The sequence below is a fragment of the Cryptomeria japonica genome, chromosome 8, assembly GCF_030272615.1.
Source record: "Cryptomeria japonica chromosome 8, Sugi_1.0, whole genome shotgun sequence".
Lineage (NCBI taxonomy): Eukaryota > Viridiplantae > Streptophyta > Pinopsida > Cupressales > Cupressaceae > Cryptomeria > Cryptomeria japonica.
In genome coordinates, this window is record NC_081412.1 from 493,850,543 (window position 1) to 493,922,631 (window position 72,089).

The window sequence follows — 72,089 nt, forward strand, 5'->3', positions numbered from 1 at the left end:
CATTCCAATCTTCAAGATTAATGAATTTTCTTTTGTCACCAGTCATATGGTTTGAGCAACCACTGTCTACCACCTATAGATTTTTCCTCTTAGCATGCAAGGTAGTTTGCACTAAGAGACTTGATTCAACCTTTTCCTTTTCTTTTTCAACCCAAACCGGTTTGATTTCCTTCTTATTTTCAGCTCCTATATTCTGCTCACGTTCAGACAACGGTCTTTGATCAAGATTTTCTTTCACTTGCTTGATCTTCTTGTTTCTACATAATTTGGCTATATGTCCAAATTCTTGATAGTTATAGCATTTTATGTTTTCAATAAAGGAAGCACCCTTAATGCTATTGTGGGATATCAGTTGGTTCTTCTTACAATCAAAACTTTTATGTCCATATCCATTGCACTGATAGCAAACAACATTCATATCTCTAAGTTCATTAAATGAATTTCTACTTTCAAAATTCATAGAGGGTTTTTTGTTTAGCCTACAGTCAGCTATTTTGTGCCCAAATTTATTACACTGGTAACAGTAACCATAAAAATTTGATACCTACCAGTCATGCTGTCTTGGATCTGAATGGAACAACCTCATTGGGGGTCTTCCATTCATGTTGTTAAATCTAGTGAATCCTTCTCGATCAATCCTGACATTCCTCCTTGGATCTGCAAATTTGTGTATGAAATGTGACTTCTGGTTCATTTGTGCATACCGGTTTGGGTGTTGATTACCAACAACATCAGCATATGTCTTTTTGTCAGTTTCCTTGCCGACAATAAATGTTTTCTTTCCTTCTCCTTTATTTGAAGATGGAACATTATCTCTTTGTTGGATTTATCTTTGTGGGTTGACCCTTGACCAACTTCAAAGCCTAAGCCACCTATGTCTTTGGGTTGCTTTTGTTTGCTTAACATCTTATCCAAGGCTTCAGTGCTGCCTTCATACTTGCTTCTTATTTTCATTTCTTCCTTGTTTTCTTCAAGCTCCTTTCTGAGCTTTATTATTTCTGCCTCAAGCTCTTGATGTTCCTTTTCTTTCTTTTTCAAGTCAAGGGTTGTAGCTTCACCGATTCTCTTACTTTCTTCCAGCTGCAGCTTCAAGTTAGATATGATTTGATCAGATTCTTCCAGAGACTGCATCAAGAGATCTTGTTCATCTACTAGAAAAAGATTAACTCTCTTGAGTTCTCTTCTTGTTTTGCTTAGTTCTTCAAGTGCACTGATAAGTTCACTCTCCAAATCCACTTTAGCATCAACATCCTCTTCTTCATCATCTTCAATAGAAGGTCTGTCAAATGCCATGAAGAGATTTACTTTTTTGTGGCCCTCATGGTCATCATCTTTTGATGCATCCTCATCATCTATTGTGCCATCTTCAATGGTATATAAGTTGTTTTGGTTCTGGTAGTCTCTTCTTCCCTGCCAATAGTCACTCCTTTCTTTGGCTTTGTTGATAGATCTTCTGAAGTCTCTTGACTCATCTCCATCAGTTTCTTTGTGAGGATAGATTTCAGCGAAGTGTCCTATCTTCCCACAGTTGAAACACTTAAGTGGTAGCTTTCCTTTGTACTAGCCTGATCCTCTTTTGAGCTTCCTGACAAAGTTTTCTACTTCAGCATCAGAGTCTTCATTGGATTCTTTATGAGAAACAACTTCCTTCCCCTTTTTGGTGGTATTGAAAGCAACTTCTTTTCTTGAGGAAGTCTCACCGGTTGTTCTCATCTCATAGGCTGTTAGGGAACCAAACAGTTCATCCATAGTAAAAGTCTTTAGATCCTTGGCTTCTTCTATGGCTGACACTTTAGTATCATATTTGGGAGCGAGAGATCTAAGTATCTTTTTGATGAGAATTTCATCTGTAATCTCTTCAGCAAGACCTCTCATAGCATTCACAGTTTCATCAAATCTGTGAAGGTATTCTACAATTTTTTCATCATCTTTCATTTTGATGCTTTCAAGTTGGCTCCTTAGAGTTTGGAGTTTGGCCTCCCTGACCTTTGCATCTCCCTCAAACAACCTCTGTAACTTGTCCCACGTTTCCTTTGCTGAAGCACATTACATGACATTGACAAATTCATTATCAGACAATCCACTCAAAATGGCATGTTTAGCCCTTACATTATTTTCATACTCCTTCTTTGCATCTTGATCAGTGGGAGGAGTATTAGGAACAGTATACCCATTCTTGACTGACATCCATACATCAAAGCCAAGAGATGAAATATATGTCTCCATTCTTCTGCTCCAGAAGGCATAGTTAGATCCATCAAACATGGGGGTTTTTGAGGAAGTAGACTCACTTCTTGCCATTGCGCTCAAAGTCCAGAATCCACCCAAGGTTTAGAGATAACCAGGAATTTGGCTCTGATACTAATTGATGAACACAGAGTACCATTGAGAAGGGGGGGTGAATCAGTGGTCCCTAGATCTTTTTCTTTCTCTGATCTAATCTTGAAAATATCAATTATGTATTTAATCTCATAAACAGTCAAACGAGTAATATAAGAGAGAGAGCCAAAGTGACCATGCACACACAACCAACTCACAACACCAGATTTACGAGGAAAACTCAATATGAGAAAAAACTCGGTGAGAAAAGTTGTTGAAGTCTACTGCTTCAATCCAGCCTCACAGGTAAAACACAGATATACAAAAATTTTGGGCACCAACCCAAGGAGTACTAACCCCTGCACTTTTAGGGCACCAACCCAAGTAGTACTAACCCTTGCACTTTTAGGGCACCAACCCAAGGAGCACCAACCCCTGCACTAAGCACCGACATGGCGATGTATATTGAAATACTAATTGAATGCAATTAAGGCTTGTTGCTGCAAATGAGTTTTGCAATTCTTGAATCAATTAGCTCTTTGTTATCTTTCTCTCCTTTTCACCCACAGTCTCTTAGTACACTACATCACACTAGGATGCTGCTTGCACTGCCACGCCTTACCGGTTAGACTCAACTGCCCAACTTAGAAACTACCAGTGGAAACCTTTTATCGGTGTGTCTGCTACCTCACACTATAACTTGATCGAAACCCCTCCATAGGTTTTCTTCTTCTAACTTATCTCCTCTCAACTATCTTCACAACAAAATTATCTTCATTCTATCCATAGTTCCTCTTTCTTATAAGATGAGCTCCCACCAAAAAGACAATTCAAAATCTAGGCAATTAGGGTTCCTTCACCATCCTCGAGGAAAATCAATCCAATTAGATCTTGCAGGATCTGATCACCTTGAAGTCCATCTGTTCATCTTCGTCATTTTCATGCTTTTTAAAATACGTTTTTCAGACAAGGAAAATGCGATCCTTCATATAGATTTGCATCTGTCAAATTTCTTTTAATGCCTCTGATGTTTTCTTCTCGAGGTATTCTTTCAATCCAATCTTCTGACTTCAATCCAGGTGCCAACTACTCCCTTGATCTTCCTCTTTCATTCCTTCTTCCTCGAGGCGCATTCAGTCGGATACAATCCCTTTATTTGCGGTTCCTTCATTAATGATGAATATCAATTTTATCGACCCTGCGGATGAAGCTTCACCAACCACACCGTACTTGCCACCTCAACATCACATGACATCACATCAATCAAGACATGGCTTTCCAATGTTCAGTCGGTTTGACAAAACACATACCGGTAGAACCCTTTACCAGTAGAGTGTTCTTCTCCTATTGACCAGTATAGCATCCAGTACCGGTTGCACATCTTAACACTCTCCCTCTTCATCTTTAACCAAGCAACCCTCTACCATGCTCAATCTCCACTGGTTGACATCAATGACAACTAAGTGCCAAAATGCCAATAGGACCATTGTTAAAAGGGAAATTGTTGAGGCATGTTGAAAATGGCTTGTATGAAAGCTCCAATTTTTTATGATTGAAATTGGGATTAATTTTTTTAACCTAGACATAATTATCATCAAGCTTTCACAAGGATTTTTGGAAGACTTTGTTTATATTCATTTCATTATCAAAGCCTAATGTAAAGGCCTGTTTCAAAAGGAAATTAGAAAATACTACAACTTTCCAAGACTTTGACAACAACCTCCATATCCCTAACTATGTTTTGGCCTTTTTGGCAATCATGGTTCTGCTCAGTGCCTCCATATTTTCATTTTCTAATTTAGACATTTTGATGACTAGGGTATTCTCTACTAGTGTTCCACCTTTTCTTCCTAATCCATTACTACATACATAAAACTTATGTGATGAAATTAGTAATGGGTGCACAACCTCACTTCCTTTCCATGATCTATCATCTTCTGCCACCTCCCTTCACTTAACTCTACTAGTATGCAACATAAAGTTAAGAAACACTATTATACATAACTATCTCATAAGATATATAATTGTAGATAAGAAAGATATATTTATACAGATACATTAATCATTTATAGATACACAAATAAGTTGGCATTACAAATAATCTAATGACCCATCTAGATATACTCTATTTTTTAGTCTGTTAAGTATTTCCTTGTGTTAAGACTCACAAACCTTCCACTAGTTCATGTTCAATAGTCTACTCCCATATTGAACAAATAAATTTTTGATACCACAACAAGCTTTGAATAATGAAGAAAGCTATTATCTATCTTAGAGTCCTTGAACAACCACACATCAAACTTCTTCACTAGGCAATTTCTATTTCATGTTCCAATAAAAACCATTGATCCTATAAGTTATCAATTTTTTTGCATCTATGATAGGTAAATGTCAAATTTCTCTTTTGCCTCAACACATTGACATAAATAAATTTTTTTTCCTTCTTCATTATCTTTAGCTATATAATAACTGCATAAACATGCCCTATAATATATCTACATTAATTGAGATGAACTTACTGAATATTATTTAAAAACTAAAAATAAGATAAAATATTTAAATTTATTTAATTTGCATGTAGATAATTAACCTAGTTGGACTAGATCTGATATGTGATCAAAATTGACCAATAATTCCATCTTTGTGAGTTGTAGTGTTATTAAGAGTCGATATGTTTGAAGCGGGCTTAATAAACTTCTTTTACATCATTCATCAACCCACTTCTTTAACTCACATTCTTTCCAAGATTGATTTATACATGAAGGATAAAAGTATAACATTTGTAGCACATGAATACTTCATAAACTTGTGTTAGAGCTTCTAAATGAGGGCAACCCACTCAATCCTATCAATTTACAATAATCCTCATAGTTTACAATATTATCATCATTTACTAGCTGAAATGGTCTATGAATTCTAGACTTACTTTCATTACCTAGATCCTTTGTAGTAGTACACAATTTGACAATAGATTTTAGATCTATCAACTATGCATTGTCTTTGTAATCAAAATCTTCTCATGTTAAGGGTCTTTTAATATATTCTCTAACATCTAAAATCTAACATGAGAATTAGATTGTACTCTTGAATTATAATTTTTCCTCATTTCCATGCACAACCTCACATAAATTCTACATATATTAAACATTTATCATTTTATGCGTCCTCCTGAAGAAATAGAACTATCACAAGTTCCTGAATTATGATGCACAATTTTATCTAACCATATGATATACTAATACAAGGATATACTCCTATCAAAATCATGATAGAAAATCTAAAATTAAACTTACATGAACTTTCTATAATGTGTATAATAACCATTAATATAAATATGATACACTGTTAATATCTTCCCATCATCTTCCACACTATCACCTACATGAATGAAGATTGTATGAATAATTATAATGACCGATATGGAGCTATAATACTATTATTGCATCTAATTATGTGGTAGTGGACTATAGCTCTCTATAAAATTGACAACTAAAATGATGTTGTCAAGTGAAAATGTGGGCTTACATAACTATAATTGTGATTCCAACCATCAAGCTCTAGGAGTACTCTTTTCATACTCATACACTATAGTTTCTCATAATATAGACAAAATAATACTCTAGAATCTTTTCACTAACCAATTCTCACCATTTTTCTTCTTTACCATATTTTATACCCACAAGCCACTATCTTATATTCATTTTTGTACATTACGATGAATATCTAGATACTTTTCCTTTTCATGTCCTTTTTCACTTAATGATGACTTGCACCTTTATCATACTTTATTGACTTCTTGTACATATTTTATTGGTGGTTCATTACCTTATTCTATATTACGTCAAGTTTATCATACCATCCTAATATAAATAGGACAATACTAGTGAACCTATGATACTCATAATGAACCTAGAATAGTCGTAGTGGGCCTAGGAAAGTCTTAATGAACTCAGGAAAGCCCTCATGAACCTAGGGTAGTCCTTATGAACTTATGACAATCATGTTGAACCTAGGATAGTTGCAATGAAACTATGATAGTCCTAATGAACCTAGGAAAGTCCTCTCAAAGAAGTTGTTATGGGAGTAGAAGGCTCAAAAAGGATTTTTACCTTATGTAAAGTTTCAAAGAAACATATGAAGCACTGACCATATCAATTTTTTTTTAGAGAAACAAAAGTCAAGTAGCCAAAAATTTGTAGGAATATAAAAAGTTTGTTATTTTTGATGGTGTGAAAAAAAACGTTGCAACAAAGGCTACAAAGTTTCCTTATACTAAAAATAATATGTTTTTGTAGGACAATGATACTCTAATATTGGTAATACAATATTTGAAACATAAATTAAACATAACTCAAGAAGTAAAGGAAGCTGTAAAACTAGTGTTAACGTGATGAAAAACGAAGTGATTTGTTTGGTTATAAAATTGTTTGCACCTTGATATGCTTGATGATTCTTTTATTTTCTATTATAACCTAATGAATGCTATGGAAGAGAAAAGGAGGTAGAAAATAAGATTAAATCCAATATTTATTAATTATAACCTGTGTATTTATCACATCAACAATTTAAGTACGGTTGATTAAATTTAAGTAACCTAATTGACCACATTTGTTTTAAAAAAAGAAAAAGAGATCACTTTGTGTCGTTGCTATATTTGAACTCCTTAATCTTTATCATTTTTCTTTTTTAAAATAGTAGTTTATAAAGTATATTGAGAGTGCTACAACTCTTATTTTTGTTGTATCTACAAATTTTGAGTGTAACTATCTTCAATTTCTCATCCAAGATTAGTCTTCATTGATTTTAGAAAACGAATTGTCACTTAAGATCCCTTTTTGGTTCCCCGTCTTTATGCACTTACCCTCTAATTAATAAATATTTTAAATGTTTTAATCAAATAACTTCTATTTAGGATTAAATTATAATTAATAACTTTAAGGTATAATTAAGATACTATACTTTAATCTAATTTTATAAAAATTAGTTGTATTATTACTTTAATCCTAGTTCTTATTAATTATTATAATTCAAACATTGTTATAACTATGAATAGAGTTAGAATTACGTTTATTATAATCGTTAGGGTTAGAATAAGGGTTCAAATAATGGTAAAAATTAAGGTTAGAGTTACCTGCTTAACCTTAGACTAAAGGCTATGACTAGGGTTGAGAAAAAAATAAGGTTAGGATTGTATTTAATATTATATTTGGAGTTATAATTATGCTTAAAAAATATTTAATACTCAATTATTAAGAATTAAAATGTAGTATTACTATAATAAATTTTATTAAATAGTATATCTTTAAAATATATTATTCAAAAAATTAATATCATTATGAATTATATAATAATATTTTTTATTGATTATTGTGACTAATGGCCACACCCAAAAAAAAATTACATTAGATTTTTTTATTATAGATTTTTCATTAAGACTAGGGTTATACAAAAGACTCATTATGAATAATTCAATAATTTTTTAATTTCTAAGCATACTATAAAGCATAGATAGTGAAACCCTTACTAAAAGTCTAGGTCCTCTAGGATCTCAGGGCTAGATGGTTCTAGTGCAAACCTTTACCATTTTGTGCTACAATTCAAAGAGATCATTGCAACTATTTAAAAAAAATCTATCTCCCATCTTGCATTGTTTCATCTAGACCACTTATATGTGTCCCTTGCTTGAGTGACGTAAAAGGAACCAACGCTCAATTGTTACCATAATAATTTTTTTGCCAATTTCCAATGTTATATGTGAAGGCTTGCCCAACAATACCTACCTTCAAAAGTTTTTGCAACTCCTTACACCATTGTTGGTGGACCTAAGACCTCATTAACTATCTCACTTCCTCTTTGCATTCTTTTTCTTGGAGAAATACCACTAACAACATGGAAGCCACATCCATGCTAGTGTAGTAGCGATGTGAAAACTTAACAAAATGTTCGCCCAACAACAATTTTATGACATGTAGAATAACTACTGCGATTGTTCTCAAGGTATCAAGTGTGCTGAATTGAGCCCATATGTAGGTCCATGATATTACATCTCATGAATGCCTTGTGTGTCTTCTATCATTACCCATATTGAGAATTATATTTCATTAATTAGCCTCACCTTGATCTAACATGTCCCAAGTACTCTACGTTTCATGAAAATAGAAAAAGAACATTATCATACATATTAATCACCTAGTTTCCCATCGTGTCTACCAACGCATTACCCTCTCTATAAATGTGGGCAATAATACAAATATCAAATATTGTCAAAACCTTTTAAGTTTCCAATTAGCTATGCTTCTACAACGAATAGCATTTATTATAATGGGTGAGTCTCCTTCGAAGTCTATTCTATAGAAGCCCTTTTGTTTTTGGCACAATTTAAGATTTTCTACTCCCTTCCAATCAAGAATGTAAACAGTTATAGTGTCAATCAAAGTGTGTTGCCCAGCAGGGGAAAGAAAACAGAGAACCGAACTTAATTTATCATAATATCATCATCAAGATTATGACATTTGATTGTAAAAACTCAATCTAATTATTGTAGTTATAGTCCATTTCAATCATTTGTCGATAAACCGCATAAATATATAAAAATATAAAGCTATCTGTCCATATATTCACTAAATATATTTTCCCATTAAAGAATGTTTCCTATACATTTTTCAGAAAATCTCTTTACCTCCCAATGACCATTTTTTAATATCCTTTGTTTTGCTTTCTATCCAATCACGTCCATTTATTATCACATCAGCCTGGCCCTGCAACGCACCTCACACGTCCTCAAATTTTTCTTTTGAAAGCCCTATTTCTCCACTTTCATTCCAAAAGATATTCTTAGGGCCCTCGCACGTTTGCAGTACGAATAACAAGTGTTTTTATCTAGTTTCAGTTCATGTCCATTTCTTAATGTACTCGGGCATCCCTTAAAGCAACACACTTTATCAGCGTTCCCAGCGTTTTCCAAATTTCCGCCTGGACTATCCTCCAGCGTATGTGGGGCTGAGCTTTACCTCTGCCTTTGAGATGACGAGTAAACATACATTTCAACCTCTCTGGAATGCATCTCTCACTTCCTACATTTTACCTACCGAATCCTGGAAGTCCAGTTTTTGGAAACATTCTTGAGAAAGTATAGAGATTGGGCCCTTGGCTATGAAACGAGTTAGTTCACCTTTACTTTATATCATATCGAATGTAAAAGAAAGATGGAGAAAGATTGTATATTATTTCTTTTTTTTGTGGAAGATTGAGAAAGATTGTATTTTATCAATAATCCAGGGTACCAATGGTCTTTTAGATTGTATATTATCGATACTCCAGTACCAGAGCACTTTCAATGAAAAATAAACACACACTGAAAAACATGTATAATTCATGCCCTGTGAAAAGTTTATACCTGTTAAGGTTAAGGTTATTGCGAGTTTGATTCCAACCAAAATGGACTTAAATCTTAATAGACAAAATCCAAATTATTGGAAACTATTCACCTTAAACTTTACTGTTTAAAGAATTTGTAAGGATGGTAGTGCTCATAAATGTCTTTTAGGAAATTTATTGAATTGATAGGTTTTATTTTTTTTTATTTTTATTTTTTTTTGATACAGCCTTGCTTGGATAAGCATAACAGTTTGATGTGATGATTTAAAAATAGTCACCTACATGGAAGTGGTCATGGGATCAAGTTTTTTTATATCTTAAAAAATTGAATTGTTTTATAATATTTTTTTTCTTGTGATCACTTATTCATATTCATGTTGGTTTTTAGTTGTTTTTTCTTATTATTTTATGTGTACATTGAATGTTTTTAAAATCATAATACAACATGTTGTACACATGTGTACCAAATCAGCCAATAATAGTTAGTCCAAAAGAGAAAGAACTTAAGAATTTAATTTCTTAATATTCAAAGTTTATGTTGAGGGATTGATCCTAAGGGGCATTCAAATAAGCCAAGATAAACAAACTAATATTGAGCAATCGTACTGCAATAAGTGTGAAATGCAATATAATAAATGAAGAATGCATGGTAAGTATATAAAAATAAGTGTAAGTGGAAATAAGTATGTTTGATAGGGATTAGGAATGCAAGAGGAATAGTGCAGTAGTGTGTCACTTATCAAATGGAATTCCATTGATATGTTCTCATAGGTGATCCCAAAATTAAATAGGAAACGACATGGGTGTGTTACTTTCACCATTTTAATATGCCCCAAAATTCAGATGAAAGTGAACCTAACATGAACATGTATTTAAAAGCATATTGTGAGATTTTGCCACGATCAAGAGGCAATGGAAAGCACAAATAAGAGAGAACAAAATTGATGATAGGAATAAACTATATTCTATCAAGATGAAAATACTGATCAACTGGATCATCAAGTGTTACATACAATGAATATGATCCTGCTTATATAGGCAAGGCTATATGGATATGTGAGCACACAAACATGACATGTGGCTCAAGAAGAAACAAGGGTAGGTAGGGATAAGTAGGGGTAGGTAGGAGAAACAATTTAATATTCCACATGAGGTGGATCACTCATCAAAGGTGGAATTATCACTCCACAATAAGTGGATATGATAGAGTAGTAACAAGATCACACCATAAAAGGTGGAAATTCTCCTACACGCACTATCCCAATGTGGCACAAACACCCAAGTGTCTCATACCCAAACTACTATGAAATGCATTATCCTAAGTAAACTTACGCAAGGTGTAATAATATCCAACATGAATAAATAATTACACCAACACATATAAATTATCATCCAACAAGAAAATTAAATATTTATATATATGCTTAAAAAGTAGTGGAATATTGATCCATATAAAGTAGTTGACCATTCTTGAATTATTCTTCTATTCTTCTACATACCATGAGTGCTCTATAGGGACAAAAAAAATAAAAAAATGCAATAGATATCTTCTGTGAGAAAACTTTTAGATTTGTTTTGTCATGACACGTGTAAAATATGCAAAAATAACATGTTAATTAAACTTCTTGTAAAAATTAAAATAAAATCAAAGGGAGAATGACTAAAATTTTATTTTGTGCATATAGAAAGTAACAAGAAAATAATATTTTTTATAGAAGAATATGATATGCCACATGCAATATGATCATGTGTCCAACACCACTTGACATGAAGGTATGATAAATCATCTCTAAATGTGATATTATAATATAATGATCAATACAAGTGCCTATCATGAAAATGGACATTTCAACCTTGTAATGATCCTGTATCAACATAAGGAACTATCCAAAATTATGAACAAAAGACCATTGTGTGTTTTTGGTATTTTTTGAATTATGAAGTTCTGTGATCAACATTTTAGTGGATGTGGTTCTCTATAGTTAAACCTTATTGATGTATCTTTGTTTGGAGTATTGTATCTTGTCTTGAAAAAGTGATATTTAGTGTTTGCAAGTCTCATTTTGTGTCTTTCCTTAAAGTTGTGCATCTTAGCTTTGCAAATCATCTTCGAGGTAGAGAGCTCCTTGGTCTTTGGCCTAAACTATGTAACTTAATTATTCATATAGTGAAATAGTTCTCATCATGGTATTTCCCAGTATGGGTTTTCCATATAAAAATCTTGGTTTTCATGTGTGCTTTTGCTTTTGTGGTTTCTGTCATTTACTTTCATGCTTAAAGAATATGGAACGAATGATAAGTAGAAAGGTCAATTTTGTTTAAGTTTTTGTATATACTTATATAAGAGTATTGTCTTGGAAGAAAGGTTGAAAATTTTATTTTATAATCCTTGACTTGAGCTCTACTAAGTTCACAAAGAAAATATCAAATTAAAGGGTTTAGATAATATAAATTTGGGTAGGTTCATAGATTTTAGAGTCAAGGATTCCAAGGGTGGGTTCTAGATGTAAAAATCCATAGATATATTTTTGTAGAGTTTTTTATCACACCAAGCACTATACAAGATAACTTGGAGTAAGAAGAGCTACCCTTTAGTCAAGAGGAAGGTTTAACCAATAACATAAAGGAGAAAATGGTAAATCTTTAAAAATAGATAGAGTTTGAAGATCAAGATATAAGAAGCAATGATCTTTTGTGAAGTTTTTATTTTATAAGTAGATAGCTCACACATTATTTTCTAAAAGATTATTGTCATGGTTTAGTATCTCATTAATTTACCAACCTTATTAGAAGATAGAATTATATAATATAAATAATATTTTTATATAGACTAACAAACACGTCACTTTATGGCTAAGAAGAAAGTATAAATATGAAAGAAAATAAGTTTTTTGTGATAATACAAACAAGATGATTAATATTGGAAAAAATGTTGCTTCATAAAATACCAAAAAAAACTAAAAAATAAGATCTTATAAGCAATCTAATGAACATATAATTTGTCACACATTAACTATTTGTTTATAAGAATAATTTGCATTATATGTGATTAAGATCTCAGTGGCGTCAAATGATATCTATTTTTGCGTTATTTGTTGGATATATGGTAACCACAAACTACCCTTTGCTTTCTATTATACTTAGAGAACTTTCACTAATGAAGATTCCCTTCATAAAAATAAGGCGAACGTGATGAGAAGGGATTCATACAATACGCTGGCCTAAATGCACGTAATGCAAAACATTAAAAATTAAAAATAAAATTATTTTTATCGCGTATAATAGCTACGTCAGCAAAGGGAGAGACTAGTTGACGACAGAGAACAATTGAATTATTTTCTGTCTAATCATAATATAAAATTGATTAATATGTTGTCGGCAATGATTCCTTAGTCCAGCAAAACAACTGATCGATGTTTGGTTGCGTCCGAAGAATTATTTAAGTGGGATGTAACGTGTCGTAGTATAAGGGTCTGATAAAATTATTTTAGCCCGTTTTGGCAGTTTCCTCAAAAGAATATACCTATTGAGGATTTTATATTGTTATTGCCTGTTTCAGCTTGGCCGGGCTAAGAGCATCGCTAGGAGTAAGCTTCGCCAATCATGGCAATGGATATGGCATATGATCCCCCGGATTTTTTTGAGTTCGAGCCTTACCACACGCCCCCGCCCCCATCGCCTTTTCCACCACCTCCCATACGATATGATGATGCCGCTGAAAATTTGAAAACTGCCTTAATGACGGGAGCAGTGGTTTCATTTATTGTTCTCATTGCAAAGGATGCACACAGAGCTTTCATGACGAGAGCACATCGGATTCCCTGTGATTTCCTTGTGCTCAGCGCTTTCTCAGTCCAATTGCTAAGCTTGTTGAATGCTCAGAATCAAGCGGTGAGTAACACTCCTCCGTCCGGAAAGGGAGACTGGGTAATCAGAGCTCAAAGAGGCGTCAATGAGGTCACAGCCAAAGCTAAGTTATGGAGGGACTTTTTGACGATCCAATATAGTCGAACTATATTGTGTGTGTTTGCAGACAATCTATTTTCATCTTGCTAGCCTGGGTACTCATCAATTTAAGGTGGGGTATTGCAGCGGCTTATCACACAAGATCCCAAACAGATAGCTGGCGTAGTGATTTACGGATAGAGGATTTCTGGACAAGGCACCTGAGAGAGTTGCAGGAGGCGAGAAAGTCCCGCGCGCGGCAGGCACAATCGATTGACAACAAAACCGAGCAACTGGTTTTCAAGGAGCCCATAACAGTCAGTGTACCGAGTATATTATTGTACGCAGCGTTTGGGATGCAGTGGGTTCTCGTTTCATTCAGCAAAGTTTGTTGGCTCGCCTCTTTAGTTATTTTCCACAACAAATTGATGGGTAAGTTTTATAATTTCGTGTTTGAAAAGCACATAATGTATGTATTTGAAGATTATCCAAAGTACAGAAAAATATTGAAGGATGTTCAGATGTTAGGGGAGAGCCCTGAAAGCTTGTGGGTAGCTAACCGCAAGTCTATTGTAAGGGCTAAGAGCCTCATTATACAAGGTAATCAAGACGGTGAATGTAATTGTGAAGATCTGGTGGACTTTATGTCCAATAAGAAAACGGGCAACGGTCTAGGCTTGAGCTGTTTGCACCCACACAAGCCTCAAACAGGATTGAAGTTCTTGTGCAAGAAGAGGCCGATGCAGAGGACTCCGCAACCAGAAGAAGGGACAGACGTGGAAAAGAGGCAATCAGGAGGAGGAGAAATGGAGCCGTTAGCTATAGAAGAGCAATTCACAGGCCTGTGCAAAAAGTCATGGAAAATGACAGCAGTGTCGTTGCTCGGCATCATTGTCCATCTCTCTACACTTAATGGTGAAGTTGATAAGGAACATTGTTCAACTTCTGATTCTTTTCCTGCAGAGGCCGTTAAGGATTGCTTGAAGGTGTATTCTCAAGCATGGGAAATCTTAGATTTCGTTGAGGCGGCGGATACAGAAGCTGACGGAATCACGAGTGAAGCAGCCGACAAATACTTCCAATTTCTGCAAAAGAAAGTGGAAAAGGAAGACTTTTCTCCAAACGACTCCAGGCATGCAAGAACTGGATGCGTGCCTAAAGCTTTGGAGGATCTGATAAAGGAGAGTAAACAAAAAATGGAGCCGTTCAAAAGTGTAAATGGTATATCAGGATTGATTCATGCACGTAAGGGAGAAAAACAAGGCATTCCTGACGGATGGGAGGGCAACGACTCCATCGACTGGAAAGCAGCAGCATCAGGCCTTGCGGTGTACAATTTGTGCAACAGCATTGAGTGCAATGATGGAACCGATGTCAATGAACTACTGAAAGAATTAGAAAGCTCTTTGGCAGATATAATCAATGAATGCTTCGAGAGAGTTCAGCATCTACTGTTGCTATACTCCAGGAAATGGGCCCTGAGCAGGGATGAAAGACTGCTGGGAAAAACACTTTATACAGCAGGGAAAGCTAAGGTAATCATGGAGAGGTTGGCGTGGAATAAGGTAGGAATAGTCTCTTTATCATTGATTGTTCGTTTTCTTTTCTGTTATAGGTGTGTCGTCAAAGGATGTTTCACGTAGTTCATTAAGTTTTTAGGTGTGTCTCTGACTTACAAGTGAAGTGTGCACTTAATTAAGAGTTTTGATTGTTATTTGTCTAGTGTTATGTAGTTTGCGTGGCAGCTTCCATACCATCGTGTTGGCAATCATTTCCTCAATACATTCTAGGTCTTTATTGGTGTTATTATTAAATTTATTTTTCTAACTTGCGTGGTAGCTTCCATATTATCGTTTTGGCAAATTGAAAAAACCATTTCTCCAATACATTCTAGGTCTTTATTGGTGTTATTATAAAATCTCTCTTTCTAACTTCTAATATAAGATGTTGATTTTATAATAATTTAAATGATTAATGTTTACTATGTATTTTTTAAATATTTTTACATGTACACATTCAAATAGATATATTGACATCATAAGCTTATCATATTCATATACAATCATGGTTTAGGTAAAGTATAAAAAATGTTATTTCAAATTTTATACATAAATCTATATACTACAATTTTGAGTCAAATACATCTACATTTATATGTTAAATAAATATTGAGACAAATAAACAACATCAAATACAACTAAAAAGTAACATTTGTTCTAAGAAATATGATGGAAGTTTGAGAATAACTTCTTAGGATTCTATTTTAGATGTCTCACGAATTATATCGAATCTCTACAATAAAATTAAAAAGCTACAATCATTGATCTCAATCGCTTGAATACAAAAGCTTTATTTTTCAAAACAAATATATTTGTTTATAAGTGAATTATTATAATAAATTAGCTTTAACTTGCTTTTAAGTTATTTTTGGTAGATTTAATGCAAGTGCATTTAAATACTAAAACAAAGTTGAGCAATATAAACATAAACTAAAGAAAACTTAAAATATATTCAAAGAAATATGGTTGAAGATTAATAATTGGTACATAGAATTTTCTTTTAGATATCACCTCAAGAATTACATTGAATGTCTCCATAATGAAATAAAAAATGTTATCACTAGAGGTATTTGAATGGAGGGTCAAGATTGCAAGTTGAGAATCAAAGGTAGAGGATGGTTGAGATATCTTACCTTATGGCATGGTAACCATGAGCTTATATGTTAAGATGATGGTACCATAGAGTGTGAAGGAAGATATTGTCATAAAGGCCCAAGCCTTATCCTTACGTTCTAAAGGTATTTGGGTGAAGGAGAATAAAATAATTTTAAATTCTTTGGGTGTACCTTTGATTTTTTTTTCTTTTTGTAAGTTAAACCAATTTGGGGTTTCTTCGTAAATGGGAAATAATCATTAAGGTACTAGGTGGGTGATCAAATAAAGGTAAGAGCTAATATGTCCCTTAATAATGGATTAGGGGATGTGCAAAGGGTTAGGTGTAGAGTAGGATTGGATTTGAGAGTATGATTAGAGGAAGGTTGTGTGGGATTATTTGGGAGATTGTTTGATTTGGTTGTTCATTGCTGCTGCTAGGATATGTTGTTGTCATTAATGTCAACATATTTGTGTGAGTTATTCTAGTGCGTTTGGGAAAAAAATTGGTCCAGTTTTGTAGTTTGGTTTTGCTAATCACTGTTTTGCAGTATCTGGTATTCCCTCTGGTATTTTCCGGTGTGATCAGATCTTGTGTTGAGATTTTGGATTATTATTTGGGATGATATTTTGTATCTTCATTTTAGATGGTTCATGATTTGGTGCACCACAAGTTATCTTTCTTCATGACAGTTGTTGATTGGTCATGTTATTGAGCTTTGAGATGTTAACAAATGAAGATTTGAAAAGAGATGATGGTGCAACTGTTCCAGATGATTCTAACATGCTTGATGGTGTTTCCTAGTCATGTCCTATTTTTTTTGGTGATCCACATTGATCATTGAGTGATTTTTTGGTGATTTCTATGAACCGGTGATAATTTGTGTGTTATGCAATATTTTTCATAGTGTAGCATGTTGTGGTTGATCTTGGTGGGATTTCCGGTGGATGTAATCATTTGGAAATTTGAATTAGGTCCATGCTATGTAATGTAAATCATAGTATTAGTCTGATGGTCGATCTTTATATCGTGTAATATATTTTTTGTAATTATGAGTTGAGGTATGAGGGTTTAGCCAACCTTGTTATCAAGGTTGATGATTTGTATATATAGGTGATATACTTATGTAATTTTGGTGTCGGCATTCTGTGTGCATTATCAGAGAGAGATAAATGTGTGAACAAGGATATATCTTTCAGGGAAGTGTTGTGGTGATTTTTTTGTTGCGGGGCAGACAACTGTGCTTAACCGAAACTATCATCAGGTATTTGTAGATGCTATTATTGCAGTTCATTTCTTCTGTATTGTAGTTTGAACCATTTTGTAAGTTAGTGAGACTTCCCTGAGGGTTGTAGCCTTATGGGCATATATCTTTTGAGCATTACCTATTGTAATATTTTCACATACTACTATAGAGTATCATCTTACTGTGGGTAAGTTCCCACCATGGTTTTTCCCTTAACCGGGTTTTCCACATCAAAATCTTGGTGTTATGTGTTGTGCTGTTAATTTGGTTATCTGTTATATTGTTGTTGTTTATCAGTTAATGTTTTGGAAGTTTAATTTATTATGTATCCGATAAAGACTGATTCACCCCCCCCTCTCAGTCTTCCTCCTTGATTGGTACTAACAATTGGTATCAGAGCCAGATCCTCTGGTAGAAGCTTAATCGCTTGCAAAGATTCGGGATGGTAGCTCAAGGTATTTTTTTCAAGAAGGACAGTTTGAGGTTTGATGCAAACAACTACACTGTATGGAAGAAGCATATGGAAGTGCAATTGAAATGTCTTGGAGATGATTATTGGAAGATCACTAAGAATGCTTATGTTGTTCCTTAGAATCGACCATCCACTTCTGATGAGATTAAGTAAGTTGAATACAACATCAGAGCGAAGGAAGCATTACTCAGTGCCCTAACTGATTCTGAAATGATAAATGTTATGGAACTTCAAAATGCATATGAGATTTTGGTGAAGCTTGAGATCTTGTATGAAGGTGACAGCCAAGTGAAAGTTGCCAAGTTACAGAGTTTAAAAGAGAAATATGAGACATTGAAGATGGGAGATGATGAGAAAATACATTCATACATGGATAAGGTGAATGAGCTTGTCCTTGGTATCAGATCTGCTTGTGGAAAGATTGAAGAAGATAAGATTGTTGCTAAGGTGCTAAGATATTTGCTTCCTTTTTATAAACATAAGGTTGTTGCTATTGATGAGAACCAGAGTGTAGCTACTATGACAAGGGATGTATTAGTTGGAAAGCTTGCTACATTTAAGCTAAGCAAATTTGGTGAATCACATGGAAAGTCTGAGACAACATTCAAAGCATCAACATCTATGACCGATAAGAAAAAATATGATCCAGATGAGTGCAAGATATCCAGATATGAAAGAGAAAGAAGAGATATAGCAGAGCAAGAGAGAGAGAGAGAGAGAGCTTGATGAGCTTGAAGCATTGATTTCTTGGAGATTGCCTAAAGGTGTCGGTAAGTATGAAGGAAAGTTTCCCTTAAAATATTTTTCTTCTAATAAGATAGGACATTTTTCTTCTAGATGTTTGGAGAGAATGGCTAAGTATGATAGACATGATAAGTTTAAAAAGTTTGATATAAATGATAGATATGAGAAGCATGAGAAGCCTCATAAGTCTAAGCGGAAGTATAGGAACTAGAAGAATTGTTATTATGCTACAGGTGAAGGTGTTATAGATGAAGAATCAGAAAAAGATGAAGTTGTGTTCATTACCATTAAAGAAGATAGTCCTATGCCTATTGATTCCACTAGCTGCTCTGTTGAGGAGATTTCTTTGGTTGCTAAGGTAGAAGAAAAAAGTGAATGGGTGATTGAAAACGGTTGTTCACATCACATGACTGGTGACAAAAGAAAATTTGGAAGAATGGAAAGGTATGATGGTGGAATAGTTAGATTTGGAGATGACAAAGCCTATGTAATCCATGGGAAAGGTTCTATTTCTTTTCATGGTAAGCATAACACTGGTGATGTCTTGTATGTTGAAGGTTTAAAGCATACTATTTTGAGTGTTGGATAGATGGTTGATAAGGGTTATGATCTACAATTCAAAGATGGTAAATGCAAGATATTTAATGCCTCCGGTATAGAGATTGCATCTAGAACTAAGAGTGAAGGTAACAATTTCCTTTTGAATGCTAGTGAGAAAAGTTTTTTGATTGCTAAGATAGATGAGAGTTGGTCATGGCATAGAAGAATGTGCCATGTACACTTTGATTCATTGATCAAGATCAGTTCTACTCAAGTCATTAGGTATCTTCCTAAGATTGTTAAACCTGTTAATCTGGTATGTAAGGAATGTCAGTTGGGTAAGCAAACGAGGATTTCTTTCAAGAGTAAATGATACACATCAGATGGATTGCTAAATCTTGTGCATACTAACTTGTGTGGACCTACAAATGTTAGAAGTGTGTAGGGTGATAGATACTTTATGTTACTAATTGATGATTATTCTAGAATGACATCGTTGTCTTTCTGAAGGAAAAGAAGCATTTGAAAAATTCAAGATATTCAAAGCTAAAGTTGAAACTGAGTCCGGATTGAAGTTGAAGTGTCTGAGATCTGACAGAGCTGGAGAATTATGTTCCAGTGAGTTCAATTCTTTATGTGAGATGCATGGAATTAGAAGACAGTTATCTTCTCCTAGGACCCCACGACATAATGGAATTGTTGAAAGGAAGAACTATACTATTTTAGATGCTGCAAGAGCCATGTTGATTGAAGGAAATATTCTGAAGATTTACTGGAGAGAAGTTATTAGCTCTACAATCTATGCTTTCAATAGAGTTTATATCAAAGGTGATACTAGTAAGACTCCTTATGAGTTTTGGTTTGGTCATGTTCCTACTATAAAATATTTTGAAGTATTTGGTAGTAAATGTTATATCAAGAGAGATGAGGATGTCAAATCTGCATTTTTGAATGGTGATCTAGAAGAAGAAGTTTACATTCAACAACCCGATGGATTATTATTATTAGATGATGGAGATGTGGTATGTAAGTTGAAGAAAGAACTTTATGGATTGAAACAAGCTCCTAGAGCCTAGTATGCTAAATTAGATAAATACTTGCTAAAATTGGGATTTGTCAAAGGTGTTGCTGATAGTAATTTGTACTTTAAGATTGAAAATGATAACATTTTGATTGTTTAAGTCTTTTTTGATGATATTATTTTTGGTGGTAATGATGATATGAGCATGAAATTTTCCAGTGATATGCAAAAAGAATTTAAGATGTATATGATTTATAAGATGAATTTTTTCTTAGGTTTGCAAATTGCACAGACAAGAAAAGCTATCTTTATATCTCAAACTAAGTATGTGAAGCAATTATTGAAAAAGTTTAGATTAGATAATTCCAAACCAGTTGGGAATCCTATGGTGACTGGTTGTAAATTATCTAAAAATGATGAATCTCCTATAGCTAATAAGAGTTTACATAGATCTATGGTTGGTGAACTATTATATCTTACACAAACTAGGCCTGACATTATGCATGATGTGTGTATGATAGCTAGATATCAAGTTGATCCAAAAGAGAGTCATGTTACTAATGTTAAAAGAATATTCAGGTATCTAAAAGGAACTCAAGATTATGGTTTATGGTATCCAAAGAATGATGATTTCATGTTATGTGCTTATACTGATGCAAATTGGGCAAGTGATGTTGATGAATGGAAGAGTATTACCAATGGAGCATTATTTTTAGGTAAGATTTGGTTTCATGGGCTAACATGAAATAGGATTTAGTATCTTTATCTACTGTTGAAGCTGAGTACATTGTTGCTGCTAGTAACTGCACTCAGATAGTATGGATGAAGCAAATGTTGAAAGATATTAGAGTTATTTATGATGAGCCTATTGTTATATACTGTGATAATTCTAGTGTTATAAACATGTCTAAGAATCCAGTGCAACATTCAAAAACTAAGCATATATCAATCATATATAATTACTTAAGAGAGCAAGTTGGTGAACATAAGGTGAAGCTAGAATATGTATCTAGAAAGGAACAAATTGTTGATATTTTTACTAAGCCTTTGCCTACAAATACATTTGTGTATCTAAGAGACAAGTTAGGGGTCTCCACCCCTCCGGATGAGAGATAGATGCATTGAGTTGCATCGATTTGGTGGAACTCAAAGCTTTACTCTTTTATCTGAATTGTTGTGTTGGTGATGCTCCTTTGCTGGAGTAGTCTGTGTTTTGGAGAGAGATTTCTGAGATTTCTGGTTATATGTTTCAAGGAGAGAGATTCATGTTTCTGAGTTTTAGCAGGAGAGAGTTTGATTTTCTATTTTGGTGATCTTTGACATTGTTGTCAAATGGGCAGAGAGATCATGTGAAAAATTACTTTATCTATCTTGATCTTAGGGGGAGTTTGCTGGTGATATCTTCTTTTCTTGCATTGACTATTTTTCACATTCATAAGTTTCCATCAATGCCAAAGGGGGAGATTGTTGGATTATTTGGGAGATTGTTTGATTTGGTTGTTCATTGTTTCTGCTAGGATATGATGTTGTCATTGATGCCAACATATTCCTATGAGTTATTCCGGTGAGTTGTTTTTGGTCCTATTTTGTAGTTTGGTTTTGTTGATCACTGTTTTGCAGTATCCGGTATTCCCTTCAGTATATTCTGGTGTGATCAGATCTTGTGCTCAGATTTTGGATTATTGTTTGGGATGATCTTGTGTATCTTCATTTTAGATGGTTCATAATTTGGTTCACCGCAAGTTATCTTTCTTCGTGACAATTGCTGATTGGCTGTGTTCTTGAGCTTTGAGATGTTAACAGATGAAGATTTAAAAAGAGATGATGATGCAACTGTTCCAGATGATTCTAATGTACTTGATGGTGTTTCCTAGTCATGTCCTATTTTTTTTTGTGATATGAATTGATTGTTGAGCAATTTTTTTTTGTGATTTCTATGAACCGGTGATAATTTATGTGTTATGCAGTATTTCCGATGGATGTAATCATTTGGGAATTTGAATTAGGTCCATCTATGTAATATAAATCATAATATTGTTATCTTTGTATCATGTAATATAATTTTTGTAATTATGAGTTGAGGGTTGAGGGTTTAGCTGACTTTGTTATCAAGGTTGATGATTTGTATATATAGGTGATATACTTATGTAATTATGGTGTTGGTATTGTGTCTATATTATCAAAAGGAGATAAATGTGCAAACAAGGATATATCATTCAGCGAAGTTTTGTTGTAAGTTTGGTGTTGTAGGGCAAACAACTGTGCTTAATCGGAACTGTTATCAGGCATTTGTAGATGCTATTATTGTAGTTCATTTTTTTGGATTGTAGTCCAAATCTTTTTCTAAGTCAGTGAGACTTTGTTGAGGTTTGTAGCCTTTTGGACATATATCTTTTGAGCAGTGAGCTCTAGGCAATGTGCCTGAATGCATGTGCATTCCTTATTCTAATATTTTCACATACTACTACAGAGTATCATCTTATTGTGGGTAGGTTCCCACCATGGTTTTTCCCTTAATTGGGTTTTCCACATCAAAATCTTGGTGTTATGTATTGTGTTGTTAATTTGGTTATCTGTTATTGTTCTGGTTTATCAGTTAATGTTTTGGAAGTTTAATTTGTTGTGTATCCGGTGAAGACTGATTCACCTCCACCCCACCCTCCCCTCTTAGTCTTCCTCCTTGATTGCTGCTAACAGGTTGGGTAGCTAGAGGATGTGACAATGAAAAAAAAGGGTGAATTCTTGATTATTTATTTAATTTATGTTTTAAAAAAAATGGAATGGTACAAGTTAAATTAAATATATATACAAGGTGTTTATCCCTCTTGGATTTTCTTTCTGATCAATGACAACTACTACATTGTCATCAAATTGTATTATCACTGCATCACTATGTTTAAGTTCTTTACATGTGCGTATAACTACAGCTCTAACTACCTCTGATTTTTCCAGAGGCATATTATGTGTTGTTTTTTTAATTATAGAATTTAGTAGAGGAAGGGTATAAGGTAGGGATAGGTAATTAATTAAAATAATTACCTTATGTTAGGACTTAGGATAATTAATGAACATAGGAAATATTATTTAAATAAAAAGGTATTTTTTAATCAATATAGGTGTGGATAATTGGTCTAAATAGAGGTAAATTGATGAAATGTCAATTGTCATTTTTTATGTGTCTAATCTTAGCGAGATACACAACATCTTTAATTTAATCTATGTATGCACTTAGTTACTTACTCTACTTACATGTTCCCATATTATCTCTTAGTCTAATTATTATTAGATTTTTTTTTTATTAAGTTAACTTGGTAAGGGCCCAGACTCATTATAAATCAATCACCAACTATCAAAGATCTGAAATAGAACAAACCCAGTCAAATAAAAATAGCAAAATAGAGTGACCAACAAAGAAACACCAAAGCTAGAGCCCCAAAAAAGAACCATCTTATTATGAAACAAAGCTTTGGGATTGTTTATGTAACATCCTAACCTGAGAAGATGATGACTTATTAGATGGATATTTATTTCTACATTATACAACATACTTTAGTTCAATCCGAGCAATGCTGACCCACCAAATAGGTTGGGTCTTAAGAAATACAATTACAAGCAACAACAATAATACAATTAGAAGTAGCAAAATAAACCTTGGCTCTAGCAATATTATAAGAAATAGAAAAAGAAACAATAACATCATTTTGATTCTAAGCTATATTTGTAGTATTGGACTAACAAGGATCAATTGGAGAAACAATAGAAGAAACTCTACTTACAACAACAATCTTTTTATAGTTAGCTAGAGAAGCAATGATGGAAGATCTGCAAACAACACCAGTCATTTTGTTATCAAGAGAAGAATTAGATTGGAAAAATTTATAGTTAAATCTTTAAAAAGACAAAGAGGAAAAGAATCCTTAGGATCCACAACTAAACCAGGAGGAGAGTTGATAGGAAATTTAATTCCTTAAAAATAAATTCATCTTTAGAAACAACATTAGGTCAAATAATAAGTTAACCATGAACAATATTCTTCCACTAGGTTAAGGAAGACTACCAATGAGCACCACATGATTATTTCAAGCCCAAATGCCTAGTAGCGAAACAACACCTACTTGAAAACTGGATCCCCTCATTTTCCACAAGCTGGCACTAAGATCAATATTGACCTTAAAGAAAACATTACAGATAAGAGCTTTAGATAGGTCAATCTTAATCTGAATTCATGCATAGGAGTTATGGGTAAAGTCAGTAGAGGTTTTATCCACATGAAGGATCCAACCCAAGGAACTACCACCTACCTCATAGGTAGATTTACATGAAAAATATAAAGGGAGATATGGTAGTCTCATCGAAATAGGGACAACATCAATCAATTTCCTAAGAGGGTTAAAGGAAGGTGACCAAGGATGAATCAAGAGAGGGTGTGAGTCCCATGCCCAATAATCATCCTAAATAAATTGTGTAGTTGTCCAATATGAGTGTCAGTATAACTTGTTTTGATGTGAGATATTTCAAGTTATGTAGATATCAATGTGTTGTTCTGATCAAAATATGATTTATTTGCGTGTTCTATTTCAAGTTCGATGTGGGAAGCCTAATGTGTATTACAAGCCGATATGGGTTGGAAACTTGAGTTGTGTTACAAGTTGATATGGGTGGGAAACTTGAGTTGTTTTACAAGTTTATGTGATTTTGGTATTTGAGTTGTTTTACAAGTTTTGATATGGTTTTTGAGAACTTGAGTTGTGTTACAAGTTGATATGAAATGATAGGATTTTGAACTTGATGTAGATGAGCAAATTGTTTCATGTTGTTGATGTAAGTTTGATTTTGATAGCTTTGTTTTGATGTGGAAACTGATATTGGATTTGATGTTGAGATTTGATATGATAATGCCCCCTCGGGAGATCATTTGTGCACACAAAGCATGAATGATCTCTCGAAAGAAGAAGAATGTGGTTTGAAAGATAGAAGAGTAGATAGTGATGGCATGCATGGGTTTGATAAGATTGATTAGATTGATTGGAATGAGAGAAAGTCTTGTTTCAGGTATGACACCTCCTGTATAAGACATGGATGATCGAGCGTCTGGTTTCAAGAATGATACCCCCTGTATAAGACATGGATGATCGAGCATCTGGTTTCAAGAACGATACTGCCTGTATAAGACATGGATGATCGAGCATCTGGTTTCAAGAACGATATATCCTGTATAAGACATGATAGAAGATAGTTTGGAAGAATGATAGAAGATAGGTTAGAAGAATGATAGAAGATAGTTGAGAAGAATGATGAAGATAGTTTAGAAGAATGATAGAGATATGAAAGTGAAGAATGATGGAAGATAGTTTAGAAGAATGATAGAGATATGAAAGTGAAGAAAGATTCCATGATGGTGCGATAGATATGCATGTGGGGGATGCAATGATGAATGATGAATGATATTTTGAAAATGAGATGTATGATATGATATGGAACTAATTGTAAAATGATATGCAACTATGTTAAAATGATATGCAACTAATGCTTTTTTTTTTGGAGCATCCTCATCCTGCATTTGCCATCCGATATAGCCATTTGTTTGCTTTCTTTGTAGATATCATCATTGAGCATTGATTTGTTTAGGATATGTTGAAAATTTATACAAGCATAATGGTATAATTGAACCATAATGACTTGAGAAAAATTTACATGATATTTGATTTTGCAAGATAGCACAAGCATCAAGGTATAATTGAACCAGGACGACCTGAGTGCGTATTGCATAAACAGACAAGAGTTAACCTTTGTCCCATACAAATCCGAAATGTCCTCAGTGATATGCCACCTGATTTCTTCATAGGACAAATTTGCATGGTAAAAGACTTCACTCACAGACAGAAGATAAATAAAACATCACATTCCTTCCTTGCTTCTCTAGTCGTAAGACATCCTTGAGTCACTTAGGAGATATGATAAGCAAAAATTAACAACCATAAGTAAGAATGCATGCTATTTGGAATGTATTCTTGTCAATTAAAACATCTTGCAAAATAGATCTTTGTTCAGTTGAAATCAGTTCAAGTTCGTGATGTTTAGCCTTCTTGCATTGTCATTTGTCATTTGTTGGTTGTTTTGATCCTTGTTGTCTTGCTACGTTTTTGGTGTGATGTTGAAAATCTTGAAGGCGAAATGCCCCAAGCGAGGTCAGGATTTTGCCCCTTGTCGTTGATACTACTTTGATATGGATATGTACATTGATCACCAAGCCATGGTGGGATATTATTTGGATAATTGTTTCAGATAAACCAAGGACAGTGACTACACTAAGTATGTCCAAGATTGATAAGCATTTGTGAATTTCTAGTGATGCCTCAGATGGGTGGATATGATATGTACAATATGATTTGTGAAACATGTACTACCATCAATTGATAAAGATAAGGCTAACTATAATAAAATCTAGTAGTCATACTGATTGATGTCATTGTTTTGATTTGGTTCATGATTGATGTATAAAAACTTATTTCTCTTGATGAATTTGGAAAAACTAGGTTGTTGTTTCTTCAACGTGATGTTACGATAGAGGTTCTTTCTTCTCAGAATAAGGAGATTAGTCATGCATGAGTGATCAATGGTTTCCTTTGATTGGTTTGGATTCAGTTGATTCTTGATTTTGAAAATTTCAAATCTTACTTTATCAGAGTGAAGGTTTAGCTGTCCCTTCACGACAAAGCGTGTCAAATGATATGGATAAAAGCTTCCCGATCTGGAAACTGGATTTGACAATTTGAAAGTTTTAAACAAGTGTTTTTGAGATAAAAATCCATAAGATGGTAAAGGATTCTGTTGATACTGATGATGAGATTTTCTGGATTATGATAGGAGAGACGTCCTTTATCGTGCGATTCATTTAGGATTCTGACAACTTTTGTTTTAGCACAAATTTAGCTTGAGAAAAGTTTTTAATGGTTTGTTTGTCACTCTGCTTTGATAAAAAATGATGTTGATGGATGGATTGATTATCAAGACTTGATGATTGATAGGAATGTCTGGATTCAAAGAGTGAGTACCCCGTATAAGACCGATCTGTCTGGTTTCGAGTGTACCTATCCCTGTATAAGACATGTTTGATGTTTATGTTGATTTCAAGTAATGAATTGATTAACAATACATGTGATAAGTTTGATTGCAGACTTTGAGAGTTTTCCTGTTGTTGATCTGATTTGATGGATGGGCCATGTGTTCATGCTTTGATTTTTTTTGTTTTGATTTTTTTGATTTTTGTCGATTTTTAGTTTTTGGATATTTTGATTTTTTTGAGTTTTGGATATTTTGATTTTTTTATTTTTGGATATTTTGATTTTTTTTGGATTTTTGGATATTTTGATTTTTTTGGATTTTTGGATATTTTGATTTTTTTGGATTTTTGGATTAGAAGAAAGATGTATTTGGTTGCCCCAATGTATATCAAGACAAGGAATGGATGAATGGATGACTGAACCATTGAGGTGGAAATAGATTTGTTGTCCATAGTTTTGATCAAGATTAAGGATGAAAAAGGGGATATGGATAGAGATAGGATATAGATAGCACTGGATGATGGAAGCAATGAATAGATAGGATAGATAGATATGAATTAGAGTGAAGCAAGATTGTAGAAAGAATTGGATGATAGAAGAAATGAATAGATAGGATAAGGGATATGGATTAGAGTGAAGCAAGATTGTAGAAAGAATTGGATGATAGAAGAAATGAATAGATAGGATAAGGGATATGGATTAGAGGATATGGATTAGGTGAAGCAAGATTGTAGAAAGAATTGGATGATAGAAGAAATGAATAGATAGGATAAGGGATATGGATTAGAGGATTTGGGAGATATGGTAGGAAGAATAGAGTAGATGAACTTTGCCCCCAAGCATAGAGGTTTCCATTTGCAAAAAGGTGATATGTAAGATTGTCACAGTATTTAGCATCATCTGAATAAGTGTTCTCGAACTTTTCAAAGATAGAGACCCAACCCACACTTAGAACCTCTGGAAAATTCAACTGAACATTTCTAGCAACTAGGAAGCAGACTCAAAAGGGAAGAAGAATCCCAAACTGGATCAAGGTACTTAGATCTTTGATTACCCATGTGTTTGCAAGTGGCTTCATTCTGGCTCATATGATCATTGTAATCTTCAGAATCCAACATGGCGAGCTACATGAGTTACCTTGACTTCAAAAGCATCCTGGATAGAGCCTCACTACCAGCGAGCGTCCATAGCCCCGATGAGGTTATCGCTGTAATCTCACAAATATTGCTCCATTGCCAGCCAGGCATCCATAGCCCCGATGGAGTTACTTGCATGTTCCCATAGCCAATCATTTTGATATTGCATTTCATTGCATTTTGCTTTTCTTGATATTCATTTTCTTGCTCATGCTTTTGATATTTCTTTTTTTCTCTTTATTTTTCTTGCATTGGCTTGTAAGTGATGAAACTTACATGGGTTTGATAATTACAGTGGCGCTGAAGCAAGATTTTAGATTTTTCACTAGCCATGTCTTCAATTTAAGAGATCACAATGTTTTTTAGAGCAATCGATTAAGTGTATGAGATATAGTAATCAAAAGATGTCGGTACCAAGATACGATAAGTGGTTCTTTTCTGGATTGAGTGTGTATCCCAACCAAAAGAAAATGTTAAAGAGGAACAACCTCGGATTCTGAAGCATTTCATGAATAGATATCTAGGAAAAGGACTGAACATGAGATTCGAGCATGGGAAAGTATGTGACAAAATGACACAAATGCCTATTTCACAGATGAAGGATGTATGCAAAGGATTGAATGATAGGGATGGAAGGATAGAAAAGAGGTGTTGGATAATAGATAGAATGTTTGAAGATTTGTGCAAGGATAGAGGGAAATGTATTCAGGATGAGTGTTGGTACGTGAGAAGTGATGAAGAGATGGAGGAAAATTGAATTTTGGGACAGAAGGACCCAAAATAGATAGAGGAAATGATAGAAGAAGTTTTGGAAAGATGTTTAGATAGAGGATTGAAAGAATTTCAAAGATGTGCTCCTCGTTGATCTTTCTTATGGATCATTTGAGGTGATGGATTTGTGGATGGAGGGAAGTAAGGACCCAAGATGGATGGAAGGGATGGAGAATTCGATTGTGGAATGAAAGGACCTAAGATAGATTTGGAGGATGAAGAGATTCCTTGATCTTGATCTTGACTTGGAGTAGGATCATTTGAGTTTGTGCTTTTCTCTTGATTTTGAATTAGAATAGTGGAGGATATGGAAGGCCATCTCAAAAGATGTTTTGTTGGATATGGAAATCTTCTCCACTTTATGATTTTTCCTTGTTTGAACTGACTTTTGAGTTTGATTGTTGGATACTTTGCAAGATATTTTAACATTTGTGACAAGAATACATAGCACACATGAAGACAATGATCATCCTAATGCTAAACATTGAGTGTATATTCTTTTGAGGATGTGTTCAAATCCTCGATGTTATCACTGGTTTGATTTACAACAAAAGACACATCAGATAGACTCTTTATTAAAAGGTCATTGACAATATCATAGCCCACTAGTCTCGATACTCCGTCAGCTCAAACAGCCTTGTCACCCCCTAGGGGGTGCCCATTTTTTTGCCTTTTGCCAGAAATTAACTCAAAGTGAATTGCTTCACAATTGAGTAGTTATCTTGGGAGATATATGGTGAGTAATCTTGGGGGCGGATTCTTCCCCACCCTTGCACTATGATATTGCCAATGTTTGGCGACTGACTCGGTTCAAAGTTTCTAATGCTATGGTTTGTAATCAGGCTTCCTGTTCGGCCGTCAGTGATAAACTCCCTCAGGAGGCTTCCCAACCTTTAGAACAAAGGCTTTACGTATCGTAAAGATACTGGGGGAAGGCTAATCGCTGCGCGCAACCGTTGAAAAGGACTTTCGTCACTTTTCACTTTTGATTATAGTGGGTTGGAATACTTGGTGTCAAAGCCGTTCCCCACTTAGGTCGTTCCCTTCACACCGGCCAAAGAATGGCTTTAAGAGTTTTTCAACCCCTCGGGAAGGCAGGCTTGCTAAAGGTTTTATTGCTTGAAATACTGAAAGTGTAAGAGTGGTTTGGCTTTTTGGTCACCCAGTTATGGGGAGAGCATATTCCTTCCACTTTCGAGACAAGACAATCAAGTTGTTCTTTTTAGCCTTCAAGACAATGATTTGCTAACTTCTATTTGGAGATGTTGCTCCAAAAAAGCATGATGTTCTTTTTAACCCTTCATAGCAAAGTGTGTATTTCCAAAACTTTTGTAAAACAAGCCTGGTCAACAAAGTAAATCGTGATGTTTGGTCAACAAAATTAAAGTCGATAGAGGAAAACTTTCCCTCTTTGCCTTGCACAAAATGAAGATGAGGTTCTTTTACTTTGCAAAATAAAGTGAATCCTTTTAAACACCAAAGGATGGTGAGGTTCTTTTTAAAACATTTGCCAAAGTAAAGATTGTTGGTTCTTTTTACAGCTTCCAAAATGAAGTGTTTTTCCTTTAATCTTGCAAGAAAACAAATATGAAATTGTTGTTCTTTTTACCTTGCAATAAAGAAAGATGAATTTTCTTTTAAAACACCAAAAAGGAAGGCATGAAGTTCATTTTATGCATCCAAATGAAATGATGAGGTTTATTTTAACTTGTGCAAAAGGAGAGTGAGTTCTTTTTAACCAACTTTTGTTGAAAGAAAGTAAAAAAAAAGACTTAAACCCTCTAAACTAACTCCTTCCCCTGCACAAAAAAGATTAGAACCTGCACACAGTCAGTGATCAAGTGTTAGTGTGGGCTTACACAAGCCTAAATTCTGATCTTGGTTACAAATTTTACAATCCTGATCCTGAAATGCCCTGAAATTTGACTAAGTCTGAAATTTGGAAGATCTTCCAAAAACTAGATTTTGCATTACATCTCCTAGAGGTCTAAAACCCCTCTCAAACATCCTGAAAGTATATATGGAATATAACTTAAAGTATAAGTGACATTTCCAGAAAAGAGAAGAGGAAATGTCACTTATACTTAAATGTTATATTCCATATATATTATGTCTCCCACCAGTCTAATTTTTGACTCTGTCGTTAATTTTTAGCTCTGCCAACTCTATGCGCTAAGAAATGATGTTTATGCGCTAAGAAAAAGCCCCTACGCGCTATTATGTGCCCCCAATGCGCTAAGCTGTTTTCCCTATGCGCTATTCTATTTTTCTCCCGCGTTGATACCTACAGAAAAATATTAGTGTTTTTATGCGCTAAAAGATTGACTTCACGCGCTAGATGATAGACTCCATGCGCTAAAAAGTGGACTAGATGCGGTAGGCTGTTAACCGGATGCGCTACTCTGTTTTTTTTGCCACGTTGAGACCTACAGGAAAAACTTAGTGGAGGCCATGCGCTAATGTTTTAACTGCATGCGCTAGAGGATGGTCTCCACGCGCTGAACAGTGGATTGGATGCGCTAATCTGTTGGGTCGATGCACTACTCTGTGTTATGCCCGCGTCGAGACCTACAGGAAAAATTGTTAAACAAAATCATGCGCTAAGAAAAGGACTTTACGCGCTAAAACAAAGAGCCCACGCGCTAAACAGTAGGCTAGAAGCGCTAGACTGTTAGGCGGATGCGCTGCTATATGTTTTCGATGCGCTGATTCTCATTTCCAGTGGACCTGCAAAAATGATCAATTTCAAAAACCGATGTGTTATTGGGGTTCGAGCCCCACGGTGGGCGCCAGAAATGTATGCGGGAAAAGTGGGCGAATAAAACTTAAAATGTGAAATATGTTAGAAACTAGTCCACACACACACATAGGACTTCTTGATGCAAGCTATAGAGTAACGTAGTGTTACTCAGCTTCCCAAGGAGGGTCCCATGGTTCTCTATCTCACAATGTCCCTCAAACCAATTTTTTTGCTCTCAGATTACTGAGCAAAATGGTTTGGGGATGGCAAATATGAGAACGAGAGATGCTTTTGATTGATTTAGTATGAGATGTGTTGTAAGCTATATATGATGCTAAAATGCAATAAACTAAATGATAAGATGACAAGATTAGTATGAATACTATCCTAGCATACTATATTTAATCTATGATTGAGCTAAAATGATAAAGAACTTATTCTAAACATGCATATTTAGTCTAATTTCTGATCTAAAAGAGGCTAAATGATGAGCATATATGAAATGAAAGCTTGAAAGAATTTGAGCATAAGTATAATGCTTCAAATTTGAAAGATGATTGTTTTGAATGGAGGAATGAGGGCTCTATTTATAGCACAAACAGGGCAATGGATGGTCAGGATTGAAAGGTTTAATCAAGGGCCAGGTTTGAAAGTTGGGGATCCATGTGCACAATTGGCACCAATGAAATGGTGACAAGTGTCAACATAGGATTGGGTTGAGAGAAGAGGTTGGAGGCATTAAAGGCCTGAGAAGACCTCATGGTTATCTAAAGGCTAAGGGTCAAGTCTAAGTTAGGCTTACCCACTGGATTAAGAGTTAATCCAAAGATAAACCTTTGTGCAAATGATTAAGAGATAATCATGGTCAAAGCATTAATGACCTGATGAGACCCTTGGGTTGGATAGAGGTTGAGTCAAAACAAATGTTTTAACCATGTGGGAGGGTTTGAATTAACCATTAATGGTTATTGGAGACTTTAGAGATTAAGTGGTTGAAGGTTGGAAGCCTTTAATGGTTTTCAAAGACTTTAAGGGTTTTAGTGGTTGAAGGTTGAAAACCTTCAATGGTTATCAAAGACTTTAAGGTTTTTGAGAAGTGACTTCCCTTTGCTTAGGGATGTGACAAAATTTAGGGGAGGTTTAGGTTAATTAGAAGCGATTAGAAGATTCTAGAAGGGTTTAGAAAGGGTTTTGGGATTTTGCAAGTGGATGGAGAGATAATAGGATTTAATTGAATTAAATGATTTTCATTCAATTTGGTTGTAATTAAATAAATTTGATTTATTCAATTTGGGACAACTATTTAATTAAATTTGAATTTAATTAAAAGTGGCTAGGGGGATTTAATTGAATAAAATGATTTATTCATTAAATGGGTATAATGAATTTAATTTAAATAAATTGAGTAACTTATTTAATTAAATAGAGGAATGTGGATAATTTAATTAAATTGGATTTAATTAAATAGAGAAATGAACATAAAATATTCATTTAGGAATATGGTCATTTTTATACGTCTACAAATTGTATCCTTATCATTAGAAGAATGAAAACAAACAACAAAGAAACCCCTAGCACAAGGATAAATCTTTATCTTACCTTCCACCAAAAGGAACTCTAATGAGTGTAGACCCAGTAGTTCAAATTAGAAAGAGAAGGGCACAAGTGGAATATCCTACCAACTAGGTCTAGTTTAGAAAAAAAAATCTCATTTTCTATCACCTCCTACCCTAAGACCACCTTGGGAGAGGTAGAGGAACAGGGAATGGAAACAACCTTATGGGAGCAAACTCTAGCCTAAGAGGAGGCTGACAATATCTTTCTCCACAAGCCAACAAAGGTTCTTTGAAGAGAGACAAGGGAGATAGGGATAGAAACACCACAAGCAACAATCAAACTAGTCTTGTCAAGGGAAGTGGAAGCCCTTGTAGTAGCAACCCCAACAACATCCAAAACAAGGGAGGAAGAACAACCCACAACAACCACCGAATGAGAAGCATTTAAAGTTGAAACAAATAAAATTATAGGATTCACTATGAGGATCTTCAACAATGAAAGGATCCATCGTGGGGTCAAGGTCAACCTCCAAGTTGAGTTTAGGACAAGAATCCACATGTGGAATTGGGGATTTTAAAATATTGGAGTGACAATGTGGAGCAGGAGACAGAGTGGGATAGTTCCTATTTCTATTTATTTGCATTATTAGAATATCATAATATGGGTCAAATTTGATTAAAATGTATTAATAGTTTAAAAGAAAAAGAACCTATTCAATAGCTTTATGCTCAATTATACACGATTAACTTAGGTGTATCATTTTTCATCTTTTAAAATGTCAAATAAAATACAATGTATCTTTAATATTTTTATGAGCTACCGTACATGCATTCTTATAGTGGTCACTGTCTTTTTGATGTGTAGGTATGTCTTTTGGAGGTTAAACTATTATTTTTCTCAAGTTGTGTTATGAGTCACTATGGATCATATGTTAAAGAAGCTCACCTAAAATAATTAGAAATACATTATATTTATTTAGATTAACATAATCATTTGAAGAAAAGTACAAAAATATATTATTATTTAGAAAAGAGCGAGGTTACACCTTATTTTCAATCTATGAAGTGCTTCAATGAATCCATATGATAAAATTTGTTAATTCTTGGCATAATTGCCAGATTTCTATCAACGAAATTTCACTATGATAGAATAATTTTTAAGTATGGATACTAGTATTAATTATGAAGGGAAAAAGATTTCTCAATTAAGAAATTACAAGGAGAAAAAAATATTCATTCTACTTATGAGGATGTCAAAGTGCTATTTAGGAAATAGAATGGGTATGAACATGATGCTTGACCTTTACCTTGGGCTCTGGTCAACTTTCACATCATCAAATACTTCACATTGGAAGGTAGCTTCTCAACTAATCATGGTGATCGATTTATGCCATTAGAACACTCGAGGGATGTGAGTTTAGTTAGCTCCCCCCATTTAAATTGTTATCTTCATTGAAACAAATGTACCAAAGAATGGATCTTCCCCTTTTATCCATGAAGAGATAATTTTCTCCCTTTAGTTGCATAATTTCAATTTGATTCATTCTATTCTGACTAATAACTTTTCCATCTCTTCTCATGTGAAGTACCTTGTTAAGAATTCTATAAAAAGGTAAAACCAAATGTAACCCTATTTTTACCAATGTCTCACTTAACAAAGCACAACCTTTCATTGGTCAAGACATAAACATGTTAATTATCCTACAAATTCTTGATCAATAAAATTGAGAAGGCCATAAATAATATGGTGAAACTTATCAATAACATGATGAGAAAGCCAATATTTGGTGTGGTCACTCTACAAGTAGTTACAAGAGGAGGAAAATCGATTCTCAAAGAAGAAGATGAATATGAACAAGGTCTAAATGATCATGGGTTCTACTTACTGGGACAATATTGTCAAGAGCATGCACAAGGATGTGGAATCCTTGGCCACTAATTACTATGGCTACTCTTTCCTCAATCATGGTTAGGGTTTTATGTTTTGTGATATTTTATATAATTTATATTCTAGTTAATTATTTATGTTGTTGTTTGGCTTTTGTCTTGGTAGTGTCAACCAGTATCTCCTATTGTGTTCTTATTCTTTATGGTGTACTTACACTAGTACATTCAGAGCTGATTTCTGATGGCCGTTTGTCGGATTTTCAACGAATTTTCGTCGGAGTGTCGACAAAATCCACCGTCGAAAACTCACCGTCGGATTGATCGACGATGCCATGCCCGTTGAAAATTTGACAATCCAATGGACTCTACCGACGGTCAAAGAAGTCGTCGGTCGAAAGCTTGGTATTTGTTGTAATTCCGACGATGATCATTTTTATAAAAAAAATAAATATAAAAGAGCCATCGAAGGAAGGAAGTTCTTTCAATTTTTATAATGTCCATTGAGCCTTATAAGTATCATGCGATTTTTTGTTGATCCGACAGCCCGCGTTGATTCGCGATCAAAAAGTACTCAAAACTTAGTTTCCACGAAGTAGCGAAAGGTGAAGGTGGACCCGACATATAGGTTTGGACCAAAGCTAAACACCGATCAAGTTTCATCTGATCGGATGGACAACGTGGTTTCGTGAGATCAAGCTGAATGTGTTTTAAGCTTTGCAAAGTGGTGAAAGGGTTTGGCAGGTCCCAGAGATAAGTGGTCTTCTTTGGTTAAAGAATGATCGGCTTGGAAAAAGATCAATGGCTTCTCATTGTTTCATGTCCGGGAGATGCACAAGCTATACCTTCAGCGAAATAGCAAAAAGGTGGAGGGTCCTGCTAAGAGTGGTAGTAAATGTGGTAACCCCAGTTGGCGATGACATGGCGGTGACAAGGCACTAAGTTGGTGGTATGCAGTGGGTTTGGGAAAGGTTGTCATAAAAAGAGTAAACAACAAGCAAGTTCTTGAGATCTAACGACTCACGTGAATTCGCGAAGATAAGATGCTAGCAAGTTAGTCATTGCGAAGTAGTGAAAAGGCCGATGGGCCCAAGGGACAGGCATGGCATGAAGTTAAAAATAGATTAGGTCTATTTTGATCTAACGGTTCTCGTGGTTTTGTGGCTGCAAGCCAAATGAAGAATAATGTTCATGAAGTCGTGAAAGACAGGTGGAAATCACACAGAGGAGTGACGTGGCATAACAGCTGCCGCTTTTTGTAGAGCTTGGAAAAAGATCAATGGCTTCTCATTGTTTCATGATTGGGAGATGCACAAGCTATACCTTCAGCAAAATAGCGAAAAGGTGGAGGGTCCCACTAAGAGTGGTAGTAAATGTGGTAACCCCAGTTGGTGATGACATGGCAGTGACAAGGCATTGAGTTGGCGGTATGTAGTGGGTCCGAGAAAGGTTTTCATAAAAATAGTAAACAACAAGCGAGTTCTTGAGATCTAATGGCTCGCGTGAATTCGCGAAGATAAGATGCTAGCAAGTTAGTCATTGCGAAGTAGCAAAAAGGCTGATGGGCCCAAGGGACAGGCATGGCATGAAGTTAAAAGCAGATCAGGTTTGTTTTGATCTAACGGTTCTCATGGTTTCATGGCTACAAGCCAAATGAAGAATAATGTTCACGAAGTCACGAAAGACAGGTGGAAATAACATGGAGGAGTGATGTGACACGTGGTTTAAAAAAGTGGTTGAGGGCCCGCCTAGGTGTAATCGACAGTTATGTGGGAATAGTAAAAGGGAACACATGGCGGATTAAGGGTGGAACCAAAAGGAGTTTCCAGGGCTAATGGCCAACTGCCATGTGGTGTTTATTAACCAGATAACAAGTGGGGTAAGTAATTCCCAGATAAAGGGCCCACTTAAAAGACATTCATCTCAAGATTGATCCAACGCTTCTTGTTGTTTGTGACCCGAAGATGCCCGTAGCTTAACCTCAATGAAATGGCAAAAACCGTTAGCCGTCAAGATGAGGCGCGGTTAGTTAAAAGGATTGATGGTCCTAGTTGGAGTTAAAGGTTGGGTGATTTGAGTTTGACCTAATGCTTGGCGTGGCCTCGCGAAGGAAAAGTGCACGACTGTTAAACTCCGCAAAGTGGCGAAAATGAGGTAGGGCCCGACACTAAAGCAAAGAGATTAAATGGAGATAAAGGCGATGTAAGTTCACGAGATCCAATGGCCAGCATTGTTTCGTGAAAGAAAAGAGCATGGGTTTTATGTTCTGTGAAGTAGCAAAAGAGCGAAACAGAGGAAAGACTTAGAGAAATTATGACCCGTTGGAGCCAGTTTTGAATTTGATTTGGGGAATTTAATTCTGAAAAGAAAGCCGAAGCATGCGGAGTTAATTTCTAAAAACTTAAATGCCAACTTGCCCTTTTCAGTTCGCATCAACTTGATTGCTAAGTATTGTTTCATAGAAGTTTGTTGCAGAGCAATTTTCTTCAGGTGAATAATTAGGTTTCTTGTGCTTTTCTTGATAACTCTTGGATTGTTCTCAAATACTGTTGTGTGAATTACTTTATTAGAGGTCCGTGCTAGCTTCTAGTGGTATAATTGTTTGACTAGAATGGCACCCAGAAGAGAATTTATAGGGAAAGTGAATTACGAGGACCAAAATATCTGTGATGATTTTTTAGAGCAATTAACCATGTCCACCAATGCTGGGGCTAAGGCCAAAGAGCTAGTACCTAAGAACCCTCGTCTAAAAATTGGAGATGGCCTTTATGATAAGGGTAATTAGTTGAGGGACCCTGAAATAGGATTGTCAGGCTTAGGACTCTTCAAAGTCGGTTTTGGGTAGAGGAATTCCCCAGCTCCTTTGAATGGCATATGGGAGCAGGATGTAGGAAAGCTTGTGGTCCCAGGTGTTTTTATGGATGTAGATCTGTTAGCCCTGATTGCACAGAATTATGACTCTGTGGCAAGATGCATCAAGAACATAAAGGGATCAGTCTTGATTGAGATAAATGAAGATGAATTCAGGAAAGTGTTTAAACTCAGTGAGTCCTCCAATTTGTTAGAACCTATTGACTTTGAGTCGTTAGCCCAGGTTTACAACACACAAAGGGATCATCTTAGAAGTGGCCCATTGAAAGAATTCTTTGTAAAGATAGGGGGGTTAACAATTGTAGGCCCCAACACAATGGAACCATTCTCTCTCAACCTAATCACTCTAAGAGCTAAGGGTATGTATTGGGCATTATGCCAGATTTTTGGAGAGGATGCTGAAAAGAATATGCCAACCCATTATATGTTAATGATTGCACAAATTCTAAACCCTGCCCTAGCAATAACATTTGATTATGCCTCATACCTTGCTGATGCAATTCATAAAGGGCTAGTAGGAATAAAAAATGGTAAGGTGGATAGGTCATTTGGATGGTACTCCATGTTAATGCATATGTTTCTGTTCAAAGGGGCTGATTATTTTGGAAAGGAGATGGACCTGATTAAGGTCAAGGATAAAGAGGAGATGCTAATGCAATTGTGGAGTACTGTTCTACCTTGGGATAGAGAAGATGCAAGTTATTTAAAGTTTGATAGATGCTTTGCATCTAAAATTAGGATTCTTCTATGCAGAGAAAACCCTAGAATTCCTAAGGCTCTTTTGGAGTTTCTCAGACCAAAGGAGTTTGCAGAGGATATCAAGATTGTTCACAGTTGGGGAGACATATATTTTTACCCTATGTCTACTATTTTTAGAGTGTTTGGATTTAGAGGCACTCCCTTTTTACTACCCTATCAGGTCCCATTGAAGATAGGGATTGCAGAAGTCCTGAGACAAATTGGGAGAGTACAAGAAGCAAAGCTAACCAATAGAGGTAAAGGGACTATTTTCCCAACTATTACCATGGCTCACCATTTTGTGATCACTAAGGGTGGATGGAGATTTTTTGAAGAATTATTTAAGCCATATAGGTTGTCTACTGCAGTGTCAAGATGTGTAGACCTTGAGGATTTTTTCAATGGCATGTTCAGAAAAAGAGCAGTGTGCAGAGGTAGGCTACATCAATTTCAGTTCCCAGAAGATCTGATTAGAAATGAATTCAGCTTAGATGAGCAAGAACTGAGGAAGGAGAAGTGGGTGGCATATAAGAAAGCCCTTGATTTTATCCATCAATTTGACATTGGCTATAACCCCCTTTCTAGCTTCAATCCATTTGAGGAGAAAATAAAATTCCTAATTATTTATTTTAAAGATCTCATGTAGACCTTAAAAGAAAAGAGGGAGGCCATAATGCAAAATGAGCTTGATAAGGCTAAGATGGTATTGGCTAAGCCTACCTTTGCTAGAGATATCCCACATGGTGACTATGTAATGCACAAAAGGTCAAAGTACACTATGATAATGTTAGTGATAGGTGAGCCTTCCACTTCAAAAGGGAAGAGGAAAATTGAAGATGTCATTGACATCCAGGATTCCCCTAAGAAGCAGAGAGTGGGAAAGGAAATTGAAATTGATGAGCCTCAATATTCTCCATCTCAATCTCCTATCCACATTAGAGATGAACAAGCTGTGACTGAACAATTATTGCAGTTAGGGAGTCTCGGTGAGATTGCATATGACTATGAGGATACCCAAGAGGGGATGCTCGAAGAGCCACCTAATGCTGAAATGGATTTGACAGATGGTGAGTTAAAGGGCCAAGAAATGGACCTTACTGTTAAGAAAGCTAGTGAAGAATTCCTAGCTGATAGTAATTTTGTCACATTAGGAGCTTTTATACAGTTTCTATGGAAGCAAAATATTGATCAATTCAAGACTAGATGTGAATAGAGGAAAAGTGAACAGCCTCTTAAAAATACAACTCAGGTAGAAGAAGAGGTTAAGCAAGAAATGATGGAGGAGTTCAAAGCAATCACCCTTGAGAAAGGAAGACAAATGGTAGCAAAGGCTGGTGTGTTGATTCTCCCTGAATGGGATATAGCTGATGCCTTAGTGCTTGATGCAGTGAGGAAAGAAACAAAGCCTATGGAAGGAGTGACATTTAGCAAAGATAATGCTGCTCTTGTCATGTGGTCTTTAAAGAAGGATGAAAACCAAAGAAGGAAGGATGCATCAGATTCTAGCATCTTAGGAGGCATGATAGTTAAAAGAGTCCAAGACACAGGGGTAGTGGAAGTTGCAAGCACAGTTCTAGAGACTGCAAAATTCAGTGTTGCGGTGGCAAAGAAAGAGGCACAAGAAAAGGCTAATCTCCAATTGAAGTTGGAGATTATTTTAAAAGCTTACAATGATGCTAAAGAAGGAATAGCCAACAAAGACAACATAATTGCTAGACTCCAGAGTCAACTGGCAAGTCAATATCATCCTAGTGAATCTTCTACACTCATGATAGCCTCCTCTCCAACAAGACCCCCTCCTACTAGTCCCATCATTGAATATCCCCCTTCTCCTATGCCTTCTAGTTGCCAATTACCTAAAAATGTCGAACATGAGTTGGAAAAATTGAAACAAGCTCAGACATTGTATGCAAACAAATAGGAGGAGAAGGTGAAAGCCACCATCTTGAAGTTTGCTGACTCAGTCAAAACCTCCAATGTATACATAAATATGAAGAGGATTATTGATATTTTGATCAAATTGAGAGAAGAAGAAGCCACTTTGGAACCAGTCCTAAATAAGTGGGTGCCTAGAGGTAAAGAGTTAGAGCTCATGTGTTCTTCCCATGCAGATGCAGAAGAGAATGACAATCTAAGGTCCACATGTGAGTTTATAAAAGAGATGAATATTCTTTCAGTGGAAGGAGCAGGTATAAAAAGAAAAGCCCAACTTTATAGGAAAGAATATTCAAATCATAAATTTGAAATGTTTCCAGGAGGTTTCATTGGTCCTGTCTAGCTAAAGGAAGAGAAGACTTGGTTAAAGGAGGTGGACCACAATTTGTCCCTAAGGATCAATCAGATTATTAGTACTGATGACACATCCTTATTTGTCCAAACAATTGAGGAAATTGAAAAAGTGAAATCTCATTATGGTTTCATAGAAACAGAGATTGGGCATGTACGAGTCACTTGGAAGTGACTAGAAGATATGAAATAGAAGATTGCTAGTTTTACCTGGCCTAGTGATGATGTGTATCAGGAGTGGAAAGATAAGTATATGGGACAGAAAGAAGATGCTCGGGAGCAGTTACAGGAGGTTGCAATAGAACAACAAGCAGAGGAAGCCATAGATGTTGAAAAGGACTTATAATCGCTTCTTCAAAATGATCGGTTGTTTGTAACAAACATTCTTTTGAAGGGTCCAAAGCTTGTATGCATCCATACTATTATAAATGGATACTAGGACTCCTAAAAAAATGATCGCAAGTAATTGTAAGAAAACACTATAGAAATTTATTTGAGCTTTTTTCTAGTCTTATGGAGAATACTCTGAGTTTTGTAATATTTTCTCAAAATTAATATCAATATACAGACTAGAAATAGTGTATATACATAAATGTGCATAGCAGTCATAGAGCAAGTCATGTCAAATATGCAACTCAATACAATAAATAATCTTAGTTTGTAGCCCTATAGCATCATAATGCAGTCCTTGACCAAGTATGCATACAAGAAACATCTAGTTCTATTAAGGCACAAGCATCAAAGTCAAAGGTTATGACAACTAGTGAAAAACATCAAGAACAAAAAGTTTAGTCTCAAGAATTAGGAGTTGTAATAAAAAAACTTACAAGGATGAGGCATATTCATAACTTTTGCAGTCCCACCTTGGGTATCAACACTAGAAGCAACTCATATTGTTCGTGTACAGACAAGACAATATGGGAGTTCATTATACCCAACAACTCGTGGTGTTTTTGTTCATGTTGTCTCTGTTGGACCCTACAATTAAGATTCAATATACATTATTCAATAAGATTAACTGTGCAACATAATGAAATATTGAAAAGTGTGTTACCTTGTTGAGCTTTGCTTGGTTTCAAGAATAGTTTAATATTCTCTACTTAACAGGGCCAACCATGTGAAGGTGGAAGCTCATTTGGACCCTCCCCCCCCCCCCCAACATTACTCTAAATTCCTCGTTAACATCTTATAACATTCATTCATTAATTCTTTCTACCATTAATTAAATATAGCATTCATTCATTAATATCACATAACGTTCATTAACACATAACATTGATTAACATTAATTAACACGCAACATTCATCAATATTAATTAACACATATCATCCATAACCATTAATTGGCACATAATTACATTCACTAACACATAAAAATCAGTCATTATCAAATAAGTTAGATTACAATCATTTCTTTCTTTGTTTTTTCTTTGAAGCTATGAAAAGACTAAGTGGAACATCGGTGTCTTCATCATTTCCCCCCTCTGTAGATGTTCCGCCAACTGCTCATGATCTCAATGTATGCCTAGTCCTATACTAAGGACGAGGACACTGAAGCGAAGGGGGGTCCTCTGCAATAACAAAGAAATGGGTTAAATTCAAAACAAAAAAAATATTATTGTTACAAGTATTTCATTAATTTAGAGAACATAATTGTTGTGCTCTTTACCTTATGGGGCCACATCATTTTGTGTAGCCTCAACCTCAACATGCTGAACACCATAGTCCTCTTCACCTGAGTTACATTAATTACATGCTCTAAAATATTAACAAGAAAGGTTACATTAATTACTACTCTAATTACAAATTAAGATGTTTAATTGTATTAATAGCTAAATAAATAAATTTGAATAGCAAATGAATACCTCCACTACTGGCATGCACATCTGGACCTTCATGTGCAGGTGGTGTTTCACAATTGGTAGGTTGCATTCCAATGACATGCACATTGTTATCATTGCTTGCTTTTTTTAAAAGAAATATAGTCACTTTATGTTGGAACTCAACATCAATTAGATTATTGGTAAAGTATTCAATTTGAAACAACTTCCATTTACCATATTTACCTGTGTGACAGATGCACTCGAATGTTGTGTATGCCCACTTAATTCTCATAGCTAATCAGCCATGGTTGAATAGCCTTGCTGGTAGGAAATTCTCTTGTCATCTTCTATGGGCGCTCTATTGAATTCAGAGCCCTGCATTTTTGCTTGGTACTGTGAATTTTGCTTGCATTGTTTGATAAAAAAAAAATGTTTGCAATTTATTAATATTTTGAGACAATATGGGAGTTTACATGAGATAATTACAATTCATGCAACAAGTTTCATGTAACCACTAGAGCCGAGTTTGTGTTGCCCGTGCTTTTCTTGCCTTGCCTTGGTTGCCTTTGACGTGCCACTCAGTCTATAAAAAGTTTGAAAAATGTTAGATTATATAAACATAAAGAGTAATTAATTAGTACATAATTACATTCTTAATAGTATCCCGTACCTTCTTTTGGCGCCTACTGGTGTATTTCCTTTTTTCCTTTCAATTCTCTCCTTGGCATCCAAATTCAGGTCCTTCCACTTCCTCTCTGGAATCATGGGGGGATGCTCATACTTTAGGTTCCTCTCCAAATGGGTCTTGTATTGGTCCCTCACATACTTTAGATATGTGCTAGCTTTTTCAAGGAGCTTGGTTTTGTCAAAGGTGTCATTTCCAAACCACTCAACCATTTGGTTTGTCAATTCATCTTTTAACCTTTTTTCTTGGTTATTACACCTTTTAAAGCAAAAACAAACCTGTTAGATTCAGAAATGAACTGAAGTTACATTTATTACACTTCAAGAAATGGATCAAAGGAAAAGTATTCTAGCAAAGATATGAAATCAAAAGTGGATAAGGGTTAGTTCACATATGATGTACCACCTTTTACATATGGTGGGCCCAAATATCTGCAATGCAATGTCACTAAGATGTTTATAGAAAATATCATTGCCTGCAAAAAATTCATGGGATCAATATTAGTCCAAAATGAGTGATCGTAAAGTAAATTACAATTAGAGTATATATAATAATAATTTTAATGTACCTGGAACCTTTTGTATCTTTAAGGGAAGCATTTCTTCGTCACTCACCATGAATGTGGCCTGCAATGTTCCCGTACTAGCAAAATGAGAAGATCCAGGAAACGATGCTATGTTATCAGTAGTAGTCGCCTCTGGCACATCCTCACGTGCATCTCCTCCTGCAAAAAATGAATCCACTATGAAATGGTATTAGAATTCAAGAAAGAATGCTTGAAGGGAAATAAACACATGACAGAAGATAGAGCAAAAGAGGGATCTACCAACAGTGGGCAGGCCAATATGACGTGCACTAGAGGATGTCTACATGCTATGTGTTGCCGACATTGCAGTCGGCAATACAGGTGAGGGTGAGCTCTGATGAGGTGGCGTCAACATTTGGACAGTAACATTGACAACACCTAAAGAATAATACATTAAATATATCAAACATTAAATATATGATAAGTGCAAGAATTGTAAACAAGGATGAACCTTTATTTTGAAAATTGACAGTATCAAGTATGATGTGTTTTGGGTACTCAAAGTGATAAGCCAAGCAAGTGATAATACAAGAAAATTGTCATCACCTAATCCTGCAACACCCTAATCGTAGGAACGACTTTCATGAGGGCAGATAAATTGCTGTAAAAACAATATGTACATATTTTAGTTAATGACATAAAAAGAGAATAATATATAAACCGTTATTGAACTTTTGTTATAATTAAAGCTTTCATTACTGCTTACTTGCAAGTTTTCTGTTGTCTTATACAATAATTCCACCCTCTATCGTATCTCATCAGTGGTAGGATGCATGGCTGCCAAAGCAACAATCTCTTTTCTAATTTTTATAAGAGGCATTTTAAAGAATTTCACAAGGTCTGTGGGATCTTTAGGGTCATCATTTCTTAACCCTAATGATTCCACATTCATAAAAAGGTGCTCAGGTACTACAACTCCCTTTCCCTTTCCCTGAACATCCGTCTGTGTCAAGAATATCATTAACGATTACAAAATTAGTATAAATCACTAAAAAAAAGAACATAATAATGTAATAGTTTGCTTCTACCTAATTTGTACAATTAATGAGGTTTATCTGCTTGGTAGAAGTGTCACAAGGTACATCTTTGTCTGTGATATGTGATGGATCCATGTCAGCCTGTGACAAAGAAAAAATATAAAAAACATTAGCGAAATTACATCATACACAACATGAACAACATGAACTTTGTAGACAAAAAGAGTATTAAATAATAAAAAGATGTTGTCATCAAAATCATTGTAAATTTTGTAATTCCTTACCTTTACTTTATGTAGACTATGCAGGATCCTCAACTAAATGGTCACATAAATAGTCACATAGCTAATAAACAATCCAATTTCCATAAATAAACACAGTTTAAAAATTGTCACATAAATAGTCACACCCCCTATCTCCATCTTCATATTAAAAGGTGCATCATGAGTTAATTATGTAATGGCATTAGAATTCAAAACAAAATGAATTAATTATGTAAAAAGAATTCTATCAAGAAGTCAATATTTAATAGATAATATACTAATCGCATTCCTCATACATTTCATTCCTCATCATCATGAACATCAAGGTCATCATCATCATCATCACCATCATCATCATCATCATCATCATCATCATCATCATCATCATCATCATCATCATCATCATCATCATCATCATCATCATCATCGTCATCGTCGTCGTTATCATCATCATCATCATCAACGTCTTCGCCATCATCATCACCACCACCATCATCATCATCATCATCATCATCATCATCATCATCATCATCATCATCATCTTGTTGTTCTTCTTCTTGTTCTTCTTCATCATCATTATGAAACTATCGATCATGATCATCATCCACTTCATCTTCTACTTCTTTAGTCTCTTCTTCTTCCATCACATTATACTTTATCTGCCTTCCTCTTGGATCATGTCTAACAACAAATGACCAACCCAGTTTATGTGGAACCTCTGAGTAAAATACTTGCTCACATTGGCTTGGAAGAACATAGGGCTCATCCCCAACTGGTTCAAATGACCTTGTATTTAGCATTATAATACCATTATCATGTTCAATAACAGTTCTATCAGGATCATTTTTATTCAATCGTAGCCTGTACCATTTGACGACGAACAAAACTAATTTGAAGGAATTAAAGTCACACTCAAGTATATCATCCAAAATGCCATAGTATCGATTTTGAGACTATTGAGGATGAATGTCATTTCTCGAAGAAATATTTGTCACCTCAAAGACTACAGTGATGCCAGAATCACAAGTTTTCTTTGTGTCATCCAACTTTTTTATGCAAAATTTATGACCATTACAACACATAGCGTTGTGGTGTTTGACCTGCAATATGTCAAACATGTAAAATTTATTGCATTGTGAGTTGATAAACATATGGGTGATTAATAAATTTATACGTACCTGTTTATCTCTTAAACCGTATGCTAAATCAATTTCCCTTTGTGTAACATTGGAATCTCCATTACGATGTGCTTCTTTAACCAATGAAGCCACACCTTCCCATGTTAATGTGCGTCCAGAATGTTGACAATGTTCAATCCACACTGTCATCCAATCAAGATTGTTTGCGATATACAAATGTAGTGCATCCCACTCTCGACCAACTATACAAAAAATAAATAGACGTCTTACAATCAATTTATTTTGAAGATTAAGAATTAATTAACTACAATAACATCTTATAGTTACCTCTCACTTTCCTCAATCTACCTTTCCCCGTTAAGTACTCCCCTTCAAAATTGTTAATGGTGTTGGGATCCCAAATGTGATCCACGTGGATCTTTGCTGCAAACTTAGGAAGATATTCAAAAATGTACACCATAGTCTGGTATACCATATATCCCTCCACCATAGAACCCTCAGGATGTGCTCTTTGTCAAACCAAAGCCTTCAAAAATTTCAAGTTCCTCTCAACCATCCCCATTGACCTAGTGTGTACAGGTCCACACAATTCAATCTCCTCAACTTGGTGTATGAGGTAGTGTTCTTCTGCATTGAAAAAAGCTGGAGGTAGACACTTCTGCATTTCACACATTAAATTAGGAATTTTTCTCTTGTAATATTTTATATCGTCTTTATGGATTTCTTTACATGACAACCACCTACAAGGTATTAAAGATGCAAAAAAATATATTACATAAGAAGTAAAACAAATCACAAATATAATATCTATACAACGAACTAAATAAATATCACTACTTACCTTATGTATTTTCCAAGATCATATATGACTTGCTTGACATTATTATCGAAGTTGTCTGGGAGAGATAGAGGTAGAACGTACTGCAATAATTATAAAATTATCTTTTCATTTTTTTGTAACATAATGAAAAGTAAACGCATGCTCAGTACTTAAATACATACTAAAAACACAAGAACATGAATTACCTTAATGAAGGTATGCCAATCATGCATTTTCATCCTTGGCCCAAATTCACTTTTCTTTGATATGAGATTGTTTATGTTCTCAACAAATCCTGTGGGAAATCAAATTTTTCATATGACTTCTTTTATAGCATTGCTTTGCTGTTCCGTTAATAACCAAGGAAGCTCACTTATATTAATCTGGTCTCCATGGCTATTTGATTGAATGATATTTATCATTGCATGATTGGAATCCTAAATGTCACTACATATTTTGACAATTTTTTCTTTGTCACGCCTTCCATCCAATATTTTCGATAATGTCTCTATTATATTCTTTCCAATATGCATACTATCAAACAAATGATAAATTTGTAACTGCTCGTAGTAGGGCAACCTACTAAATTGTCGGGGATAACTTTTTATTCCCTTAGGAAGGTGGTCATTTATGCTTTCATGACCTTCATGATCATCAATCACATCATCAGTAAACAAAACAAAATAGAAAAGATGTTTTATGACAAACCAATAGATGGAATGGCATTACCTTCATGATTAATTCTATTATATTCCAACTTCCATAGGTGAGGTGTCATTCTTCGTGGCTTTGATGTATTCTCTTCTTTCCCATTGAAAAGATGTTTTTTAGTATTTTTATACTTATGATTGTTGTGGAGAAAGTGCCAATACTCATCAAACACCTATTTTCCTAAACTTTTTGAATGACGAGATTTCATCTTTAGACCACAAACAGGACATGCAAATTTTCCCTTTGTTTGAAGACCTACAAGATAATGTATAATTGGATTAAATATGATAATTTTTTGAATTATAATGTTCATGCACAACTTAAACACTATAACATTACACAAAAATGTGTTAGCCCCAGGGCATCACGTATTGTCCATAGAAGCATTGCACGGAATTGAAATTGTCTTTGTCCTATTGGTCTAGAGACGTCATACATAGTGACACCATTCCATAACTCCAGCAACTCGTCGATAAGAGGCTCGATATATACATTCATATCTTTAACTTGGTACTTACATAATCAAATGAACAAAAACATTACATAATTATTATGACCATTTTACTACAATATTTATAATTAAATTTACACGACTATATTTAAATGATAAAAAACCTGGAACAATCATTCCCAACACTATGTGCTCCCTCTTTATTGACATCCATGGAGGAATGTTATTGTTGATAACAAAAATAAGCCACATTGAGTAAATAGATCTCATCTCTCCAATTGGATTGACATTGTCTGCTGCCAATGAAAGCCTGAGATTATGAGGTTCTTCTTTAAAGTATGGCCACTTTTCCTTGATGTCCATAAATGTTGAACCATCCGTAGGCATTTGAATAATGTCATCTCGAATTCTATTGCGTGCATGGTAATCCATAAATTGTACCAAGCCAGTGCACTTGAATAATCGTTGCATACGTGGAATAATGGGAATATAGTGAAGAACCTTGCGAGGAACCCTTTTTGTTATTTGATCTATTAGATATCTACTAATATGACATTTAGGGCATTCAATTCAAAATTCATGTTGTTTGTGATATATAATATGATCATTGGGACAAGCATCTATTGCTTGATACTCCATTCCAATATCTTTCATAACGACAGATAATTCTCAGTATGAGCGAGGTAGAATATTTGATGGTGGTAACAAAAAATCACCTATCAATATACAACAACAAAATATAATTTGTTATAATAAATAATATTAATGGTGCAACATGATTCACAGTTTATTATGACATATATGACATGCCTTAACATACGTGACATTGTTATGTTGGATAAACCATTCATAACCTTCAAGTTCACCAACAACAATACAACGGAGAGAACAGTTGCCTATGAGCCTCCATAAAGGGCCTCATATGCCTTCTCAAGTAGAGGGACATCATGAACAACATCAAGGTCATCTTCATCATCATGATCAGTTGCGTGAGTACTAAATGATTCATGGATCAATGTATTTGTACCATCATCTTCAATTGTGTTTTCTGGCTCATGATCGTCATCTTCCATGGGATCATTATCTTCAGCTTTGATATTCACACCTCCATGTTCGTCCACTTTGAAAACCATATTCTCAGGGTTGTGTTGATCCATACCATGTGCTTCGGAGTGCTCGACCTATATAAAATTGATATACATAAATAAACCATGATAATGATCTCATCATCACGTGATTTATTATGTATATAAATTGTCAAAACGATATAATGAAAAACTTACCAATGGATGATAATCATGTCCACCTTCAATGTGACCATGCAGCCTACAATGTTTCTTCACTGTTTTGATTAGAAGTCTTCTAGCCTTTAACCCCTTACAAATTTTGCATGGACAATAACATTTTCCATCACCTTTTCTTTTCAAGTTAGACCACAATCTAGCAATTGTCTCCTTATTTTGTTGTTCGTTGTTATTGTCTGACATGGTCTTTCTTCACAGGCAAGAAAATAGAAATTATTGTATGACATGGTCTTTCCCTCAGGAGCTGGCAGATCTTGCTTCCATACTTTAATTCTATTTTCTCAAAGGACAATCCTAAAAATCCATGCATTGCAAACAACTTTTTACACCTTTGTTGGTTGTGGTGGTGTCACAGAGAGTTTCCATCAATAAATGAAGAACATGCCAATGCTTTTAATGCAGTAGTAGAAGTCTATCTCTTATTCAATATCTCTAGTGAAACCCCCATGATCTTTTGTTGGAGTAGAATTTGTTATATTCCAGAAAGGGTCTTGTCCTTTGTTGATGGGATATTCATCTACCTCAAGAAATAATTGTTCTTTTCTCCAACAAGAAGTGGAACTAAATGAAGATCTAGCACCATGAAATTAATCCTCAAAAGGATTACTATAGTTAGTTTTGATAGATAATGATCTGGGTAAAATACTAATGTGGCTTTATGGAACATTATGTACTAGCTTAGCATAATCTAACAACTTTGGTGCGACATGCTACATCCAATTAAGTCTCCATCGATATCTCTATTGTGTTTATGGATTGGGATTCAATGTATTCTTTTTATACACAAATTTTACTTTCAACTGAGGAGGTTTGTATGTACTTACTTGTCTTTCGATTGTATCCCTATTTCAAGAATTTCTTCTATCAACAAATCATTTGTTGTAAGTTGTACAAGTGGAAGCTTGAACATGCCTTCCATGCTAGCCTTGTTGATACATTCAACACCATCTTGTGCAACAAATCTTTAGAACTCCATTTTTTCCGAATTGAAGAGTGAGTAGTAGGGACAATCTAGGACACTTACAGAGGTTTTGCAAGAGAGATAAATAGAACTAAATATTATGGCTTAATAATGATCTATAGGTAAATAGATAAGAAACTCTCAATATCAAAATGACTTTCTCAATTGTCTTCACTAGAAATGGATAGATCTGCTAATAATGGCTTTATGACTGTATGTCAACTTTAGACTCAATCCAAGAAGAGCTATAAGTAATATGCGATATCTAGATTTATGATCTCTATAATATAACAATCCCATAATTATGTTTCCACACATCTATACCACAACACAAACATCATGCTAGTGTTCAGCCATAGCATTTGATATCCTAATTATAGAATGTGAAATATGCACATAACTATGAGTAAAGATTAAGAAAAACAAAGAAAGATGCTTATTGCAAACATAAATGGCTAATGGACAAGAATTGAATTCATTGTAGATAATTTTGAATATAAAATTCACTTATTTGTGTGCATTTAGTAACTCATGTACTTGTGGCCAACCATTTATCTCTTTCATAAATTAAACACTTATTAATAACATTAAATGGCTGAGTAATTATGTTTTAGTTGAAATTGAAAATAAAATATTTTATTTCAGGACAGCTCACACTATTACCCTATCATATTTTAGACTCTCAATTTTGTTAGTAGTGGTTTGATGTCTTTGGAGCTGATCATTGCATTTCTTTAGTTACGTTTGCCAGCCTACTCCCAGCCTGTGCCAAAATGGGAGCTTTGGAATAGGGTATGGACATCCATCAAAGCATAAAAGATAGAGGAATTTTGTCAGATGTAGTTGCAACTGCACAAAATGGATTTGTTGAGAAGGATTTAGAAACTTTCAAGCAAATGCAATCGGCAGGTGTAAAGCCAAATTCCACGACCATTGCTACTATCCTCCCTGCCTGTCCCAAAATGGGAGATTTGGAACAGGGTATGGACATTCATCGAAGCATAAAGGATAGAGAAATTTTGTCAGATGTTGTAGTTGTAACTACCTTGGTAGACATGTATGCAAAATGTGGAAGCATAGACAAGGCACGTGAACTATTTGATAGAATGCCTAAGAGAAATGTTGTCTCGTGGACTGCAACGATTGCTGGATATGCACAAAATGGATTTGTCAAAAAGGCTTTAGACACTTTCAAGCAAATGAAATTGGAAGGCATAAAGCCAAATTCCACAACCTTTGCCAGCATCCTCCTTGCCTATGCAAAAATGGGAGCTTTCGAATAGGGTATGGACATCCATCAAAGCATAACAGATAGAGGAATTTTGTTAGGTGTTGTACTTGCAAATGCCCTACTTGACATGAATGCAAAATGTGGAAACATGGAGAAGTCTCATGAATTGTTTGATACGATGCCACAAAGAGATGTGATCTCATGTGAACAATCAACACACACGTATACGGGAGGAAGGGATTGCTGATACAAAATTGAATGCTCACTCCTCAATCACAGTTCTATGGTTTTACGAGATTAAACTAGGACAATTAACCACCACATGTATATTTTTTGCAACATGAAATTAAAAACTAGGGCAATTTGAATCTACCTCCTGCGTGGGATTGCCTTGATACGGGTTTGATGTTCTTGGGGGTTGAAGTCACCATAGATGCCTACGCGGGATTGCAATTCACAAATGAATTCCCCGCATCTTTTTTATTTTGTAATGGCCGTTGTCGTCGGAATTACGATGAACTCGAGCACTTTTTTGAAAAAAAGAAAATTCTCATTGCTAATGCCTTCTTCGTTGAAATATCCTTGATGAAATCTCTTTGGATGATTGATTGAATGTGTTAGGGTCTGATTAGTTCAGGTTTCAAAAATATTTGAGGCTTCAAAAATTCCATTTTCACTTTCTTAAAATATGTATGTAGAAGAATTTATGAAACTATTTTAGAAATGTCTAGAATTAGGAAACGTTCAAAATGAGTTGGAATTATGATTTTGTTTTTTAAATAAAAATGTAATGTGTAGTAATGAACAAGTGGGAATTAAAGGAAATATAATACTAATATATTATAAAAGTTTTGTTCAATATATAGATATATTTATGTATAAGTGAAAGTATATAAGTGAATCGATTTTTCAGTTTAAAATAAAAAATGAGGAAAAACATCATAATTAAAAAGTATTTAGAATTGTTTGAAGCTAGTTTTGATTAAAAATAACAAAAGTGAAATAGCTTCAATCAAACCTAATCAATTGTGTATACAATGAAGCTAGCAAGTTTGACCAAACTACCTTCAATCAAACATTGTTAGATTAGATACAAGGTGACTTCCAAATCTGAAATGGTTGGGCCAATAGGTTCTCATATTCACATTGTATGAAAACTTCATCAACAACATACAAAGATAATGGGTGATGTACCTAATTATGTAGTTCTCCTTCAACTATATTTCCAAGTATTTTCTTTCCCATTTTTGAATTTATTTTCTAAATTTGTTAATATTTTTAAATTCTTTTTAATCTGTTGGTTAAATTTTAAAAAATAGAAATTCATAAAGAAAATAAGTAAGAAAATAAATCTTTTATGCATTTAATATATATCTTTTATGAATATTTAACTTTAGATTACAATAATTAAAATAGTACAATATAACAAGAATCAGAGAGTCATTAAAAGGCACACCTATGAGTCTAAACATAAAAGCCTAGCTCTAATACATAAAAACATGGGCATGAGAATAGCAAAATCTAAGAAGTTGTGTCTATATCAAGTGAAGTAGAAACATTATCATAAATATTGTCCCAAAAATCACAAAGGAAAAAGTTATCAATTGGCCCCTTGATGATGACATAATTATCTTTAGAATTTTTCTTTGAGGGTGGTCGAGCACAAACTAGGGCAAGTGGCATGCAAGGAAATTTTCTAGTGTCTTACCAATAAGAAGATGGATGTGAGGGTTGAGACCATCTTCCATAATTAAAAAGTCCTTGGTTTTTTAGGAACTAGACCATGAGAGTGAGACTCATAGTCATCATCACTATCCCATTTGGGAGAGTGTCTATGTCCTTGACAACACTCATGAGAAGAGGTGGAATTAGGAGGAACCTATGAAATTGTGCAAGAGGCATTTCTCTTGTGGGCCATGAGCTCCTATAGATGTGTAACTTCTATAGCTGACACCTAAAATTTGATAAGTATAATAGAGAAAATCATCAGTTTTAGAATATATAAATATATACATATACATATACATATACATATACATATACATATACATATGTTGAACACTACTAGATGTTGAGAGAGGGGGAGGGTGAATCAACATATACTAAAACTTGATCCAATTAAAATATTTAAACCATAACATCCATTCAACTTATGTGGATGTAAGTAAATAACTAAAACAATAAATGCATCCACACAAGAAGACCGATATTTTTACTTGAAAAAGATAAATTGGGAAAAACCATGGTGATAATCAAACTCACAATATATGTACTAATTATTTACAATAGTTTAGCCCATGGGCAAGGGAGGTCATTGCTCCAAAATTGTAGGCTACGGCATACAACCTTAGGGCTAGATGCAAAAAATTTGTCTAAATACAATAAGAATAATAAATTAAACTCAATAGGAAATGCCATCTATCAATATGTGAATAACAGTTCATAGAGTAATACTCATCTGACTCAATCTGCACTATAACACATCTGGACCTCTATTTTCCTTCAATCTCACTTCACATTTGCATCACATATCTTATGAACTCATCCTCATATATATAACATATCTATTCACCATGTCACTCTCAAAACATAATTAATTTGCCCATTATATACCAACCGAATCAATAATAATCTCTGCTAGGTCAATAAGGAGAAAATGTAATGTGTATACACAACATCAACGCAAAAAATTACATGTGGAAGGCAAAGAAGATGTGTGAATATTCACACCAATTCAACACACCATCTAAATATCATCAAAAATACTTCACACACCACCACTTAGACAAAAACACATAATCTGGTTCATACCAATCTTCTTTATCCAAAAGACATTTTAGGGTAAAAGAACAAATTTGTGTCACACTTTTATAAAGGAAATGACCAATGCTAATTCAACCTTTTAACTTTGATCAATAGAAAGTGAAATATATGTTTTAAATTTTGACATGATGTAAACAAATTAAATGTATGCTTTTTGTGTATTTAATATCTTTATTTTTTTTTAAATTAAAAAAATTATTTAAATATACTTTCTTATAAAGTAAACACTATAATTTAGTTGCTGATAAAATATTGAAATCAAAGTTACAAGAGGTGTCACACTTTATAAAGTAAATTTTACCTTTTTTACTTCAATTTTTTTGTGCATATTGATAACTTGAAACTTTAGTGCAAAAATATATTTTTAACTATTTTTTATGAATATATATTTTTCAATAAATTAAAAAATTGTAAGTACTGAAATATAACTCTTTCCATTTGGTGTCACCCTTTTTCTTAATTATTGATCCAAATTAGAAAACCAATTATATCATCATGACATAGACACTTTTTCTAGTGCATCTTTATTTCAAAAAATTTAAATAAATTTTAGTATTTTTCCTTTACAAGATAATCGATCTCATATTATAGTGTTGATGACCTACTTTCCATAGAAATAAAATATAAAATATAAAAACTAATTAAAATACTAAAAGATATATATTTTAGAAAAATCACTTATAGATCTATAAAAGGGTATTTTTACATTTCAAAAAAAGTTATTATTTATAAGAGTAGGAGTTATTGAAACATCAAGTTTTTCAAAAAAAAGGAAAAAAGAAATGGTAATTAGATGCAAAGTGGTATAAAATATACATTTAGTAGATAAATTCCAATTGGAAAAGTTGTGGCCTATATATTAGATGGCTATAATGAATCTCTATAGACCATATGTTTGACAAATTAATTTTTAGTTAGAATTACTTAAATTCACTTTTGTTGATAAGTTGGCCTGAAACATGACATAGTTTTGTACTTTTATCTTTTAATTCAGACACAAAATTGAGATATGTATATCACCACAAAAGAAACATTACATTCTAGGAACAATATCCAATGATCCACAACAACCATAGAGAACTAGTAAGATGAGGAATGAAATAAATTCCTTTGCAACATCCTGAAACTTCACAAACTCTTATCACAAGCATAAATAATGCTCATAGAGAAACATCTATCATTCTACTTTAGTCCATATAGCTATCTTATACATAATTGGTACACACACACACTTCTAGATAAACATACTCTTTATCGAAACAATCACGGCTTCTAGACCAAACAAAGAACATTAATCTTCTAGAAAAATAGCATATCATCAACAATAGCCATCCAGAAAGCTTAGAGATAGTTACCACAACATATTCATCTATTCTTGAAAACATCACATCACCTTGCACAAGATTATGTATACAATTTTGCATCATATTAATAACAAATAGACATTCAGACCAACAACTAGATATAACCAAAAAATGTTAGACCATACATTTCCACATCACATCACTTTTAGACCAATAACACAAACAATCAAACTAAATCAATAACTGGACCACTAGTAAGTCAACCAAACTAGGGCTAACAAATAGACCATCAACAATAGGTTTGACATCAATGACAACAAAGACTCATATGTGTAACTTGATATCCCCTTTTGTCATTGATGGAAAAACAAAAATATATTTCTCCTCAAAACTTCTCACCCTACAAGATATTTCTCCCCCTTTAATATCAAAGAAAAAGGGCAGCACTTTGTACCAAATTAAATTGATCATAGTTGTAACTCTCCCTATCAAAAATCTTCAAGATGAAAAAAGAAAAAATATCTACCATACATTACTAGGTAAAATATCATTGAACTATTTCTTTAGGAACATAAGAGAAGAATTCCATGCATGAATAGTAGTAGATAAAATTCTTCTCTAACATTCACACTCAAGACATATTTATTGTAATATCAAAAATATTAGCATTCATCATACTTTGTTCTACCTTTTACCTTCTACTAGTAGCTTGATAAATGAAGAGATTCATAATTCCATTGCATCCTTAAGACCATAGAACAATCTCATATATTCATCTCTTTTCTCTTGCCACAAGGATAACTAAGAATGAAGATGTCAAACCTTAGAACTTGTAGCACTATTACCATCTTGTTAGATAGGCCAATTTGATAAGTTGAGACTCAATGGAGTCTATCTCATGCTTGAATTTATTTGTAGTAGTAAGCCACCTCAAGATATAGAGGTACAACCATGCAACATTATCAATCACTTTCCCGAAATTAACTAAATTGAGTTTAAGATCCTAATGTGTCCTTAGACACTTCTCTGTCATTTTGTTTGCCAAGTTCATCTCTATGCATGGTTCATCTAAATTACTACCATAGTTCCCAATAAAATCCAAACATTCAATCAACAATTCTACTATCACTTACAAAAGTAAGACAAAAATATAATTAGGAACAAGATTGTTCCAGAGAAAATATGTCATAAATGCTTATTCAATAATTTCTTGATCATATTTAGGAGTTCAGTATGATATAGGTCACCAACATCCTTTATACCATTAGGTCATCCAATCAAATCAAGTATGAGTTATCAACATCAAAATAAATTTCCTTAGAAGGAGAAGGGGAAGAAACCAACCTTTCTTCTTTCTCAACATCCTTCTACACATTGACCTTTCCCAATTCATCTTCATCACTTTCCACATTTATAGTGTCTACACATTGCTTTTTTTGTAGATTCAAATGCTCAAATTTCAATACTTTATAGATAGAGGAAGAGGCCTTTATAGATAACTTCCTAGGTCTTTTAGCTTTTGATATGCTTCCAACATCACCAATTTTCTTTCTACCATATTTTCCTATGATCTCATCAAATATTCTTTCAAATATTTCTTTATTCATGTCTTTAGGCAATCACAGAAGTATCTTTGCAATACTCATGCATTTGTCTTTAGACACCTCGTAGGGAAGCTTTAACACGCATGAAGTCCTCAGTTTTACTGCCTCAATAAAACAATTGTCCTTTTCTACAATGAAAGTAATCTTCTTTTTATACCAATGCACAGCCTTTAGAGGAATATAATTCCTAGTAATAGTCTCCTTAAAGAGATTCATAAAGAACTTACTACAAGCACTATGACTATCATCCAAACTATCCAAATACTCCTTAATTTGAGCACCAAAATTCACATCTTTTCTCCATACAATATTTTTTCATTCCGAGCAATACATTAATAAAATAGTTCTATACTAATCAAACAATAAGAGAGCCATATCAGAAGTGATACATTTTATCATTTTTTATTCAAAGATTGTCTAACATCTGGTGCCTCAAAATCTCACATAAAGTATACTCTTCTTTTTCCTTTACAATTTGATAGGCCATATAGACTGTTGTAGAAGAAGACGATCCTTCCTGATTCTTAAAATATGCTTTGTATGAAATTCCTTTAGTCACAAACCTTATGCCCAAATAAACAAGGTTATCAATCCAAAGAGATTGATTCTCATATACAACTCTAGTTAACTTGTTCACTTCCTCATTGTTTACTAACTTCAAAGTAGATACCTTTCTACTAGAACCCAAGTTGGTCACATCCTTTAGAGCTTCCTTAGAAATTAAGTATGGTTGATCCAACCAAAGGAAATGTTCATGAATTCCTCTAAACACAATCTTTATTATTTCTTCATCACAAAATATAGGGAAATTGCTCCATGTATCCAACACCATCTTCCCTAGACTGACACAATCAAATTTAATCCTCTACAAGTTGTCAACTAGATGAATTTTGTTCAAATTATTGATCTTGCTGTGACTATTTTCTTCCTTAAAAAATTGAATGTAACACTGGACATCCTCTATATGTATAACTTTGTCAGGAATACAAAATTAGCACAAACATGATCATCTCCCACAATAATAAATGATCAATTCCCAAAAATAGGTTGAGCCTCATCATGAACACTGATAATTTTAGAATTTTCCATTTGAAAGATCACAATCTTGAAAAACACCTTTGATCAAACACCTTTTCTCCTTTTCACACTCAGTAGCTCCTCAATCATATTTGCACAAATGAATTCGATAAGCAAATAAATACTTGCCACTTAGGGTTTTTGAAGGGTTCCACAAAAAGTTGATACAGTGTACACGAGAGTTCACATAAAAAGTTTCAAATCAACCAATCTACTCAAAAGAAACAAAAAATACTTTCCACACTTCTGCCTTGCTAAAGATAGTTCAACATCCAAACCACAAGGGGGCATAAGGGATTGTTGATCACACACCAGATGCTAAGAGGGGGGAGGGGCAAATCAACATAAATTAAAATTCTAGACTGCAAACTTATGTTAACAAATTACTTCCTAATATGCACATCAAAAGAATTGAACAAGTTCATCATAAACCATCCACACAAGAACACAAATAGTTTATACGTGCAAAACTTGAAATGGGAAAAACCACAGTGAATGTTAACTCATAAGGTAATCTACTATAGAAAGAAATGAATACAAAAGAGAGAGATCACTTCTTTATACTTGTTGACCAAGGCTAACTACTCATGGTGCAAAATACAAAATAGGACTTGCAAATGTGAAGCTAACTGCAATAAAGAAAGATACAAATCTATAACTTTCAAGAAAAAAAATGTATGAATAAAATAATCTTCATATCCTCATTACAGTAATTATTAAAGAACAATCTTTGAGCTTACTGAAACATCCAAACTACCAGATCTTTCAGATTACTGCATCTACATCCATTGATATTTTTATTCTACAACAACAACACAAATCACATCAACATCCTTACATCAATTCACACATACTTACTGTCCAATCCAGTTTACTCACATGTATATGTACATAAATATATATGCATGTACATGTATATATATATATATGTATGTATATGTATATACATACATATATATATACATGTACATACATGTACATGTATATACATACATGTATATATATATGTGTGTGTGTGTACACACACACACACACACATATATACACATATATGTATATATATACATATATGTGTATATATGTGTGTGTGTGTGTGTGTGTGTACACACACACACACACAGATATATATACAGATATATATATATATATATATATATATATATATATATATATATAGGTATATATATATGTATATGTATATGTATACATATATATGCACATGTACATATGTATATGTATATGTAGATGTGTATGTATATGTATGACCAAAAGAAAGATTTTAACATTTACAAAAAATTTCAACTTAAGAGATACTATTCATTCTGGAACTAATGTGGGATGCTACTGCTCAGGGGGAGTAGTTGGCTTTGAGATTCAAAGGCTTGTGTTTTCACTTTGATGTCACAACCCTCCTTTATCACTTTTTGATTTGATACAATTCTATTATATTTTTGGTTGAGCTATTGAAAATGATTGAATAAATATTATAAAAGAATAAAAATGGACACACACACACACACTTGGAGAATATAATTTTTTTATTTTTTATTTTCCCACTCCCAATTATGGCACATGTTGTAGGAGGAATTATAAGCTTCTAGAGGAATCTTTGATGCCTTGCATGTACTCCCCCACTAGGTTTTTAATCAATTTGCATGAGTCCAATATTGGAAAAGAATCTCATTCTTAATTAATTTCTCTAGATAGTGGAATTGAGGGATTTTTCCTATATATGGTATGCAAGTTTTCAAAAAAGGGAGTTGATTATGTTTTGAAGAAATTTCCCAAGTTTTAGTAGTAGGATCTTCTTTGGTAGTCTCATTTTTCGTTGTAGGATTGTTAAGTTTGTTTTGAAGAATTTTTCCAAGCTTGCAAGGAAGGATCAAGGAAGGCTAGGCTTGAAGATTTGGAGAGGATTCTGCATCAAGCTTCAAGTATCCAGGTTCTCCTCTTTTTATTTGAATCATGTTTCTTATATTATTCATTTCTTTCCTATGAGCAAATCTTGTTGTGAATGAATTAATTCCTCATGTATGAAAATCTATTTTCCTATGAATGAAACTAAATGGGAATAAAGATTTATTTCAAATCTTGTTACTTTGTTTTATTCATTTCTTTCCTATGGGCAAATCTTGTTGTGAATGAATCAATTTCTCATGTATGAAAATCTATTTTCCTGTGAATGAAACTAAATGGGAATAAAGATTTATTTCAAATCTTGTTATTTTGTTTTATTCATTTCTTTCCTATGAGTAAATCTTGCTATGAATAAATTGATTTCTTATGTATGAATAAATTAACTTCTCTATGAATGAAACTTATTAGGAATAGAGATTAATTTCAAATCTCATTTCCTGTTTTAATTCTTTTTTCCCTATGAGTAAATCTTGCTGTGAACAAGAATAAATGAATTAATTTCTCCAGTAGGAAATTTTGTTTTCTTGTGAATGAAACTTATTGGGGAGAAAGATTAATTACAGATCTTGTTTTCTTGTTTCTTTTCTTTCCTGGGAGTAAATCTTATTGCGAATAAAATATAAATCTGTCTCTGTGAATATTAGTTCCTGAAAATCTTTCTCTGAAAGCTTTGTTTATCTTAGCATAATCATCTATTTTTCAGTTATCTGTACATTGCTAAAACAAATTAATCTCTCTATGTTATTTCATCTATGTGATTAAATTCATATTCTCATAATAATATTCCTTTTGTACATATATCTTTTATTTATATTTATATCTCTCTTATATTTTTAAATAAACTAGAAAAAAAATAAAATAACCACATATAAATATATATATAAATATATATATATATATATAAATATATATATAAATATATATATATATATATAAATATAAATAAATAAATAAATAAATAAATAAATAAATAAATAAATAAATATATATATATATATATATATTATTAAATTTATACGAAAACGAAAATGAATATGTAAAATATCGCAAAGTGTTTATTTAAAAAAAAAGAGGTCTTTGAAATTTATTTCGAATAATCATTGTCGGACAACGTGCATGGGAGGCGTTAACTACAGGGTAGTGGAGGGGACCACGACGGTCCCCTCATCACTGAGGGCCTGCACCCACAGGTTCACAGTGATGATGGGACCCGTGGGCCCCCCCTCCACTCCTCATTAACTTTAAACAATTGGGTACCCTTATTTTTTTTAGTTATTTAGATTTTTTTTAGTTATTTAGATTTTTTTTATATATTAAATTGCAAATTAAGAGTTGTTAATAATTGCTTAGTTAAATTTTAAGTTTAATTGTTATAAATTTAAGTTAGTAAATTAAACTTAGGAAAATTTATAAGTAATTAGGATCATTGTGTAGTAAATTTGTAATTTTTAAATTAATGTGTATAATTGAAATCTCTCAATCCATTGGAGATTTATTGGGTTACTTAGTCGATAATTTTCAGATTCATTTAAAACAATTAAGTCATAATATTATGATTTGATCCAAAATTGCCAAAAGTCTAAACTAATTGTTCATTTTGAACTAGTAATGCTATAATTAATTATTCTCATAATAGAAGTAAACATTGCTTAATTTTGCATGTAAATGACACTATTTTTACATCATATGAATTACTTATATATTAATTTACATTCATTGATGATCAAGTTACATTTCCATAATTTTCATGCAAATTACATGTTTTAATACATGAGTTCATAATTGTCATTAACATGCAATTATATATTAAATAGTTTAGTTGTAGAAGAATGGTAATTCTATCAGGTGGTAATTGAATGCCATCGAAGTAGTTATTTCAATTAATTAAAATTTGCAATTATGTAAATTCAATTCATAATTGTTTTCAAGCATGATGTTTTCATAGCTTCTTAGTTAGAAAACTAAATAAAAGGAAGTCAGAAAACCAAAACTTGGCAGCGTTCGATATATGCAGTGCCTCTAGGTCACGCTTACGGGTAATGTTGTCGTGTTGAACTACTGCACTTAACACCTAATAAAGCTGCATCAACGACATCTGTGACATCATCCCTATAAATCATCTAGGAGTAATAAGGGACACTTGGAAGTTAAAGTCCAAGGGGCGGGTAATCCCCCTTGGATCGATAATCTAATAAGATGATTCTAATATGATCTTTCATCCGCTGAGTTAAACCATAGTAAACTCCTATAGGGATGATTGAGTGAAATTCTTTTATGAAATTGATTTAATCTTGAAGAGTTGTCGACGATTGACAATTTGGTCAAGGGTGACACTTATGATAGCTATTAGGATTTTGTTGTTTTAGGCCACAAGCAATAGGCCATCTTGAGCCTTTGCTTAAGTGCTACCACCGTGGGTAGCAACCGCAGAGAAACTATTTGGGACATTGACCCTAGAAAGGGTTGCGCACCCACTAATCAGTTTACATCAAACCATAGAGTAGAAAATAGAACTACATACTTTATGCCTTGATCCCATGCCAAAACATGTATGTAGGTAGTCTTGGGACAGAGTTGTCCCTAGTACTCAGGTGTTTGTGGGTGGGGTCTAGGTTTGGTAAGAATAAGGATTGAGTAGAATCCTAATTTGAAAGATAAGTATAATAAGAAGGAAAAAGTAATTCAATGCATACTCGGAAGGAATCCCATATAGATTCGCTTGACTTCCTGAGGCTTTAAGCCAAATTCCGAGGCGAAATTCAAGCTTGAAATATGTTATTTTAATTACTCCTAAGGACGGTGACCTCGGTGCACTCCTATTAGAAGAGTGTAGTACTTAGTGAGTGACCCAGGACCTGAATGGTCCTGATGGGTCTAAGTCTCTGGCCAAAGCACCTCCTATCGCAATTGGATAGATGCCTACCCCACATGGGTAGATGCCTATCCCGTATTGGATAGAGGAAACCTCTTGCTCTGTATGGACAGATGCCTAACCCATATGGTTAGATGATCATCCTAGATGGATGAATGCCTAATCCTAATGGATGGATGCCCAGAGTATGCAATTGAATCAAACACAAATGATTAAAGTAACCAAAAAAAAAAACTGGTCAAATTTTGTCGGGATAAGTATGGTGGGTTATTATATTTGACATTTATGTTAGATTTCTCGCATTGATGTCAAAGGGGGAGAGATAGTGATGTGAATAAGTAAAAACTGTCAAAGGGATAAATATTATTCACAGGGGGAGAGATATTGATATTCAGAGCTATATGCAAGTGATTGTTGGTTGTCTTCCACATGGGGAGACTTGTTTGGAATTTCTTGGTACTTAGATATTTTTCACATCTAGTGTTGCCATCAATGCGAAAGGGGGAGATTGGTTACCATTTGGTGGAATTTATTATGTGTTGCATTGATGTCAATACTAGTTGTTTGGATGCTTTACCGACACCTTTCTGGTTCGGGTAGGATGAGTGGTTTCTGGTTAACTTGGATCCGACATAATCTGGTAGACTTGGGTATAATCTGGTGATGGAATTGGCTTGTTCATGATACTTATACTCTTATTTGGTCAGTTGGTTTTGGTCTAGTGATTGGATACTATCCTGCTTACTTAGAAGATTGGTTTCTAGTTTCGGCTAGGGTTTCACCGATAGAGCTTTTGGTGGAGATTTTTGATGAATTACATAAGTGGTATTGGTGCAGCTTCTGATGGAGTTTCAAGATATTGTTGGTAATCATGTTCAAGACTTTGTGGTTGGAGATCATTGTTGAAGCATGTGGACCTATACTTGGTCCTGATTGATCTAGGTTATGGACCAGCATTAATGTAACATGTGGATAGGACCTATTGTTGTATTTTCGGGATGTCTTATGTGTTGATATTACTTGTTTGGTCTAAGGCTGACATGGTTTATTGTCTGGTGGCCGACCTGATTGTTTATGGTCAAGGGTTTGTATAAATAATATGTAAGATCTCATTGCAGATCACCATGGTTAATGTAAGAGGTCATGGTCAAGGAATGTAATGTGCAAATAATGTAATATCATTCAGGTAGAGGAGTTGGTCAATCATTGGAGATCAAATTGGGCTTGTGTAAAAGGATTTAGTCCTCTAGTATTGAGCTTAACTGGAACTATATTGAGGCATAGGAGATGTTATCTTTTTTAGCTCAATACTTCTATGGATTGTTGTCTGGATTTATATGTAGTCAGTGAGGCTCCTTTTGTGATGAGCACTCTAGGATGTTGGCCTTCCTGCAAGTGGAGGCCCCTTCATTGTAATTCACATACTTACTGTAGAAGTATTATTTGACTGTGAGTAGGCTTCCCACCATGGTTTTTCCCTTTATCGGGTTTTCCACGTACAAATCTTGGTGTTGTGTGGATGGATTTTATTTTATGATTATTTTCTATGGTTAATTAGTTTATCTACTATTTTGGTATTAAGGTTTAATTGCTAAATGTTCCTGTAATCTATGATAACTGATTCACCCCCCCTCTCAGTTGTCTTCCGGTTATCTTAACTGTCTAACAATTACATCATCAATCAAAGGTATGCTCATTTCTATTCAGTATTTCAATTGAAGCATTCCATTTCATATTTATCTCTTCCTTATTAGGGGTGCAATCTCTTTTTTTTATCAATTTTGTAGGATTAATTCATCCTGGGGTTTGACTTAGGTAAACCCCTATACAACCAAACACCATTTTTCTTTTCTTGCATGTGTATGTTTTAGGTTTGATAGAGAAGGATTACATATTTCAAACATTAAAAGTAAGACAAAGAGATTTTGAAGAAGAATAAAACCCTTGACACTTTAGACAAGTATAAATGGTCTAACACTTTTTTGAGGAAACTTCAAGGAGGTATATTGAGTGAAATACTTATCTTGAATATGTTCCTTGTATTTACATCAAACACTTTCAAGACTAGGATGACTAGCCACATAGTCTAGCATTTGTAGGCTTAAGTTGTAGACATAGGTTCCTCTATGCATCCCCTTTTTAGTTTTGTACACCTTAGTTGATTCTTTAACAGGCATTTGTTTATTTATGTTGTTCATTTTCAATATTGTACTATTTAGCCTAGCTCTTATATTTTCAATTTTCAATCATTCTAATCAAAAGAGACTAATCAATTAGGTGCCCATCTATGGATTGTATTTCGGGCCATTGTTTATTTTCCAATATAATTGGTGGGATTAATTTTGAATCCTATTTTACATGTTTAGACTAGTGAACCCCATTTCCACTAAATTACAATAGTCTTTCCCTATTAGGATACATACTTGGGTATTTTATCACCTCAAGGTTGAACACAACCAAATATTTAGGTGGGGTATATAAAGTGGGAGAGTAAAGTATATACCTAAAAGTTTTACTATCATCATTTAAACCTAAGTTTCAAGACCTTCAATCCATCAAGACTTCATTTGTGAGGAGAATATAGTAGACCCCCTAATACTAGGCTCGTATAGATGAGCTCACCTTACAAAGATGCCATTAATAATATTTTGAATACAATAATTTAATACCATTTGGTGTTATTACAAGTAGTGACCACTTTTGGGGAGGAAAATTTCTCACACGATGTGTTAATGTGGTGAGATAGAGTCCACTTTACAAGGGCTAGTCCAAGGTGGGAGGTGTAATATGTTTATTGAATTTACATTCACTAGTTAACCGTGTCATGTGGTAATATGAAATTAAGGGGATGGAAGAACTTTTAGTTAAAGAGTGGATGGATGTCAGCCTTGAGAATCCATGAGTAATAACACAACTAAATATATAATGTATTATTGTGTTTATGTGTTTACTGTATTTTTGTGTGTAATTTACCATTATAAAATAGTTAGCCTTATCACCTTGAAAGTCAAATAATCCATTAGTTCTTTTTTCTTTCCCATGATGCATAGAAAAAAATTATTCTACCTTACAATTATTCAATGCATTTAACAATTTTTTACATTTCTTAAGAACTTGTCACCATGGATAATAGGTGACAGGATTTCTCATAAATATGTAATCAAAGTTTGTCACTTTTTCTCAAATAGGGCTCTCAAGTGAAAGAATTGAAATCATGTTGTTTGAAACTATCACATGAGATGGGGTGTGAAACGAAACCTTTCCTAGAATAAAATCACCCACTTACATGTGTAGACACATAACAAACTTCTACATAGTATTGTAACCAACTAAGGAGAGCTATTTTCCCTTCCATGAACTAGCTCTCATAACTTCCTCCCACAAGGCCATCCTTATTGAGCTATTGAAAATGAGAGCTCCCAAATATTTAGAGGAAAACATTTTAATTGTGAAATCTAACACTTTGCCAATATGATTTTGCCTCAATTTTTTAGTATTGAAGAAAAAAAATTGTTGTCTCCTTATTTATAATTTTCCCTAAATAAGAACTATAGATCTGAAAGGTATTGTTAATGATGTTTTCTTCCTTCAATCTTCCCTCCCCAAATGAAGTCATTTCATTTGTGAATTGAACATGTGTGAAAGTGTTGATGATTTTGGCAATTGGAACCCTAACTCATAGCTCGTCATGCTAATGACATTTGATTAGCCCTCCAAAAGCCTCATCCTAAATTAAAAAACACAAATGAAGAAAGTGGGTCCCATTGATAGTCATCTTGAGGATAAACTAAAAAAGCAAAAATTGATATATTTACCACAATGAAATGTTATAATTATGGATGAATTGATTATGTGCTGCATTGATGTTTTGTCATTGATTTTAACACTAGCTGTTATGGTTGGTTACCGACAGACAGGTTTTGGTTACCAACAGAACATCTAGTGTTACCGATAGAAGAGACTATCTGTTGGACACTTCCAACATGTTTGGATCAATGGAGTATGTTTTATTTTATGTGTTACATGTTCCTGGAGCATGTTTTGGTCAATTGGTATTGACTTGGTAATTAGATTCTATCATACACTCTTGTCAACCCTTACTGGTATTCGCTTAAGGTTTTACCGGCATAGCTTTCACTAAGGAATCTTGACAGGATGCATAAGTACTATTGGTGTGGCTTTCAAGATACTAAAGATATTCTCTGATCGTGCTTCAACCAAGTGGAGACATTACTTTGGCGTGGTGGACCCAGAATAGGTTTGGTGCCTATCTAGGTTATGGACCGGTATCATATTAATGTTTACTCTACACATTACCTAGATGTTTTAGGATGTTCTATGGATTGGTTATTGTTGTTTTTGTCCTAAGCCAATAGGGCATATCATTGTAATATGGATTTATGTAATGATCTTATTGTAATATCTTTTAGGTGGCCGACCTAATTGGTTTAGGCCTTAGGGTTGGTATAAAATGATGTAATATCTCATTGGAGATCATGGGGAATAAGTGTCGTGGTCTTGAAATGCAATATCATATGTGAAGTAGATTTTGTCGATCATAGGTGATCAGAATGGGATTAAGGAAGAGGTTAAAGGCCTCCGGTATTGAGCTTAACCGAGACTATAATCAGGCATGGTAGATGCTATCTCTAGTATTTCATTACTCTGGATTGTTGTCCATTTATCTTGAGGTGGTTATAACTTCTCTATAGTCAGTGAGACTCTTTTTTAATGAGCAGTGCGCTCTAGGAAGTGTGCCTTCCTACATGTGCAGGCCCCTTATTATATCACATACTTTATGCAAAAGTATCATCTGACTATGGGTAGGCTTCCCACTGTGGTTTTTCCCTTTCCGAGTTTTCCACATACAAATCATGGTGTTACGTGGTTTGGTTTCTTTTCATTGATTATCTATTTACTTATTAGGTTGTATTGTTTACCGGTAACTGTTCCTACCAGCATCTATTTTTTCTTTACTGGTACTTACTCTGGTTAAAGGTTATTAAGTGGATTAATTGATATAATCTGTTAACAACTAATTGACCCCCCCCCCCCCCTCAGTTGTTCACCATCTATCCTAACAATTGGTATCAAAGCTTTGGTCCTCTTTTGTATAAGCTTAACTGCTTGAGGTAGATCCTATGGTAGCTAAAACTTCAAATCCATCGATAACTATTTTTAGAAGAGAAATCCCTAAGTTTGATGGAACAAATTATGGGATATGGAAAATTCAAATGTAGACTCATCTTAGATGTCTTGGCAAGGATATTTGGGAGATCAGTGAGAAAGGATACATACCTTATGATCCAACATCTAGCAATCTTAGTCCTGCAGACTTGGACAAGAATATTGAAAATGATTGCAAAGCTAGAGAAGCTCTCTTGTGTGCACTTACTGGTCAGCAAATCATGGGATTGACTAATAAATCATCAACAAAGGTTATGTGGGATAAATTGCAAACTTTGAATGAAGGTGATCCTACTATCAAAATTGTTAAACTTGATGGTTACTGGGTAGGATATGAAAACTTGAAGATGGAAGATAATGAAAGAATTGATGTGTTTATGGAAAGAGTAAATGAGATTGTTATGGGAATTCAATGTTGTGGAGGATCTTTGAGTGAAGATGAAATAGTTTCCAAAGTCTTGAGAGAACTTCCACCAGCTTACAAGATGAAGGCAATTGCAATTAATGAGTTGAGAACAATGACAAACTCTTCAGTTAACAGAGACATTCTGATTGTGAAATTATCTGCTTTTGAGCTTGAAGAATTTGGATCTTCTGGAGCTGTAAAATTTGAACTTGCTTTTCATGCATCATCATCTACTGACAAAAGTGATTGGAAAGCCTTATATGAAAAATAATTGGAAGATATTAGGAAAGAAGATGAAGAATTTGAGCAACTTGAAGCCTTATTTTCTAGAAGAGTACCTAAAGGACTGGAAGGAAGTAAGTATGAAGGAAAATAACCTTTTAAATGATTTGGATGTAATAAGATTGGTCATTTTGCATCTAGATATCCTGAAAGGAATGCAAGATTTGAAGAAAGAGTTAATAAATCATTTAAGCCTAATTAGAATAGATATAGATTCAAGAAAAGTAAACAATGCTACATAGCGGATGAGGAAGGAGTAAGTGATGACTCTAGGGATGAACCAACAAAAGACTCTATTAGTGGATCTGACAATGGAAAGGAATGGGTGTTCTATGCTTTAAAGGAAGATGAACCGAAAACGGCTATCATGAATGAAGAAAAGGCCTTGGCAGCAAAAGTTGAAGATAAGGATGAATGGGTAATTGATAGTGGATTCTCACATCATATGACTAGAGATAAAAGAAAATTTATGTCCCTACAAGAATACAATGGTGGTGAAGTCAGATTTGGAGATGACAAAGCATGTATGATCAAAGGTAGAGGTACTGTTTCTTTGGATGGTAAGCATAATACTGACAATATCTATTATGTAGAAGGTTTAAAGCATAATCCTTTGAGGGTTGGTAAATTGGTGGACAAGGGTTTCTAACTTTAGTTTAAAGATAGAAAATGCAAAATCATTAACAAGACTGGTTTGGAGATTGCAACCAGTATTCAGATTGGAGGTAATATCTTTCACTTGAACAGTGGTAATAAGACATGCTTGATTTCTCATATTGACAAGAGTTGGTTATGGCATAAGAGGTTGTGTCATGTTAATTTTGATTGTATTGTTAAGATCAGTTCAATTAAGGCAGTTAGAGATATACCTAAGATTATGAAGCCTCATAATCCAGTATGTAAGGAATGTCAATTGGGAAAGCAAGTTAGAACTGCTTTTAAGAGCATACATGATAAATATAATGATGTACTTGATTTGATTCACACTGACTTATGTGGTCCTGCAAGGACTAGAAACTTTCAAGGTGATAGGTATTTCATGTTGATTATTGATGACTATTCTAGGATGATGTGGGTGACTTTTTTTAGGGAGAGGTCTGAAGCCTTTGAGAAATTCAAGATCTAGAAAGCAACGGTTGAAACAAAAAATGGATTGAAAATCAAATGTCTAAGATCAGATCAAGGCAGTGAGTTCACTTCTCATGAATTTAACAGTTATTGTGAGACAAATGGAATTAAGAGAGAGTTATCTGCACCTTGAAGTCCTCACCAGAATGGAGTAGTGGAAAGAAAGAACAGAACCATTTTGGATTCAACAAGATATATGATGATGGAAGCCAAATTGCCTCACATCTACTAGAGAGAAGTAGTGAGTACAACAGTCTACACATTCAATAGAGTTCACATCAAAGGTGAAACCGGTAAGACCCCTTATGAATTATGGTTTGGACATACACCTACTATTAAATACTTCAAAAATTTTGGAAGTAAATGCTATATCAAAAGAGATGATTTAATTGAAAAGTTTGATCCTAGATGTGATAAGGGATATTTCTTGGTTATTCAATTCAAAGAAAAGCATATAGATGTTATAACAAAAGATTGCAGAAAATTGTAGAGAATGCTAATGTGAAAGTGGATGAGAAATATATAAATCAATCTATATCATATGACAGGGGATTGGCAGTGGAAATGATCATAACTAAACCGACAATGCCTAAACTGGTACAAGAAACTGAGACAGTTACACCGGGACAATCAGAAAATTCAACTATGACTGATGATCAGAGCAGTGAATCTCAAATTCAGAAGACACCAAGGTATGTAAGATTAAATCATTCTAAAGATCAAATAATTAGAGATAGGAACAAGGGAGTTATGAGAAGAAGAAGATTGACAAAGGAAGAGGTATGTCTTATTTCTCTAGTTGAACTGAAATTTGTTATTGGAACTAAATGAGTTTTTAGGAATAAACTAAATGAGGATGGTCAAGTTGTAAGAAAAAAGGCTAGATTGGTTTGTAAAGGATATTCTCAAATGGAAGGAATTGATTATGGTGAAACATTCACACCTGTAGCCAGAATTGAATCTGTTAGACTATTTCTTGCCTTTGCAGCTTATAAGAACTATAAAGTTTATCAAATGGATGTTAAATATTCATTTTTGAATGGTGAACTTGAAGAAGAAGTATATATTGAACAACTTGATGGATTTTCACTAACAGATGATAAAGATATGGTTTGCAGATTGAAGAAAGCTTTATATGGATTGAAACAAGCTCCTAGAGCTTGGTTTGCAAGGTTG